This window comes from Quercus lobata, chromosome 6 (assembly GCF_001633185.2).
Source record: "Quercus lobata isolate SW786 chromosome 6, ValleyOak3.0 Primary Assembly, whole genome shotgun sequence".
Lineage (NCBI taxonomy): Eukaryota > Viridiplantae > Streptophyta > Magnoliopsida > Fagales > Fagaceae > Quercus > Quercus lobata.
In genome coordinates, this window is record NC_044909.1 from 11,165,834 (window position 1) to 11,237,922 (window position 72,089).

At 34.6% G+C, this 72,089-nt stretch overlaps 5 protein-coding genes, 1 long non-coding RNA gene and 1 other non-coding gene across 9 annotated transcripts; 5 read left to right on the forward strand and 2 right to left on the reverse strand.

Moving 5' to 3' along the window:
* Positions 1-2,538: 2,538 nt before the first annotated feature.
* LOC115949652 lies at positions 2,539-10,102 on the forward strand. Its single transcript, XM_031066940.1, has 6 exons — positions 2,539-3,108; positions 4,030-4,244; positions 8,585-8,867; positions 8,950-9,035; positions 9,142-9,233; positions 9,455-10,102. Exons 1-6 carry the CDS (start codon positions 2,770-2,772, stop codon positions 9,712-9,714), a joined length of 1,275 nt encoding a protein of 424 aa, XP_030922800.1. The 5' UTR covers positions 2,539-2,769; the 3' UTR covers positions 9,715-10,102.
* A 2,081-nt stretch (positions 10,103-12,183) lies between these two features.
* Positions 12,184-15,997, reverse strand: LOC115995490 (protein DEHYDRATION-INDUCED 19 homolog 4-like). Its single transcript, XM_031120075.1, has 5 exons — positions 15,636-15,997; positions 15,363-15,505; positions 14,498-14,575; positions 13,299-13,558; positions 12,184-12,483 (listed from the first exon to the last, which is right to left on the reverse strand). The coding sequence occupies exons 1-5, from the start codon at positions 15,682-15,684 to the stop codon at positions 12,375-12,377; spliced, it is 639 nt and encodes a 212-aa protein (XP_030975935.1). The 5' UTR covers positions 15,685-15,997; the 3' UTR covers positions 12,184-12,374.
* A 379-nt stretch (positions 15,998-16,376) lies between these two features.
* TRNAT-AGU lies at positions 16,377-16,450 on the forward strand. Its single transcript has one exon. It is a non-coding gene; the product is annotated as a tRNA-Thr (tRNA).
* A 17,340-nt stretch (positions 16,451-33,790) lies between these two features.
* Positions 33,791-38,104, forward strand: LOC115994534 (two-component response regulator ARR2-like). Of its 3 annotated transcripts, XR_004093231.1 has the most exons (7): positions 33,793-34,371; positions 34,874-35,026; positions 35,130-35,510; positions 35,891-35,967; positions 36,094-37,284; positions 37,367-37,570; positions 37,658-38,104. XR_004093231.1 is itself a non-coding variant. In XM_031118735.1 (6 exons), exons 1-6 carry the CDS (start codon positions 34,197-34,199, stop codon positions 37,439-37,441), a joined length of 2,049 nt encoding a protein of 682 aa, XP_030974595.1. In that variant the 5' UTR covers positions 33,791-34,196; the 3' UTR covers positions 37,442-38,104. The 3 variants fall into 3 exon arrangements, 2 of the variants coding, with proteins under 2 accessions (XP_030974595.1, XP_030974594.1); XM_031118735.1 differs by having other exon boundaries at positions 33,791-34,371; positions 37,370-38,104; XM_031118734.1 differs by having other exon boundaries at positions 37,367-38,104.
* A 1,685-nt stretch (positions 38,105-39,789) lies between these two features.
* Positions 39,790-42,598, reverse strand: LOC115995317 (COBRA-like protein 7). Its single transcript, XM_031119832.1, has 2 exons — positions 41,953-42,598; positions 39,790-41,355 (listed from the first exon to the last, which is right to left on the reverse strand). Exons 1-2 carry the CDS (start codon positions 42,488-42,490, stop codon positions 39,947-39,949), a joined length of 1,947 nt encoding a protein of 648 aa, XP_030975692.1. The 5' UTR covers positions 42,491-42,598; the 3' UTR covers positions 39,790-39,946.
* Positions 42,599-54,468: 11,870 nt separating this feature from the next.
* LOC115993692 lies at positions 54,469-55,886 on the forward strand. The gene is made up of 3 exons (XR_004093047.1): positions 54,469-54,612; positions 54,737-54,821; positions 55,824-55,886. It is a non-coding gene; the product is annotated as an uncharacterized LOC115993692 (long non-coding RNA).
* An 11,899-nt stretch (positions 55,887-67,785) lies between these two features.
* Positions 67,786-69,024, forward strand: LOC115994967 (leucine-rich repeat extensin-like protein 1). The gene has a single exon (XM_031119327.1). The coding sequence runs from the start codon at positions 67,955-67,957 to the stop codon at positions 68,516-68,518; it is 564 nt and encodes a 187-aa protein (XP_030975187.1). The 5' UTR covers positions 67,786-67,954; the 3' UTR covers positions 68,519-69,024.
* The last annotated feature ends 3,065 nt before the right edge of the window (positions 69,025-72,089 follow it).

Sequence of the window (72,089 nt, forward strand, 5' to 3'; positions counted from 1 at the left end):
GTGAGAGACCCTCCATGAGAAGGGGATCGAAAAGGGGAGAGAAAATATATTATAGCAATCTAAATTATTCTGATATCCAAGAATGATCATTATATACAGGTTTAACCTCCTCGGACTGAAAGTCTATTGATATCATCATCTTTTATTTGTGTTTGATCGTTATGCAATTCAATACTAGTCGTTATTCAACTTATTAGAACCTAATTTTTTAACCTATTCTCTACAAATTTATTTTATTGGGCTCTGTGGGTCCGAGAGGTCTGCAATCCGGCCCAAACTCTATCTGGGCCCAGGGCCCGTGCCAAGGAGGTATCTTGCCGAGGACGAATGATCAATGGCCGGGGTAGCAAGGGGAACGGCTGAGAACTTACCCTGTCCTCGGCATTCCAGAGCTTCAATGGGAAGACCAACATCATGGTGGAGGCAATCCCCAAACAGCCCCCTCAAGGGGATGTGAACGGAATGGGGCCCATAGGGAAGCAGGGTGTGAAATTGGACCAAGGAAAATGCGTCCCCTCTTCAGTAAATGCACCTGCCAATACCCAGAACTGATTAATGAGAAAAGACGTTTGGACGGTGTAAACTTCGATCCATGCAACTAATAGAAAGTTAGACGGGACGGTTGATGGGATGGATACAGAAATAAGCTCCTGCCTGACCTACAAGTGGAGGGTCAGGATCAGCCAAGACGGACTATATAATAAAAAGGAAGGCGCACCAACCAGGGGGGCTGGGAAAAATGGCCAAAAACCAGAGCCTCCCAGCCCACCTCCAGGAGAAAGACTCCATCGGTGAAGATAACCTAGACACGCACGAATACCACGAAAAACCCACCGCCTGGCGATCAAGGCCTAACCTTTTAAACCCACGCTCTACAAATCATATTGTCTGGGCCTTTTACGTGGCGCGAACCCGATACTGTTACGGTCCGTCGCGAATCGTGTCCTTACAAGCTCATTGGGCCAAGACTCCATACATTTTGGTTTTGGGCTGCAAATTGTGACCCTACAATGGGTATTAGAATTGATTGAGTGTGATTGTATTTATTCTTAAATATGTGGTAAGATGATGTGGCATGTTGGGATTGGAGGGTAAAACATTAGTTTTACACCATGTCCTTATAGAATTTAATCTCATTCAATTATTCATCAGTCATACAAAAAATAATGGATCCACGTCAAGCCACCCTAACATGGAAAAAATAATAATTATTATATATAAAATTAAAAAGTTTTATGATTTTTTTATCCTTAAAAAAATATTTGTGACCATCCTAAATTTTTTCAAACTAAACATAATTAAACTTTGGACAAAGTTAAGCAATAAACTTTTTTTTTTTTTTTGAGGCAGAAGTTAAGCAACAAACTTTGTTGTAGAGTAAGGTTATAAATCCACTTAATAATTTTTTTGTTGGATATGAATTTTGACAAATCAACCATTAGACTACATTTTCTTTTTATATCCTCCATACTTGCAAAATTGCAAAATTTTAAAAAGATAAAAAAATCAATAGCTACATCATCAATTAAATGTTTAAATTTCGAGTTTCTGTAATCTAAAATTATGCATAAAAAATAAGTTTATAGATTCAATAGTAAGTTAGATTTTCAAAATACGTTAATTTGTTTAGTAAGAGTTGTAATTTTAGGCTACAACTAAGCTTGTAACCAAATTTTGTTCTTAAACTTTGGTCCCCTTAACAATATATTAGGTCCTTACAAAAAAAATCCAAGAAAAATTTTATTCAACTAAAATTTTGAAAAAGATGTAACTTGCAATATTGATAATGAAACTATAATATAATAATTTCAAAATAAATAAAAAAATTCATAATAGACAATGGTAAGACTTTATATATTTACGTGTTTTTTGTTATTGTTGTCAATATATGAAATTCTTTTTTTATATTAAATTTTGTATAATTTAAATTTCTTAACGGAAAAATTTTAAGGTGCCACTCAAATTTTTTTAATTTTATTTTGGTAATATAACGTATCCTGTAATTCTTATTCCAAAACAAAAACAGACCTAGTAGAGCAGTAGTGAGTAGTAGCAGTAGTAGAAAACTAATCCAAATCTTTTGTCCTACTTTTCCTGCTTCACACTATATTTTACCAATAAAAACTTGCTACATGTTAACATAATTAATTAAATATTATTATTATTGGCTTATTAATATTATCATTATTAATTAATAATAGTTTTTAATTAATTATATTAATACGTAACAAATTTTTATTAATGAAGTATAAAGTGAAACAAGAAAAATGAGATGGAAGATCTGACTCCGAGCTCGAGAATCTGAAACCGACCGACGCATAAAAGTAGTTGAAAAGTTTAAACTCGTAAAGATTCCCAGAATAAAACGAACTACCCCTCACTCCCAAGTCCTGACCCTCCCAGTCCAACAGTCCTTTTCTCTCATAATTACCAAACTCCAAAACTGAAAAATACCCAGTAAAGGGGCAATTTCGTCATCCCGACATAGATCTCTCTCGAAATATTAAAATATAAAAAAAAAATACAAACAAAATATCAAAGCACACCAAAAAAAGAAAAGTCACAATTGAATTTTCACACAAAAACACACACTGCCTTTTGTGTCTCTGAACTCTCTCTATTCTCAAATCGCCGCTTCCCTTTTTTATTTTCCTTTAATAAAAAAAAAAAAACAATTTTAATTTTCGAAATAACCCTAACTTTCTAAAAATAATTTGAAAGTACTTTACGTAAAAACGACGCCGTTGTTCTCCTCGTCCGACAACAATAATGTCAGCCTCCGGTGTGTCGGTTTCTCGTAACCGCGGAGAGAACCGGTTTTACAATCCGCCGCACGTGCGACGACAACAACTGCAACAGCGACAAGAACAGCAACAGCAACAGCAGCAGCAGCAGCAGAGGGCTTCGTCGTCGACGATGACGATGGTTACGAGTGCTTGTTGTTCGTCTTCGTCTTCTTCTTCTTCTTCTTCAACGACCTCGTCTTTGTCGAAATCAGATTGTTCGGTTCCGGATTCAAGTTTGGGTTTGAGTTGTTCCGGTGAAACGAATTTGGATCGGTTCTTGGAACACACTACTCCGGTGGTCACAGCCCAGTATTTATCTAAGGTAATTTCTTAGCTATTTAGGGTTTTTGTGTGATTTTGGGTAATGGGAGATGTGATGGTTGTGAAATTAGGCTTATTGTTAGGTTCCTAAATAAATTTTGAAACTTTATGGTTTGTAATCAAAACCCAGTTCTTAAATTGCCTACATTAACCTTGTAATTTGGATTGATTAGGAAATGGACTTGTTATAAGGTTCTTGTTGATGCAATTTCGAAACTTAATGATTTGTGAGTAAAACTCAGATTTTTATATTGTTTGCATTCTGGCACTTTGGTCAAAATGTATAAACTTTAAACCCTTGTAATTGGGATTAATGAGGAAATAGGCTTGTTAGTAGGTTCTTAATTATGAAAGTTTGGAACTTTATGATTTGTAACTAAAACCCGGATTTTATATTGCCTGCATTTTGTCTCTTTGATTGAAATGTTCAAACCCTAATTGGGATTAATTAGCAAACAGAAGAGATGGTACAATCTAAATCAATTGAGCTAGACTGAGTTATAGAAATTGGGTTTATTTGATTTTAAGAAGTGAATTCCAGAAAACAAATTAATTGAAGTTTTTAAGCCTTGTCAATGAGCTCTAGCTCAACTGGCACCTAACCTCCTCCCCTTGCAAGTGTCTGGTGGAGGGTGAAGCCGTGGGTTCATGACGCATTGGTGTGTGTGTGTAACTTACGTTACTTACCTATCCAAAAAAAAGTTTTAAATCCTTGACCCATTTGGAATATTTAGTAAACAACAGTGATGTGGCCATCTGACTCAATTGAGCCAGATTAAATTTTATAGAAATTGGGTTATTTGATGTTAAGAATTGAAGTTCATAAAATGGAATTAGTTGAAGGTTTTTTTTTTTTTTTTAAAATAATTTTACTAGTTCATTGTTTTATATTTATTAATGGCATTGTTTGGGTTAAAATTAGACGAGCGTGAGGGGATGGAGAACTTGTGAGCCAGCTGTGTTGAATCCGTACTTCGTGCTTGGTGATCTATGGGAGTCCTTTAAGGAGTGGAGTGCATATGGAGCAGGTGTGCCCCTTTTGTTGAATGGGAGTGACTCAGTTGTTCAGTATTATGTGCCATATTTGTCTGGCATTCAGCTGTATATAGATCCATCAAAGCCCTCTTCACGACAAAGGTGAGGAATCCTAAGGTTTTATAAATGTTTTGTATTTCAGATGAATGTTGGGTAAATGGTTTCTAGTGATTTATACGGATTTCGGATTTGGGTGCCCCAAGTATAAGAATTTTCTTTTATAGGACTTTTTATAAAGAATTTACTTTTTCATGAAATGATCGATGGATTAGGGAATCTTCATCACAATTATGGAACCCCCATTGTTTGTCACAAAGCTAATTTTATAATATTGACACAAACATGTATCTTAGATGTCAATGTACAATAGCAACTACATGCAATGTGCTTGTTTGGATCTCTACTTGGTGCATTTTGTATTCTTCTTTTCTTTTTTTATATTTAGGTTGTGATAGATTTTATTTATATCTTATTGTGTGGAGAAACACTCAATTTTGATGAAGACTGCTATTTATTTTAATTAATAGGATTTTGGGTTTTCTTGTGCCTGGTTTTGGGTAATATGAATCTGATCTCTTGAGTCCACTTCAGAAGACAATTATTACTCACAACATTCTTATTGTTGATGAGTCATAAGCTCAGAGGGCAGTGCATGTCTGTTTTGTGCTTTATCTATAAGTTGTATAATTTACATGTTGTCCCTCCTAAGTCATTTTTTTTAGTCTGTGAGGCTCTCTCTTTTCTCTATCCAACAAGGCAATGACATTATACCTGGCTTAACCTATCAAAAAAAAAAAAGACATTATACCTGGCTTGTTTTATGTAACCTTTAAAAGTTTAGACTTGAGTAATATTTTCACATCCATGTTGCCCATCCTTTTGTTGCTTGTGATTATATACTCCTATTAGATTATGCATGTAAACATTGGAATGTGGTCCTTTTGCCTTACAGTACAGTAAAATTTGGTTGTGCCAACACCTGATTAATGTTAATTGATATTAGTCCATATTATGGGAGTTGAAATTATGGGATTTGAATTTTATTTTAAGGGTTTTAGGGCATTATATTGCTATCTTAATTATGATTTGATTTCCCTTCATTATCTAATGTAATCTAAGAGTAAAGACTATTGTTGTGCTGAATTAGATGAATAATATATATCAGAGATTTCCTATCTCTAGCTTGTTGGTGATTCCAAGCACTATTAAGTACTAAATCCTAGGGTTTCACACAGATATTTTAGGTGGTGAAGCCTAGAATTTGTCCTATTACTATTTTCTTTTCCCTCACTTCTATTTTCCACTTTTTGTGGTATTAGAGCAAACATCAATGCATCAACCATGCCTCCTCTAAATCAATAATCCCCAACATCTCCTAATTTGAACCTATTAGACCCAAGCCCATCAAGCCCGAAACGCACCCAACTAGCACCCACCATCACTAAACCAAGGTGAACTCAGGCATCAAGGGCCATAGAGAATACCCCTCAACCGTCAATCCCCAATCTCAAAACAACTACCCACACCAAAGCCAACAACCATCGCAATCCCAAATTGCAGATAAGGCATGATTCTGCAAATCAAGCCCACAACCCACTCTCAATGGGTTGCAAACCACAACCACAGCCCCCTCACCATTCAAGAGCCCCACTCACCAGGGATTCAACTTACCACAGTCCAATATACCACTGCCATCGCTTAAGGTCCACACACATTGCGTTGCTGCTGAAATGTCACCAGATTGCTTTGCTGGACACTGCCAAGCCCTCAATCCAGTTCCAGAGAATTGTTAAAACTTGAGACACCATCACTAGGTCCTTAAGTTTACCTGACCCATTCAGGAAAATTTCAGCCCGTTTCAATTAACCCAATAATTTACCCAACCGATTTAAAACAGCAAGGCAAAACCTTCCCCCCCCCCCCCCCCCCCAAAAAAAAAAAAATCAAGCTTCTCATCCAACCTGGCCCATTAAAAAGATAAATAAATAAAGTAAAACAATCAACCTGGTGTAATTATTTTATAATTATTTTTTTGTTTGAAAAAAAAGGCCTAACCCATCACTTATGCCTAAGCCTGAGTCCTCATTAAGCCCTTTTTATCCAAGGTTTGTGATCCATCTAGTGTTGCCTTAAGCTATATTAATGCTGATTGATTCCATTAGTCCAGATTATGGGATTTGAATTTTAATTTGACCATTTTAAGGGATTTGATTGCTATCTTAATTATGATTTTATTTCCTTCCTTATCTGATGTAATCCAGTACCTTATTTAAAGGCCCAAAGTAATCTGATAATAAGATGAATATATAGATTAGAGATTTTCTATCTCTAGATTTGTGTCGATTTTAAGTAGGGGTGTCAATGTTCGACCCAACCCGCGAACACGACACGAACCTAACATGGGTTTTTTCGGGTTAGGGTTGGGCCTTAATGGGTTTAGGTCATAAACGAGTCGACTCAAAAGCGACACGATAAGAAACGTGTCATAAGCGGGTCAACTCGTGTAACCCGCAATAGACACGTTTGACACGCCAATTTATTTGTGTCAACCCGAAATGACCCACTTAACACAACCCGTTTAACTCGTATAACAAATAAATATTTATTTTATTTTAGATTTGTCAAATACCTTTTATATCTAACATATATTTTAAATTTAGAAAGAAAAGTGAGTAATTATAAAAATTTACAAGGGATATAATTGGAAATTGAAACTTTCAAACCTTGGAATTACTAATACTTTTTTTTTTTGGCAGAAAACTTGCATAAATAAAATTGGATGAGCTTGTGGAAGATGTTATGAATTGGACATCAACAAAGAATCTATGGATTATAATCGTGGTCATAGTCAGGATTAGTCTACTATTTGCTCAAATTCTTTCAAAATTGATACTTAGCATTTGAAAAATATTCAAGGATATTATATTTTTATTAAACTATGTTATTTTATTTTTGTTAAACTTTGTTATTTTGAATTTGGATTGAAGTGTTTGCATTTCTTTTGGAGTGTAAAGAACTTATTTCTAGATGAATGTTATATTTTTGTTGAACTATATTATTTTGAATGTGGGTTGAAGACTTGAAGTGTATGCATTGCTTTTTAAGATGTAAAAAAATTATTCCTAGATAGATGTTATATTTAATATTATGCAGGTTGAAATGGGTTGTGTTACATTCGTGTCAACCCAACATGACTCGTTTATTAAGTGTGTCAAATAGGTTGGGTCAGGTCAACCCGCCTTATTAACAAGTCGGGTTAGGGTTGAAGGATCATGACACGATTATTAAATGGGTCGGGTTAGGGTTGAGTCATTTAGTCGAATACCCCTACCTCAACACGACACGAATCCGACACGCTAACCCGAATTGACACCCCTAATTTTAAGCACTCTTAGATGGTGAAGCCTAGGGATTTCAGGCGGAAGAATCTAGCCAGTGAAGCCTAGAATTTTTCTTTTTATTACTTTTCCCTTATTTCTACTTCCCGCCCTTTGACCTGTATCACTTGGCTAAGTACTTTCAATCTAGCAGGCTAGCTGCCTGTTTCACCCCTAAGTCTTGGACATTTGGTTTAGGTATTTCCAATTTTCAGCATCTTTTATTATTAATATTCTATCAAGCTGAACTATAGATCAAGTTGTTAAAGCCTATATGATATTTGCATAAATCAGTAGATTTTTCTCTATGGTTTTATATAAAGGAAGAGTTTGTTAGCCTTAAAAGTTTTCAGATTGAACATCAGAAACTGTGAAGCACACAAAGATGCATATTTATAGTCTCTTAGAACATCAAAGACTTCTTTAACCAAAGACAATAAAGACTCAACTTCACAGCTGGATATTTCTTGACTGAGACTCGTTTAACTTTCAGAATTAACATTATTCAGAAGTACCTTTAGATTTATTAAATTTTATTCCCATCTTGCATCTTCATTTTCTGTGTTATTATACTCAATAGGCCAATGAGCTCTAGCTCAATCAGCACCTTCTCCCCTTGTAAGTGCCAGGGGAGGGTGAGGTCGTAAGTTCAAGACCCATTGGTTGCATGCATAAGTTACCAATCCCAAAAAATAATAACAAAAACAAAAACAAATTATCAATAGATCTTTTTATACATATTGAAATCATTTGCAACAGCAGCAATGCTTTGCCAGCCTATGTTTCTGGTGCACTGAGTTTTTTTTTTTTTTTTGATAATTCGATAATTGAGGGAGGGGGGATTTGAACTCTATGTCTATTGGAAACACCAGGAGGTGCCAACTAGTTGATTTACAAGGCTCTTGGCCTGGTCTGCTGAGTTAAAATACTCCTAGTTTGTATTCTTCTAGTGACCACAACTCATGTCTTTGTTTGGGTATTCAGTGTTTCAGTTCACACCTACAGATCTATTCATTGGCTTACACTATTAAATTTCACCTTATGGTTGTTTTCATCTTGTGACAGGAGGCCTGGTGAGGAGAGTGATTCTATGTCATCCAGAGAGTCAAGTAGTGACAGCAGCAGTGACTACGGAGCAGAAAGACAAGCTAGTAATGTGGTTAATGGGTCTTGGAATCAGCCAAACATTGATGCAAATATCCAGGGTTTGAAAAGAATTTCACTGAGAAATAAAACCTTTGCAGGTTCATCAAGTGATGAAAGTGAGAATTGCAGTCCTCCGGGTCAGCTTGTGTTCGAATACTTTGAACATGATCCACCATTTAGTCGTGAACCTTTGGCTGATAAGGCAAGTTCATTACCATTTAACATTTTAGCTTGCAATGGCTTTTCTTTATTGTAACATACATTAATCATCTTGCATCCAACAGATTCAAGTTCTTGCATCTCGGTTTCCAAAATTGAGGACATACAGGAGCTGTGATCTATCACCTTCAAGTTGGATTTCTGTGGCATGGTGTGTTTTTCTCGTCTTTTCTGGCTTTATGATGTAACTTGTAATGCTAGTTTAATGCGACTGTCATTTTTATTAATTATTATTTTCTGATCTTTTTTTAATGTAGGTATCCAATATATAGGATACCCACAGGGCCGACACTGCAGAACCTGGATGCCTGCTTCTTAACCTTTCATTCTTTGTCGACACCGTTTCAAAGTATCTCTCTCTCTCGCTTTATGTGTGGATGCATGTTCACCTGCACACTTGATTGCTTGTGTGATTTCATTTTTGGCCTGCATTTGTATTCTCTTTTCCCCTATTAGATTGGAGTACATGTGTGTGCCTTCATGTATTTGTGTGCCACGGGAATTATGTGTGTCTATCCTTTTTTGCCTGCATTGTGTTTGTTTTAATGTAGTTCATGTTCTTTGGGGCAGTTACAAGCACTGATGGGCAGCATTTCCGTAGTTCAAGACTAAAAGAAGTTCGTAGTGCTGATTTGTCCATCAAGCTATCATTGCCCATCTTCGGGCTTGCTTCCTACAAGTTCAAAGTTTCTGTTTGGAATCCCAATGGAGTTTATGAATGTCAGAAAGTAAATTCACTGTTGCGAGCTGCTGACAACTGGCTCCGATTACTGCAAGTCAACCATCCAGATTATAGGTTTTTTCTGTCCCACAACTCACAACGGAGGTGATAAGAATCATGGAATAGCTCATCTCTAATCTGAACATGCATAACCTCCAATCATGGAAAGGAATGCAAGCCAGAGTTTCAAGTTGTTCTTTTGGATATGGATTGTATTGAGATCCTGGTATCACATTAAATTTGGCTCTGCTTCATCCGTCTTGTCAAAGAAGTGCCATACAATAATTTGACTATGGGATTTGTGGAGGGTTTGGTAGGCGGAGTGGACGAGGATGATTATCTGATTCTTAAGAAATGACTATTCTGCTGTTCTATGCAAGAAGTGTGTTTTATGATGGATCTTATGGTATTCTGCTGATAACCCATATTTGAGTAGTTTTGTGTTGTGGGGAGTTGGTTTTGGATGCTAATTGTACGAAAATGAGAGTTGCCAATTATAAAAGGTTTAGGGCATGTTTGGGTAAGGAATTTTCGTCACTCAATTTCCATCACTCAATTTGCATCACTTATCACTCATAATTCATCACTCATCACTCATCACTCAATTTTTCACATCCGTTTGCCTTCATCACTCAGTTTTTATCACTCACTATTTTTCACACTATTTGGAGGGCCCACACCTGTCACAGTACAGTGTTTTTTTTTTTTTTTTTCACTAGCAGCTTCTTTTTTTTTTTTTTTTTTCCCTCCTGGGTTGGCTGTTCGGTCTGGGTTTTTTTTTTTTTTTTTTACTAAGTTTGGTGAGAAAAAAAAAGCCAACGCCAACCCAGAAAAGAAAAAGAAAAAAAACAGCCAACGCCAACCCAGAGAAAAAAAAAAAAAAAAAAAAAGTTGCGGCTGTGGGTCCCTCATGTGTGTTTATTTACGAAAATGCCATTGAGTTATGAGTTATGGAAACTGAAAACAGCCTTTTGTTGTTTCCAGTTTCCATAACTCATAACTCAAAAATCAGAGAATTGAGTGATGGAAACAGAGTTATGGAAACAGAGTTATCGTTTGGCCAAACAACCTTTTTGTTATGGGTCCCACCATTTTTGAGTTATGAGTTATGGAAACTGAGAATTGAGTTATCAAAAAACTCAATCCAAACGGCCCCTTAGTTATCTCTGTATATAGGCCTCGCTACATTTTTATTTGTACAAAATTGAACTCCATAATTTGAGCTAACTTTATGAACATAAATGTTTTGGCATGTATAATTTTAAGCTTGAACATTATTTGGTTTTTTGGATCGTGAAGTTACTAAGAGCCTGTTTGGATGAGGGTGCTTTTGGATTATATCACTCAGTTTCCATAACTGAGTTTTCAAAACACGTGAGTCCAACAAAAAAAATTTTGTTTGGCTTGGTTTTCAACCCTTGTTTCCATCACTCAAAACTCAAAAATTTGAGTTAGAGTGATGGAAATAGGAAACAAGAAATAGGTGTTTTCAAAAACTAAGATAGGAAACTCAGTGGCACCAATGTAAATATTCAAACTCTGTGGGGTCCATAGCTTGTGTTGTCATGTTAATTCGGAGCCTGTTTGGTATTACCGTTGCAAGCACCACCACAACAAACCCAGTGCCGCCAACAACCACCGTGAAATTGAAACTTAACTACCGTCAAAACACCAAAATCAACCCACAAAACCAACCGTCGATCCACACCACCGAAACATAAAACCAACCCCAACCGATTCAAGCCATGCCTCCACCACCGTGACCCAAAAACCCGATCTCCATCGTGACCCATAACCCGATCTCCATCGTGACTTAAACTAGATCTCCATCGTGAAACCCAGCTAACACCCAAATGACCACCACCGAAACCCACCATCACCAATCTGAACCTAGCAACCACTGAAACAACCCACCACTTTAAATCTAATAACCACCGATTCAAACCAACCAAAAATAGCCGAGAAAGAAACAGAGAAGAGAGAAAAAAAAAAAATCAAATACAGATTGAAGAGGGGAGATACAAAGAAAATTGAGGGTACGAAACTGAAACTAAAATTGAAATTGAAAAAAGAAAGAAGATCAAACAGAAGAAGAGAACCTTTTGTGCGTATGCGTTGATGTGAGAGGCGAGGAAAGAATGGCATGCCCCTGACCATGATCGCAGTTCAGCAGGTGTGTTAAATGGGTATTGTGGGTAAGAAACTAAAGGAAGATCAAAAAGAAGGGGACCCGTTCTGCTGTGCTTGTGTGTTGGTGTGGGAGGCGAGGGAAGAAGAAGGTGGTTTTCTGATGGGATAAAATGAGGGAGAGGAAATAAAATAAATAAATAAGAGAAGTATGTTCACGCGGTAGAAAACAGTTTTACTACTCTGTAATGTTAGTGGGTGGGGCCCATAGCTTTGGCAGAAAGTAGAGTTCAAAGGATGAGATATGTAAATGAATTTTTAAACCAAGAGGATCATGCAGTTTGGTTTTTATACAAGCCTTCCATTCTTTTATGACTTATTTTGGACTTCAAAATATGTTTTCCCAACTCGAGAGGAACTTTCAATTTAGATGAAAATTGAGGAAAGCAGGTGGCAAAGTAGGAATAAGTTCTTCCATATTTCCATTTATGCACAAAACTGTAATTACAATAGATACATACATAATTTTCCCGACCTAACTATTACAACTAGTACCATAATATTCATTAGCCTCTTCGATCTTTATCTTTGGGGCTCCCAGTCTGACTACAATGCCATTTCATCTATGCATGCCCTTTGAACTCACAAGCCATCATCGAGAATAGTGGACAGCAAAAGTCCTTGGACAAACTCAGACTTCCGAGTCTTCTCCTCTTGGTCCTTGTCTGATAACACCAACTGTTGGAAATTCCTGTCATGGTAAACTACAGTTAGCTTTTTATTTATTTTTTTATTTTTAAAATCAAATTCGTTTATCTAATACAGCACCATTCAATTGCACCTCTCTCTCTCTCTCTCTCTCTCTCTCTCGCGGACACACACACACACACACACAAACTCACACACAGCACAGAAGGAAGAAAAAGGAGGCTCTCAATCACAGACAGAACATAAGAAGGGGAAAGAGATGTCTAAATTACAGCTTGGTATTCACTTGTGGGACAAGTGTATGTCATATAGTAAAAAAGATCTACTCAATTCCCTCAGTTAATTCACTTGGTCGTGGTCTTACTTTCACAAGAGAGAAAAGTTGACCTCTAACTACTGACCACTGAAGCATGCTTCATTAAGAAGAAAGAAGCATAGAAATCTGTAGTCTAAAAAAATTAAAAACCTATGCCCATCTTTATTTCTAATATAATCCCTTTTTGCCACCAAAAAAAATGATGCCCTTTCTATCTTTTATAGATATAATAGGAGTTGAAACACGTGGCATCCATTCTATAATGATTGTTCTTTACTATTAGGTCAAAATGCCAATGGATTTCTTTTTGGTGCAAGCAAGATTCGAACATAAATCTCTTGTTCGACAACAAGAGACTTTATTGGTTGAGCTAATTAGAACCCACAAAATGCCCTTATTTAAACAAATCCAATCAACACAGTCATAAACACCAGATGTTAAAACAATTTCTACAGATTCAGCTATGTGGATTCTCATTCATTTCTTAGAGACTATATAGAGAAACCTAAGCAAAATTAATGAAATAAACCCAGGGCACATACCTTTCCAAGAAATCCTCCTTTGAACTCTCCTTTACCACGCTTGTTTCCACCAAAGAATGAGGCTTAACACTCACAGGTTCATCAACTATAGGTGCATTATATATAAATGATGACAACAAAGGATCAGGTTCTGTATTTGAGGAAACAATGCAAGTGGATCCTCCAAAAAGGGATTGCAAATTTCCTTCTCTTAACTCTCTCCTCAATAAAGACAATGTAGAATTAGAACCACCTCTACGGAATCTCCGCTTGCGCTGAACGTGATCTAAAGTTAAGGAAGAGCACGAGCTCTTCATTTGTGGTAAAAAAAAAGATATGGCTAAGCAATCAGAAACATGATACAAAATTCCTAGAGCATTGGTGGAAGAGATTAACTTAATAAAAAGAAAGAAACAAGGGTGCACAAAATAGAGTAGCTTTTTAAGTAAACTACAGATTCAGGAAGTAATATATCACCCAAATGCAGATAAGGAGCAAATTTGTAGTGATAATGGTAAATAGGTGGTAAAGATGATTTGTACCCCATGAGCAAACATATAAATAGATTCTTGAGAAACTGGAACAAAAAGGCAAGTTTCAACAGTCAACTTCTCTTTTACACTGGTATCAAAGAGAATTGAATTTTAAAATTTTCTTACAAATGGGTCATTACTCATTAGAAGTGTTAGCTTTAAAAAAAAAAAAAAAAAAAAACAATGGATGAAGACTAAGGAGGATCCTAGAAGAAGGTGATATACGGTGGAGTTAAAAGAGAGGTTCTACTCTACTGGGAATCTCTCTCGTGATCTTAGAACCAGTAAAGTTATTGTGTAACTTTACTGGCTCAACACTAGTAAAGTTACACAGTAACTCATGATCTTACCTTCCGCCCATATGCATGGGACATGGAAGTTTCATTTGAGCTAAAGCTAAAATAAAAAAACCTAATTAAGAATTACATAAATAAATGTATCTTTATATAATGATAAACAAGCAATACCATCAAAATAATCCTACAAGACAAAAGAATCCAACTTTGTCAATTAAACCAGATCTGTTATTTACCACATCAACATTTAAACCACAAGATATAGAATCCAGCATTCTACAACCAGACATTGCACACACCATAAGCAGTTACTAGATCAAAACCAAAACAACAACACAATTCAAAACTGAAGCATGGCAACAATATAGACTCAACTTCCAATAAAGGATATCTTTAAAAAACTCCCATGTTGCATCGTAATATGGCTAACGATATCCATTCCAACCCTCTTCGCACAAATTGGACACACCTGAAAATACAAGCAATAACATTGTCAGCAGACCTGTAAAAAAGCCGAAACAAATAATAATCCCTCGCAAAATACCCACTTACACTAATTACGATTTTACGATAAAAAATTAACAAAAAAACCATACCCCCTTAAAATTAATACACCCAAAAAAAAAAAAAAAAAAAGAGCACTTTTTTATTGGTAAGTTACACTTGCCCCCAGTCAGTTTTGAACCCACAACCTCAAAAATCTCTTGAAATATGTCTAGCATCTTTCACGATAAAGCAACTGGAAAACCATCATATTTAAACTCCACTGCAGTGTTTTCAAAAATCCTAAACATTTATAGTTAATGAATAGCATAGATTTTGCCATGTCTACAAGATTCTTAAATGGAAACCTAAATAATGCTAGTAAATGCCTGTTTAAAAGTCAATCAACGACCTAATAAAATCTAAACTATTCATTTAAACATAAATGGTTAGGATTTTACATTACTCCCTGAATCTCAATCCCAAAATCAAAACCCATTTCACACTAATCCAAGACCAAAAAAAAAAACTCAAATTTAAGCACCCATTATGATTTTACAATATCAATCAGTTCTAAACTCTATAATAATTAAAAGTAGCCCATGACTGGTACTAGTACCAAAACAAACAAATACAGTCACACAAGCTACTAATCCCCCTTAAACTTAAAAAGACCTAACTTCTAACACAAGCCATACACAAACACATAAATAATTTTTTTTTTACTAATAAATTTAAAAATTTTGAAAAAATAAAAATTAAAAAAAGAATACCCCATTTTTGACTTCAACAGGGTGTTCCTCATCGATGTGACAACAAAGTCCAACGACGTCGTAATCCTCAGCGCAAAAGGGGCACAGAAACTCCGCCTTCGATTCCTCGTCTCCTTCCATCTCTTCGTGCGCAAGGAACAGATCTGCATAATAAAGTCACAAAATTTATATCATGTAAAAAAAATTTATTTTCTCGGGAAACAAACGGAAAGAGGGAGGGGCATTATGGGGAAAATGAGAGAGAAGAAGAAGAAGAAGAAGAAGAAGAAGAACCCGATCGAGACTGGAAACGGCGACGAGTGTTCCATGAATCGGAGTCCATTTTCTTTGGTTTTTGGCTGTGGTGGGCGGTGGGTGTGGTATTCTCGTAGTTTTGCTGAGTATTGATGGGGGGTGTTTATTAAATAGTCAGAGAAAAAGAAAAGAGAGAGTGTTTGTGAGAGTCTGTGAGTCTGGGTGGTGGTTGAATTAAGAGGGTAAATGGAGTGTGAAAGAAAGGAAAGAGCAAGGAAATGTATAGAGAGAGAGAGAGAGAGAGAGTGTGGGAGTTTGGGGTGGTAGGAAATTGACCGGGGATTTGGGGTGGAATTACGGGAATGCCATTGCAAACTACTACTACTACTTGTGGTAGAAGGCAAAATGGGAATTACGGGAATGCCATTGAATTGAATTGAATGGAAACTTACTACTTGTGCTAAAAGGCCGTAGTAGTGGTAGTAGCCGCCTTGGACGAATTGTGAGACAAAAGGGGGGAGGTGATTGCGTCAAATGCGTGGTTTATTTTAGGTGCGTCACCCTCGGGGTTTTCATTGGGCCACGTGTGTTTTTTATGTAATGTTTTCTTTTATATATTTTTTGGATTTTAGTGGGGGTGGTGTGTTTTTTGTTTGGTTTTTACACGCCTGTAAAGAAAAGTTCTGAAGTTGAGGTTTCAGGTTTGGTTGGTTGAGTGATGTGGAATGATAAGAAAATATTCAAGTATATATAATTAAAACATGTTTTAAGCACCAAGAAGCTCTCGTAGCTCAGTTGGTTAGAGCACCCGTTTAGTAAGCGGGAGGTCTTGAGTTCGACTCTCAACGAGAGCACTACGTATTTAATAAATTTTCTATTTTTTTACTGTTCTTTTCAAACCCTGCTTTAATTGACTTGTTAAACATGAGCTGGAAGACATTAAAAGACACTGAGTCTTGACTAATCCATTACACTCGTATCTGTATAAAAAATGACATATTTGGAATTCCTCGTTGTACTGCAAAACTTGCTGCTTCTTTCACAGCCTGCCTTAATAAAGGCCCATCTGATCTTGCCATTTAATCTATAATGTCTGACCACACGTTTTCTATCTTTGTACTAACTTTGTACTAATTTCATTCCAAAAATCAACAAGTGGGTACCCATCCTATTCCTATCCTATTTACTCAGTAACCCATCATTTCATCGTAAAGGGCTAAGTCTTCAGCAAGATTTTGTTGTGTTTGAAAGTCCGCCTGTGGACATTTCTATGTTTTTGTATTATGATCAAATTGGCATGTGCTATGAGAGAGATTCTGGCATTTTACCCTTAATTTTTAAAAAAATTGGTAATATGCTCCTGTTTGCAAACTATATAGGAGCGTGCTCCTATTTCGATACTCGATTATCCTAAAATCGAGTTCAATTATATACTCGATTTGTAGAAAATCGAGTTATGCCTGCTCAAACTTAACAAAAAAAAAAAAAAAAAATTGCATGGAACTCGAGTTTCAGGAAATCGAGTTCCATGCAAAACAAATGTTATAAGTGTGATCGTCCCATATTCAGGGAGCCTTATAGTGGCGTTTTTAAGCCCTATAGTGACGTTTTAAATCCATATAGCGGCGTTTTCCTACAAATTTTTTATAAGTGTTATTGGCCCATATTCAGGATGCCCTATAGTGGCATTTTTAAGCCCTATAGTGACGTTTTAAAACTCTATAGTGGCGTTTTCCTGCCAAAAAAAAAAATTTATAAGTGTGATCGCCTTGTTCTGGGAGCCCTATAGTGGCGTTTTTAAGCCCTATAGTGACGTTTTAGAGCCCTATAGCGGTGTTTCCCTGCAAAAAAATTTTATACATCACCATACCAAGTTAAGGGGCCCTAAAATGGCGTTTTTAAGCCCTATAGTGACGCTTTAAAGCCCAATACTCGATTATCCTAAAATCGAGTTCAATTAAATACTCGATTTGTAGAAAATCGAGTTATGCCTGATCAAACTTAATAAATAAAAAAAATTGCATGGAACTCGAGTTTCAGGAAATTGAGTTCCATGCAAAAAAAATGTTATAAGTGTGATCGCCCCATATTCAAGGATCCCTATAGTGGTGCTTTTAAGCCCTATAGTGACGTTTTAAATCCCTATAGCGGCGTTTTCCTGCAAATTTTTTATAAGTGTTATTGGCCCATATTCAGGATGCCCTATAGTGGCATTTTTAAGCCCTATAGTGACGTTTTAAAACCCTATAGTGGCGTTTTCCTGCAAAAAAAAAAAAAAAAAATTATAAGTGTGATCGCCCTGTTTGGGAGCCCTATAGTGGCGTTTTTAAGCCCTATAGTGACGTTTTAGAGCCCTATAGTGGTGTTTTCCTGCAAAAAATTTTTATACGTCACCATACCAGGTTAAGGGGCCCTAAAGTGGCGTTTTTAAACCCTATAGTGATGTTTTAAAGCCCTATAGCGGCATTTTGGAACTCGACTTCCCTAAAATCGAGTTCCATGCCTTTTTTTTTTTTTTTTTTTAGTTTATTTGGCATAACCCGATTTTCTACGAATCGAGTATTTCATTGAAACTCAATTTTAAGGTAATCGAGTATCGAAACAGGGGCATATTCCTATATAGTTTCGAAATAGGGGCATATTGCTAAATTTTTAAAAAATTAAGGGCAAAAGGCTAGAATCTCCGTGCTATGAGGGGATTCATCCTCAAACTGTTGGTTTTCTTGGTTAGTTTTTAATGTCATTCTCTTATTTACCAAAAAAAAACCCCATCATTTCATGAAGGCTTTAGTAACACAATAAAAACATTAGGTTAATATTTTATGCCCATGGACATGGTTGATTGCAACCATAATTGCCAATAGATAAAAAAAACCTATAACTTTCTCAAAAAAAAAAAAAAAAAAAATCCCTATAAATCTCAACACAATGGAGATATATCATATAGTTTTCGAATCAAAAGTTGGCACAAAATCACAATACCTATAATATATGTAATTCTACTAAAACAATCAAAACAGGATATGCTATATAGCTGGTCTTCTTTTTTATTCTTCAAGTTAATCTTGTGCACTCAGCACAGACATAATCATTCTGTCATTCTGTGTATGAAGGTTCATTGGAACCTAGACAGGTTCATGGATGAAAAGGGTAGAAAGCTTTAGCTGAACCTCAATGGCCACTAATGCAAAAGATCTTATTGCCCAGACTTTTTATCCTCTATTTGGAACGATATGCAGCCTTGAGCCCAAACACAAATTTTCCTCAAATCGATCTATAAGAAAGTTTCCTAGATGGAGAGAAACGGATCAAGGCCTAAAAATTGATGGGCCTTTTGGTGATTTGTTATAGATAGGCTTTAAACGGCTTTCACATGTGCTTATCGCGGCTTGGATTTAGCCCTGGCCCATTGAATCAACCACTTTAGTGGGAAAAAAGAAGAAGAGGAAGTAGCATCTTTGACTATGAACAAACTTCTCTTGGCATTGTAATCTTGTATTTCCTAGACGATAAGGTTAAAAGGGGAAAAAAAAAATCAATTTTCCACTTGTCTATTTGGTATCCAATAAGGCTTGTAGACTACAGAATAAACGGCATGGGTTTATTGTTTTTTAAACCTTCCTCTTAAATATTCATGTGTGGTGTTAGTTAAGTAGTATTTTTTTTTTTTTAATTAAATTTTGGCTCAAGAGGGTATTCAAATTTCTTCGACTATTCCCCCGAATGTGTGTAATAATAATCCCGTCTCACTCTCACATTTGATAATCATGAGAATAAACTGTTAATATAACATGTTGGGCCAAAACATATAAGTTTATGTTTTCGAATTAAATGGTATTCCCACATATTAAATATAAAATGAAGCTCTCACAATGAGTGTTATAATCCTTACAGAGTTTAGTGAATTTGATATCTTTCTCTCTCATTCTATTACAATGAATCCATTGATGATTGTAATATAATAGTTTAAATCCTGTACTAATAATAATACTTTGAACTATAATTAGGAATAAGATTATTTTGTTTATACTCATTGAATCCGAATTAAAAGTTAAATAATAGACTTGAGCCTAAATTAAGATTGGACCTTCATATTTTTAACAAATGACTATGCCACTAATCACTCAAGTGGGTCAAGTCCAGTCCAACCTCACCCCAACCAAAAAGTGCTTAATTTTGAAGGCCCTTTATTTGTTGAACGTGCCTAGCGGCTGAATGTAATGATTGAGCTCCTCCTCTTGATAGGGTGTTCTTGATTGGGCTTGGATTTGGTCCACGCCAACTAAATCATTCACATCACGAAATTTTTAGCGCACAAAACCAGAATTTCCCTTCACGATTAACTAGAGCTCAAGACTATCCAATGATGGATTTTGACCTAACAATCAAGCCAAAAATAATGCTTGAGTGTTGGCATGAGGTTGAGATACGAATAGACTATTTAGTCCAATAAAAAAGAAAATAAAGGTGAAAGAATGCATGATTTGATCTCATATCACATTCAAATCCCCCCCATTCCATCTTGGAAAGTAAGGGCTCAAAATCAGGCAGGTGTTTGCTCATGTTACCATGTGCAATTAATGTCTTATATGAAGCTATTGTCTGTAGTGTGTTGCTTTGCTTTATTTTATGATTCTTCAGAAAAAAGAAATGCTGCTTTCTTTCCAATGCTGACTCAATCTAGATTGCATATTGCACAAAAATAATGCTCAAAGGGCTTCGTTCCAAATGTATGCCTATCTTAGATCCAAGAAAATGCACAACTTGCACTGATTCTAGAATCTAGATACCCACATGGAATGTGAATCATGTGATGGCTGCCAAATTACGATAACTCATTAATGAGAATAATAATGTTATAGACACGATAAGATTCACAATTTTTTTACATTTTAAGCGACATATTGTAATTAATGCAATGTCATTTTTACATAAAATTAATAAATATGAATTGCCACCTCGGTAATCGTAAAAAAATGTTTTGGAAATTTGTTGTGCATATATATATAAACTTATGGAAACAAGAATGCACTTTGGAAAAAACTACATGCCTGTTGATGATGCCTAGTGGATTACACATTCCAATTCATAAATTGTAAACAAAATAAAATCATTTTAAAAGTCACTACTGCTGCTACAATTACAATAGGTCTTAAGAGCAGTTGTAAAAAATGTTTTGAAATTTGTTATGCATATATAAACTTATGGAAACAAGAAGAATGAACTTTTGAAAAAACAAGCATCTTGATAGATGCAAATGAATTACACATACCAATTCCTAAAATTGTAAACAAAATAAAATAAATTTGAAAGTCACTAGTACTGCTACAATTACAATAGGTCTTATGAGTCTTTAAAAGACTAATTGGATTAATGTTCACATGTATTTTTCTCCATCATATTATCCCATCTAAAATCATTCTCTCTACAACCTATTTAACTAACATGTTATTTGTTACTGCTTCGACTAGTGTTATTTAGGTATTCCTCAACCTTTGTTTCATTTTCTTAACTTAAATCAAGTCATTTTTACTTACTGGTGCATTAACCACTCTCTTTTACACATAACCAAATCATTTCAAGCAACTCTCACTAATCTTTTCATCAATAAGAGTCTAATGTCTTTAATTGAATTTCTTCATTTTTGAATCCTAAATTTTCTTTTATTTCCACTTATCCAATTTAATATTCTCATTTCACTCATTTTAGGAATATATTGTTAATTTATTTTCAACCTAACATTCAATGCCATATAGCATAGTTGGTCTTATAATATTCTTTTATTAACTAATTATGTATTATATGATTATACAATACTCCTAATGCACTTCTTCATTTCATCAACCCTACTATGATCCAATGACTATTATTATTATTTTTTATCTCATCATCCTTGTGAATTATTGGTATAAGATATCTAAAACATTCACCCTTTAGTATCTATTAACCATCAAGTTTTACTACTTCTTCATCTTTATTTATTATCTTATCCATAATTCACAATTCACAACTATACATATACACACAATTCATAACTATCAACACCACAAAAATGTCATTTGATTTTAAACAAAAAATTTTCTTGCAAAGCACTAGTCAAAAAAGGTTTGAAGTATGCCCTAGACCACATATTACTTCTTGATGTGCCTAAGCAACAAAATATTGAGAGGAAACATTCCCGCGTAATAATAAATTAATATCCCATGGTCAGTATTGTTATGGACAATGTCATGTGAAAATTTAAATTTTCTACCATCCATTTGTAATGGACCTGGCACTAGCACCTGAGATTAACATGGATTCTATAACTCACATGGTTCCAAGTTTCAAGCAACCAAAAAAAAAGGGTTTCCTAGTTGCCAACTTGAGAAAATTTTACTCTCTCATGTGTTAAAGAGAAGATATGTGGTTACTGACTACAATGAGTCATTTGGATAAGTTGTTTTCTCGTTAACTTGTTATTTACTTGCTTATTTGTATATGTGCAACTTTTTAAAATTTCACTTCTCACACTACAATTATATTTTTATCAATTTTCAATAAATAATATAAAATTTTCCAACTAAATTTCATATTGAATTAAAAGGGGTTTCCCATTATCCAAACTACTACATCACTAGCACAAAGTTTGTACTTGAAAAAAATTTAGTGTGCATTTTTAGCCTGGATTATTTTTGCCAACTTATTTTACTATTCAACTTATTTTTATTGTTATTCATGGGTCTCACTGCATTTTTTGATATTATTCATAGGTCTCACTGTACTATTTCAACTAACTTTTACCTTTATCTATAGTGTTTTCAGCAAAAAAATTTCAATTTTAGCAAAGTAAACGAATCCCAAACGGACAATTAGAATGCCAAAAATTAAGTAAACGAAATGCTATAAGTTGGATTTATGTTTTTGATAATTTGATAATTACGAAAGGGGAGTAAGGATTTAAATCTTAGACATCTTTAAACAATTACACAAACGTGCATATTTGGACGGAAAAGAAATCGCCAAGTGGCTTCAAAATAATAATAAAATATATATAAATTAGTCTCAACATCTCATATAAACCATAGCTATCTCAAATATCATATAATATATTCATCATCCTTAGAGTAGGTATCACAACCTGTGGAAAAAAATCTACCTATGTCTAATATAATACACCTTCTCTCTTTATCTTGATGTGAGACAGACTAGTATCTGTCGCGTTTGTTTTATGGAACAAATCTCTTTCACAAAGAGTGAGTTTTTACAAGTACATTAGAATATTGGAACCATATCCATATGTAATGTGATTATGTGAGTGAGAGAGCTCCCTCAATAGCTCTTGTACAAACAAAAGGCAAGAGATAATTTCTGTCTCTTGCAAGATACAAAAGAAAAAACTCAATGAAAACCTTGATGGACCACACACAGCACCGGTAGAAATAGTACCAGTAATCTTATAGACACACACCATGGTAAATCTGAAGCTGTAAAGTTATGAACTTTCTACCTTGCTCTGTACCTTCTGTGAAAAATCCATTTAGGACTGTCAAAATCAAATGGACCCACTTGCTTGCAAGCCTGGAAAAGTTGTACTAATTAGGAAGATTTGTGAATCTACACGTCCAACTAGCAGTACCATTGGGGGGTACCCCCATGGCCATGAACCCCATTTTCGCTTTTTCTCTTGACAGGTAGTTCCAACTTCCCAAGTTTTTCAATTCAATAATTCTTTCTCTGATTCACAAATTTTTGATCGTGTTGAATAGTCGGATGTGGGGAAGCACAATTTTCCTCTGCCACGTGCTCAATCATCCACACCCTCTGATTCACAGATATGTATCTTTTTTTATCTAAATTCTAATCCCCAAATGCTATTCCATAAATGGCTTCAACAGATGGGAAAGCAACCCATCTGTATATATGACCCATTCAGAATCATATTCATACCCCCTATCCAATTTTGTGACTTTCTTTGTGTCCAAATTCTAGTACTATATAGCTTAGTTCCTAATCAATCATTTTCTTATGCATTGGATGCGTGTCATTCTTCTTATAATGTGCGTCTCCTATACGATTATGGAATCCATGTAATATAAAAAATAATACATATATTTGATGTATGAAATGATAATTAATAAAATAAAATATACATGTACTTTCGAGACATAGGATACCTTATTGTCGTTAATCCTCCTTCCTACTCCTCTTGCAAAGCAACATTTGTCAACAATGGACTAATTCAGCATAGTTGTTGGTAGCAATCTGTAACCCAATGGATTTGATATGGCATTAAGAAATGCTAATAAGTTGCTGATTTGATTCTTTTCAATCAATCGAAAAGAGAGAAAACAACGTTGGACATTTGGATTACAGCACATTAATAATAATAGGGAGATTCCTTCTTCTTTTTTTTATATTTTCCCCCCTTTTCTTTTCCTCTCTTTTCTTTTAACTCTCTTTGTTTGACCCAAAAAAGTAATAGCATTCCTTAACCTTACTCCAAGCTCCAAATTCCAAACCTTTACGTCGCCTTGCACTAGTTATGCCAAAACCTACTCTTAGGACTTCCATAAATGGATGTGTATCCACCACGTATTATGAACAAAAGTCGTAAGTAATGATTATATCATTTATATGACGGTTCATTTTTCTTTCGATTTTCTCTTTTATTTTTTTTTTTAACTTTGATAGAAGAAATAAAAAATCCCAATTCCCACATTATTACCATGTATACATTGTATCTGCTAACATGTTATAGATCTCAAAAGGAACTAAAAGTTAAAAAAAAAAAAAAAAAAAAAAAAAAAAAAACCTATGAGCATATAGACTATAGAAGTGTAGGACTTCAATCACAGAAATGCTTCACCTACATAGATACATTCTTTCCAATCACACACAAGAAACCAAACTCTTAATAGGTATAGCCCTTATTTAGTCCCCTATAATAGAAGAGACAATGCATGAGAGAGAAGCAAGGCACACGTACCTTACAAATGTGGGCCCATTTTTTTTTAATAATTTTTAATTTCACATATGAAAGTGTTGATGGGGGCCCAAAGCCCAAAACACCGTTCCGCGTAGGTCCACTTTTATTTACTCCGTAACACACACACACACACACACACACTGGCCTTTTGTTACAGCCTTGGTGTCGGACCCACACTTTCGCACTAAGGACATCACCACGTGTCCTTTCCTATTCTTAAGTTCAATATCATCCAACACGTCACGTCTGCTGATGTGGACAGCTTGAAAAAATGGGGTCTCGTAGGTCCTACTTTTTTTCAAAGTCATCTCAGCTAGTTGGCTGTAATATAGCTGGATCCTCCTTCCTCCTTGTGTGTGTCTAATGTGTATTTTGGGGAATTAAAAAGATAATTAAGATTAAGATATGTTTAATGATGCAACTGAATCCCATTAACCTTTGTTTGCACTATGAAACACAAAAGTAAAGCAAGAATCATATGGATAGGACATTTGTTTGGCTGTATATTTTATGATAATGTTTACTGTGTTATAAACAGTAACTTATAATAAGGATGAATTCGTCTAATGCTTTAAAGGAATAAGAGAAACACCACAAAACTACCCTTATTGTCAAAAGATACCCCAAGTACTTAAAAAAATTTAGATTAGCATCATATCAACATTACTTGAGTCATTTGATCTTCCTTTGTATATGTAAGTAGATCATCTTAATCTCTAAGTATATCGTGTAATCGCTAATAAATTATGGAAAATTATTAGGTATTCCTAAAGTACCATAAATGCATAGTTCTCCTTCTTATATAAATAGTAGGTCCTACCATGAATTTAATTAGTAGAATCTATCATTCATATGAGAAGAGGAAGTACGTATTTATAGTACTTCAAGAGTACATAATAATTTCTCATAAATCATTAACTTGCAAAGTATAAATATTAAGAGATATGCAGTTCAATGTCACAATCACATCAGTTTGAATTACTCTAAACTTATAAGGTATAAAATGTAATTTCTCAATTTCTAAAACCTTAATTAGTTTATCACAATGATAGTGGAAGGTAGATGGAATTAGGTATTAGTGGTGATGTTAACACTGTCCATTTCCTTTATATAACAAGTTACAAGTCTGATGATCTCATCATGTGAGAGAAGAGGTTGCAAAAGTAATACTTTTCAGTAATTTTAAAGAATTATTTATTATTATTATTCAAAGATGACAAAAGTGTTAAAATATCATTAGCATTTGGGAATTGATCTCATAATAGTAACAAAGTTAAATGAACATAATAGATCAACTTGATCAATCATTGTCAATTAGCCAATTCGTTGAGCCTTGAATTTATATAAAACATAATTTAACACGAAACATAAATATTAAAACATATATAGCTTGGCTCTTGGAAAATAAACTATTGGACCAAAACTAAATTCTATGTTAAGACTTAAGAACTCAATTTTAAATCAGGCATTTGAATTTTATATGAAAGAGACATGCATGAACTTTTTGACATTATATATGTTCTTTCAGTTTGAGTAGTTCCCTCAAGCTGAGTTTATTGGCCAATTGGGTTATTGAGTTCAAAGATAGACTGATTGTTTTCCATTATATAATTTTTTTTATACTAACATGGAGTGGACCACCTAATCCAGATATAGTGTGTGTTTGGAAAGCAATAAAAATTATAAATTATTTCACTATTCAGTTTATTTTTTATGAAAAATTATTAAGTACTTTCGGAGTACCATAAATGGATAGTCCCTCATCTCTCATGAATGATGGGACCCATCATGAATTTAATTAGTAAGACACACCGTTCATGTGAGAGGGGAGAGTATGTATTTATGGTACTCCGAAAGTACACAATAATTTTTCATTTTTTATACTATTCATGGGTTCCACTACACTTTTTAGTACTATTCATGAATCTCACTGTACTATTTCAACTAACTTTTACCTTTATCTACCGTACTTTCAATAATAAATTTTCAATTTTAGCAAATTAAGTGGTATCCAAATTCATACCAATTCAACGTCCAAAACTGTACTGGGTTTGTGAATATTGCATAAATAGTAGTAGCTTGAGTTTTGTATGGTGTTGGATAGGATTGGTACGAGGTATATCATTTCTAGTGCCTTTTTTGCTAGTGGTTGTGACTTGTGACTTGTGACTTGGTGCCAAGCAAGTGTTTCTTTTTTTATAAAAGAAAAAATCACCATGTGATAAGAACATCATGGAATGGAAGAGATAATGGAGTCGCAAAGATGAAAGAACTAGCATCTGAATGTGACAATTAAATGGTAATTAACACCAAAACGTGACTCATGGTAAGAAGTTGGAGCAATGATTAGATAGGTTGTAAAAGTTTGACAAACTCAACGTGGAGAAAAATGAAACCTTATTGAATTCCAAAATTCTGTTGTGAATTGACATTGAATGAAGGAAATTTTAGACATGTATCTGTATTTTAATGTGTCCAGTGTACTAATACATAGGACACAAGTTATGTCCTTAACACAAAAGTACATCACAAACTCTACTCAAAATCTATGATAATTTTTAAGAAAGGGTAGGGCAAGTTATATTATACACAATACAATCTTTTATAAGATTTAATCTATAACCATTCATAATATAAAAATGTATTTATCAAATATCAATAAAAAGGTAAAATAATAAATTTTTTTAATTAAAAAATGTCAATATTTAATAACGAAAAAAAAAAGAAAAAAAAAAAAAGAAGAAAGGTGAGGTGTTGCTTGGGATGGCACTCATGACTCATGTTGCACAGGGAGAGGGGGGCGGGAATACAAGATAGGGAGAGTTGGGAAAAGTAGCTTTGGACTTTTCTCCAACTCCCATGAGGTGCCACGTGGCACATCTCCAATCACCTGGAACCCACCCCACCACAAATTGCTAATATAGTATACAGTTTTATATAATTTTATAGTATATAGTTTTAGCTTATTTTAATTCGCGCGTGAAATCATGCTCGCGGTTACACACATAATATTCGATTTCCCTTAAAAGCATCCCTAACCCCATAAAAAGCTAAATCCAAAAACCAATAAACAATTGCAATTCATCAAAAAGAAATATACAATTGCAATTAGGATCATCATCAACTTTAAAGATTTAAATCTATTTGAGAACCCAACCAATAAAGCTATACGCATTTGCAGCTTAGACGTTTACTGATTTTTATTGGGCTTTGTAGCTATGGCTATGTGTGTGTGACTCTGTGTCACAGTGTGTGTTTATGTGTGTTTGAATGTGCTAGAGAGTGAGAGTGAGAGTGAGTGAGAGAGAGAGAGAGCTTAGAATAGAACCTCAAAACACAGATTATGACAGTGAAAGAGAGAGACTTCTTTCAATGAATATATATTCATCGTAAGGGAGAAAAGGTTTTACAGGGAATATACGATTTCAGTAATGCCACTTTAAAGAAGTTTCACTGCTTTTGTTGCAGTGAAAAAGCAGCATGCTAGGTGGTATTTTACATTATTTTTTTCCCGAAAAAGGTAATGTGTGAATTGCTTATTGGATTACAGTTCAAAAAAAAAAAACAAAAGAATTGCTTATTGGATTAGACCTATCTATCCAAAAAAAAAAAAAAAAGGGATTAGACCTACCATTTGTTGTACGTTGTTTCTTTTTTCGGCTAATAATTGATGATGGTACTTGTGTTTCTTGAGGAAAAAAAAAGAAAAGGAAGTTTAAGGTAATATCAAGAAACAAGAATGATATGTTATTGCACCTCAAAAAAATTGAAATGATTTGTTGTTGTAATTCCAAATTACTTTTTTTCTTTGGGTAAACAATAATTCCAAATTACTGCCAGTTGTACCACACACCCATATCCCCATAATCGTTTATTCCATGAGCACAAAATATTCACAAGCAGTTTTTTCAAACTTTTTAGGTAGAAATATTATACTCACAATATTTTCACAATAAATTTTATGTAATAGGTTGTTAGAGCACTAAATAATAGTGGTGCCAAATAGCTATATAACTATTTTTGGTACTATTATATATCAAAATGTACTCTGCAATAGTAGAGGCAAAGCTATATTTTTTGGATCCATAGCTACAGTGCACAACCACTTTTGACTATGCACGGTAGCTGAAAGGTAAAAAACAAAGATTATTTTGCGTTCATACTGCTTTTGTCTCTCTCCTCACTAGTGTCTCTCCCAATGTCCACCTTGCATTCACACTACTTTTGGTTGTGGTTATGTTTTGGTGATTGAATGAAATATTATTTTATTGTATTATGTGAAAATGTAAAATATATAAAATGACTTTTTGTGGTACTAAAAAAACTAAAATTGTTGTGAAAATATTGTGGATGTAACACTTCTCAACATGGTAACACTACTTTTATTATACACCAATTACAATATGACTTGTAAACTATTATATATGTCCCTAGATTTTGTATTATTTACATGAATAATAATTGTGGGGGGTAAGAAACTCAAACACACCTTAACGAGTTAAAATGTCTATGTAACTAACTTTTCACAATTTATTTATCATAAACATAAGGTAGAAATTCAACAATTGGAGGCCGAACAATTGATTAAGAAAGCAAGAGTGAAGGTGAACTATTATAATATACATAAACTGCTTTCCTGAGGTATAGGGAGTAAGCAAGAGAGCAAAAGTACAATGTGGCTCTACTTAACTTCTCCAGTTTCCTCTCTATTGTTCTTCTCTAGGGTTTTCTCTTAATATTTCTCAACCCCTTCTCAATTATAGCCTTCTCCCCTTTTATAGGCATTTTCTCTTCCCTTATCTCGTCAGCTAGCCTGCTTCCAACTGGATTATTTGGGATATTAGTCACATCACCCCTTAGTTTTACCCCCTTTTCATTATGAAATAAGACTTTTGGGGGTGACATGGAAGAGATTAGGTAGAGAACCTCTCATTAATGCAGAGGTGACTGTCTCTATAATCCTTATCCTTTCAGGGTGTTTCCCGAGGCGAATTTGGTGGAAGTGACATCTCAGATTAAAAAGGGAACCAGTTGCCCGCGGTCCCACTCTTTTCTGCCAAAGGGCCAACCATACTCATTACCTCGGATAAGAGTTTTGGTATTGGTGGCCAACTCGGATCTCCACAAGAATTGCTCTAGTGAGTTACCCATCACTCTTTAGATGCCCTAGCTTATATCCACATTTATGGGCCTGGCCCATTGCTTCAAGTATGACCTTCTAGCTTTTAGGCCTCGGCTCGGAATCAAATTCACCCCCCCCCCCTTGCACAATAATTTTTAAAGAAGTTACATGAATAATGTTAGAGGTATTACTTAATTTTAACGGAATAATATTACTTAAAAATCCTAACTACCATTTTGGAGCCACCCTTAAGGAATTATTTTTGGTAATTATCATGTTGTGTGAGTGACAAGAGAACTATTATAGACAACCAATAAAATTGACGAGTGCTTGAAAAGATTTGGACACACATGTTAAAAAAAATTTATGGCTCTCATTCAGTTGATATTCTAAATGCTACAAGTAGTATTGAATGTGAGAGCAGTTTTACAAGAGGATCATACCTAAGAACATCATTTATCATCAAAATGCATTATGTAATTATATTAAAAATAATAAATTCAATAAATAAATAGCTTAATAACCTAAGGGAATGACAAGTGGCATTAATATGGTGATGCTCAAAGAGATCTCGATATGTGTATTAAAAAAAATGTATGGCTCTCATTAGGCTAGAATTATAAATGCCACCAATAATGTTGAATTTGGGAATAGTTTTACAAGAGCATCATCAAAATGCCTTATGTAATTATATTAGAAATAATAAATTCAATAAAAATATAGTTTAACAGCCTAAAGGAATGACAAGTGGCATTCATATGGTGACACTCGAAGAGATTTCAACACATGTAAAAAAATAGGATGGCTCTCATTAGGCTAGTATTATAAATGCCACAAGTAGTATTGAATTTAGTAATAGTTTTACAAGAGCATCATACCTAAGATCATTGTTTATCATTAAAATGCAGTATGTAATTATATTAGAAATCATCAATTCAATAAATAAATAGTTTAATATCGTAAATCAAGAGTTAGGAATCAACAATTGGCATTAATATGTTGATTATCATGGCAATTACCTCGTTGAATTAACGACTAGTTATCTTTAGCGATTACAAAGAACAATCAGACATAAAGAGACCTGCCAAGCAGCCATAAATAGCAAGGGGACAGTTGCCTCAGAGCGACAAAGAGAGATTACCAAGCCTTGTTAGTCACAAGACATTTGGAAGAGGAAATTAATTTATAAGCAACCCATGGAAGGAGAAGCCAAGCATAACCGTCAAAGCCTCAAGTACAAATAGAGGCTTATTTTATAATAATAAAAATAATACCCCGCACAATTAAGAGCACACCAGAACTTCTAAGATCATTTATATTTAGATTCATAAGAGATCCTCATAAATAGTTCTTAGGCAATCCATTAGTCCTAAGACTTTGTAGAAGACTTGTTTGTGATAAGTTGCTTCCTTTGTATTTGCAATCTTGTTTAATTAGGGTTTTTTGATGAGTTGGTATTGTAAACATACCCATATCATGGTTTATAAATTGCTAACCTTTTATGAACATCAAAGAAAAGCATTACACACCAAAGTGGGGGGACCTTGTCTCATTGTGCCATGGAAAATGACACGTGTCGGTTGGGGGAAGTGGGACAAGTGGTGGAATGACAAATTAAAAGCTGGGTCAGAGAGTAGAGAAGAACTTGACGGAGGTAAAAACTAAAAACTTGATGAACAGTTAGCATCAACCACTGCTTAAAAAGAAGAGCTTGAAAAAGATCTTAGAGTTTCAGACTATTACTATATCATATGCCCCTTTATTACTCTATCAGTCTCACCTTGTTTTGGGCTTCACGGGGAATGCGTAAAGCCTGTTGGGTTTTGTTTTGTTTATTAACTTTTTTTTACCTTTTCTGACCAATAAACAATGGCAAGTTGTTGAAGCTACACAAAGCTTTTTTCTCAAGGAAAATAATAATAGTACTTGGAATGAGGAAACCAAAACAACCACATTGATTATGGAACAAGTTTGTAATTCTATGCCAACCCTTCTACTCAAAACTCAAAAAAAAAATAAAGAGTTGGTACTATTAGTCCATGCTTTCTTAATTGGTTATTAAGGGTCAATTTTTTGGTCAATTTGTATAACTAGTTTCAAATGCTTTACATTTTGTTTATGTACTTTGTTTATATAGATAATAACACTATGTCAAGGCATTTTGGTCTTAAAATATGTGTTGCAAAAATAGTTATATGGGTTCCTTTGGACTAGAAGAGATTTCCACATTCAAAGGTCCCCCCCCCCCCCCCACCTTCTCTATTCTTATGGTGTTACTTTAATTAAATTGCAGAATAATCATAGAAACATGGGCATTGCTGTATTTAAGAATGTGATGCCCCATCAGTTTTTCTTTAATTGTGTAGGTCAATTGGTCAGTTTGAGTACAGTGGACAATGATAAACAAGTGAAAAAGACAAAGAAAATTAAAAAAAAAAAAAAAAAAAGGGTTCAAAGACCAAAGGGAATTTTAGTGAAGGACGCTAATGAAAAATTGCTAAATTAAGCAAAGTAATCGAATTGCACGTTTTTCCATTTTAAAATCATTTTAAGCCAATGATTGAATTTTTTTTTTTTTTTGACAATTTGAATCAGTTCAGATCCTTGCCCTTAATTAAAAGCCATTTAATTCACAAAATTAACAATCTATTTATTTGCTCGTACATTTTTCTCATATTTTGTTTATTGGCATTAATGTATTAATTAGCATTTTCGCGTGTCAAAGATTCTATTCCTTATAAAGTCATTTGGATAACGAGTGGACTAATTTAATACTAGTCTTAAATTTTTGAATGAGAGTATTCATTTCCCTGGGTATTCACCAATTTGAAGGGGAAAGGTAATTTATGAGGTTTAGTTAAACGCTGATTAATCCTTTTTCATTAGTTTGGTTGAAAAAAAGTTTAAAAGAAAAATAAAATAACCTTTTTTTTTATTTTTTATTATAAGATAGAATTCTATTTTAGTCTAATCTAAGTGTATATGTGTGTAAAGCTCCTTCTTGAAGACTTGAACCCCGGCCCTTGCTCTCACACTTCACAAATACTTATACTTGTAGAATGATCATCGCACCAAGAATGTGCGGTAATAAAATAAAATAACCTCAACATACGATAATTAGGTAAAACTTGAAACTACTTTTCATCTGACACTCCATTTTCGGAGCTGCAATTTGAATGCAGTTGCCAAGTTTAAAACTCAGTTAGTCAAGCTGAGAATTTCCTCAAAACAAAAAAAAAAAAAACTTGAAACTACTTTTCATCTGACACTCCATTTTCGGAGCTGCAATTTGAATGCAGTTGCCAACTTTAAAACTCAGTTAGTCAAGCTGAGAATTTCCTCAAAAAAAAAAAAACAAAAAAAAAACTTGAAACTACTTTTCATCTGACACTCCATTTTCGGAGCTAATTTGAATGCAGTTGCCAACTTCAAAACTCAGTTAGTCAGGCTGAGAATTTCCTCAAAAAAAAAAAAAATCCAAACTATATTTGACATTTAGAAAACAATCTCTTATTCAAAATATAAAAAATTTTACTAGAACAAACTGACAATATTACTTTCAATTTTCAAACAAACAGATTAATGTCATTATTTTTATTGTACAATACCACATGACAGCTCAACAAAAAAAGAAAAAGAATGTTAATTACATAATTTTTTTACAATTTATTAAGACGATTAATTATGAATTGTAATTAGTACAATATTAGTTTATTTTGATACGCTAGTTCTATTATACCGAAATTATAATATATTATTCCAATAATTGTAAAAAAAATTTAATTAAAGGAAATTGTGACAATAACAACATTCGAGTTGACTTTTTAGTAAGCGAGGACAGTGTTGTTTTACTTTGGTAAGCGAAAAAATAAAAAAAATTAAAAGAAGAAAATAAAATAAAAATATAAACGGAAAGAGGTACTTTAAGAAAACAGTAGAAGCAGTAAAATCTTGGATTTGTTAACGTTGGATTTCTGTTACTGTTTCTCTGCTAGAGTAGATTTAGGATGCTCTGTTGTTGGGTTAGTTAATCGTAGTATGTGTGAGCTGGATCCACTCTTCTATGTCTGTCCCACCTTTAATTATAATATATTAAATAATAAAAAAACACACACACACACACACATACACACAGAGACAGAATTAATTGAAGAAAATAAAACCAAAATAAACCCAGAAATTGTGAGCTTGAATTGAAGCAGAGGCAACTATCCAAAAAGCCCACAAGTCTTCAACTTCTATTATTAACAATCTCACACAAAAATATATATATATATATACACATAAAAATCTCATCTTTTTGTATTTTGAAACTCAAATTCTCTATCTTTTTCTTTCAGATTCTTGCGTAGCTGAACTGGGGTTCTTTGAATTCGAGCTGGGTATCGAGCTTTTTGATGGCCGAGTTCAACTACGTGAATTCAATTCCTTTCTTTTTGTGTATGTGTGTGTGAAATTTCTCTCTGTTTTTTGGTTCTGGGATTTGGGTCTTTTTTTGGTTTTGTGATAAATGAATCAGAGTAACTGTAAGGGATCGATGTCAACGGCTAGTTCAAGTACTAACTGGAAGGCCAACGACGTCGTTCCGGACCAGTTTCCGGCGGGACTACGTGTCCTGGTCGTCGATGATGACCCCACCTGCCTTGTGATCTTGGAGAAGATGCTTAGGACTTGTCTTTATGAAGGTATTTCTTCTTTAGTTTCTTTTTGCTTTTTATTCTTTAATTATAGTTCTCTCTCTCTCTACCTCTCTTTTTGCTTTTCTTCATAGGTTCTCTCAGTTTGTTTTGTTTAAGAATTTGATTTTCTTGTCCTTTTGGCTAATTTAATGTGTATATACATATATATAGATATATATATTCTTTAATGGTTTCAATTGTTGTGTTATCATTTTTTTCCCTTTTGGCATGGAATTGGGAATATTGGTAGAAAGGGGAATGAAATGGACTCTTGGATTATTGTTATTGTACATGTTAAAGATTGTGATTTGGTTCAACATGGCTTATATTGTACAAATTTCTTGTACTTTTTGGGTTGTTTGTCTTGTTTTAGAGATCAGTTTGAGTTTCAAATTTGTGCATCTAGAGCATCTTTTTTTTTTTTGGTGTGTGTGTGTGTGTCTTTGTTCCTTGGGTTTGATTGTTTAAATTGTTGAATGATTGATGTTGTTTGTTTATGTGATCTTAGTTACCAAATGCAATCGAGCAGAAGTTGCATTGTCAATGCTTCGAGAGAACAAAAATGGGTTTGATATTGTTATTAGCGATGTTCACATGCCAGACATGGATGGATTCAAACTCCTAGAGCACATTGGTCTGGAGATGGACCTGCCTGTAATCAGTAAGTTCCTTCTTGTTGTAGGTGTAAATTGGTTTTAGCTGGCCATGAATCCATAGTCTATATTAAGTTAGTGCCTGATATCTGGATTTATGTAATTGAACAGTGATGTCAGCGGATGATGGGAAACAAGTTGTCATGAAGGGTGTGACTCATGGTGCTTGTGACTATCTAATCAAACCAGTCAGGATTGAGGCATTGAAGAACATATGGCAGCATGTGGTTCGCAAGAAAAAGAATGAGTGGAAGGATTTGGAGCAATCCGGTAGTGTGGAAGAAGGAGATCGGCAGCAAAAACTATCTGAAGATGTGGATTATTCATCCTCAGCTAATGAAGGGAATTGGAAAAACTCAAAGAAGAGGAAGGATGAAGAAGAAGAAACTGAGGATAGGGACGATACATCTACATTGAAGAAGCCACGTGTAGTTTGGTCAGTTGAGCTCCATCAACAGTTTGTAGCAGCTGTTAATCAACTGGGCATTGACAGTACGTATTCTTCTCCTGTATCTCTCAATTTGTTAACAACCAATTTTTTGTGAGTTTCATGCTAAGACTAAAGAGAAAAAGTGTACATCTCAGACTTGGGGGCTTAGGGTATGTGACCCATAATCAACGTTTTTTCATTTTTCCTTTTTGCAAAAAGACCATGCTTTTGGTTGGATTGATGTTGTGGTGGCTTCTGTTGTGAGTTTGATTCATTTTGAAATGACACTTTTTAAGATTAATATGAACCACGCATCTGGTATCTTTTGGTACCCTTCATCATGTTACATGTTGAACGATTATTATTGAATGTTTATATTGATTTCCCATTTTTGAGAAGCTCTTTCACCCCTTACGTTATCACCTTTGATATGCAATTACAGAAGCAGTTCCCAAGAAAATCCTGGAGTTGATGAACGTCCCTGGGCTCACTAGAGAAAATGTTGCTAGTCACCTTCAGGTATAGTACAATTGCACTTAGATTGTAATTATATATGTATTTACTTCTACTTGACTTGACTATTTCATGTAATGGCCATATTTTTTCATTCATTGATAGAACTGACTATTCATCCTTATGGTACAGAAATATCGCCTGTATCTTAGAAGATTAAGTGGGGTTTCGCAGCACCAGGGTATGAATAATTCTTTCATGAGTCCTCAAGATGCAACTTTTGGGGCAATGTCATCACTCAATGGGCTTGACCTTCAAACTCTCAGTGTCACTGGTCAACTCCCAGCACAAAGTCTTGCCACACTTCAAGCAGCAGGACTCGGTAGGTCAACCACAAAATCCGGCATTCCCATGCCGCTAGTTGATCAAAGGAACCTTTTTAGCTTTGAAAATCCAAAATTACGGTTTGGAGAGGGGCAACAGCAACAAATGAGTAGTAACAAACCAATGAATTTACTTCATGGAATCCCAACAACTATGGAGCCAAAGCAACTTGCCAGTTTGCACCAATCTGCACAATCAATTGGGAGCATGAATATGCAAGTGAATACCCATGGAGGACAGGGTAGCTCTTTGTTGATGCAGATGGCTCAACCGCAATCAAGAGGGCAGATACTAAATGAATCTACTAGCAGTCATGTTCCTAGGCTTCCCTCATCCATAGGGCAGCCTATTATGACTAATGGCATTGCTGGTGGGGTTATAGGAAGAAATGGGATTGGTGATAATAGCAGAGGGACTGGGTACAATCAAGTTCCGCCAAGCTCTTCAATGTTGAGTTTTCCCATGAACCACACCACAGAATTGGCTGGCAACAGTTTCCCTCTTGGAAGTACTCCTGGGATATCCAATGTCACATCTAAAGGATCATTTCAAGAAGAGGGTAACTCTGAAATGAAAGGATCAGCAGGATTTGTGCAAAGTTATGATATATTCAATGACTTGCACCAGCACCAGCACCAGCACAAATCACATGATTGGGAATTACAGAATGTAGGCTTGCACTTTGATGCCTCTCAAAATGCAAACCCAATACAAGGCAATCTTGATGTCTCACCATCAGTTTTAGTTCATCAGGGGTATTCTTCTAGCCAAAGGAGTGGACAGAACAGGAATGCATCAGCTGTAGGCAGGGCTATGTTTTCAGGGGTCGAATGTGTTGAGCAAGGGAATATGCAAAATTTTAGTCCACACCTTAATAACCTTCTTGTTGACAATTCCGTAAGGGTGAAGGCTGAAACAATTCCTGACACAAATTGTCAGACAACTCTCTTTACTGAACACTTTGGACAGGACGATCTCATGAGTGCACTCCTAAAACAGGTTTGTGGTTTGGATGTTTGCATTGGGTTTTATCTAATCAATGTTTTCAATCACTAAAGTAGAAAATTCTTCTGTTTTCCAGCAGCAAGGAGGCATTGGGACGGCTGAAACAGACTTCGACTTAGATGGTTATTCCATGGATAATATTCCTGTGTAGAAAAATGCTCCATGCTTCAGCTCTTTCTATGATTGCAGTTTCTGTTGTACATACTTGCAACCATTGATGGAATTTTAACCTGCAATCACAAAAAAGATTCAATTTTCTACCTCAAGGTCCTGAACAAAGGTGGCTGCATTATTTCATTTATATGCATCTTCCTTTGTGAATAACCTGCTATGCTAGTTTAACTTGGATGCATGATGATTTGAACAGTGGAAGATTCAGATGGATCAAGCAGGTAAGATACACCACTGCATTATATGCAAAGATGCACATGGCTACATGCAAGTTTTGACTGCTGTTAGCAGCAAACTACAGCAAGAAGCTACTAATTTTAGGGTGCTTGTGAAGTTGTCCGTTGGTTTTTGTGCGCATGTCTTTGAATTGTGGAGACTAAGGTTTTGATACATCTGCAGATTTGTAGGAGCTTTTCTAACTCTAATAACACATCAAGTTTGCAATGTTTTTCTCTCTTTTTGTCCTTTTTCATTTTATTTTATTTTTTACTCTTATTCAGAAATTGACTATGATGTAAATATACCATTTCATTGCTCAAGACACAAGTCTGGGCTTTCTTTCCTGGTTCTTTTCTTGTACCAAAATTTGAGGATGCTCTCATCTATGCTTTATAAGAAGCTTTTGTTGACAACCTGTTCATTATGTAACTTCCATTCTGCTTTCAGCTCTTTGTGTAAGATCTTGTTTCTTGAATCTTGTTAAATTTTTTATTAGATTGGAAATTGTCACGTTGAACAACAAGCAACATAAATGTCAAGGTAGAGCTGGGGAAAAAAACCCTTAAAATTTTCCCCATGCTTGAGTTACAGAATGTTTTAGATGGACTAGTCAGCAAGGGGGTTTGTAGTAATTCTTCACTTTCTGTTTATCACCACACAGATCATATGCATCAATGTTATGTGCATCCAAAGCGTGGTCTTTGGACTTCACTCTTGGACAGTTCATTTCGTAGAAATGAAATCTATTCTGCGCGCTAGACGTGGCTGTAGTATTTGAAAAAAGAGATTTTGAGCTTGTCATGTTAGTGGTACAAGTTCCATTTCTTCTATGAGAAAACAGAGGTACCAAATGCTGATGATATGAGAATCAGTTTGGCACATCAAGGAGTATATACCTGGACTTGATTCTACCAAAAAAAAAAAATCCTGGACTATAGCGCTAGAACATAGTGAAGAGTGAAGAGTGAAGACTTGAAAGGACATAGGTTGAGACATTGTGGCAGTACAAAACAACATTTGATGTAACATGAAAAGTAAAGAATAGAAACAATTAGAATCACTTAAGAGGCGGCGAATAGGGGTTGCTTGTAGTCTACACCAAGGGAGGTTGAAAACTTTGGAATCAACACTTTATATTGGCTGGAGTCTTTTCAAGAGAGATTTTTATTAATCAAGCAAACTATAAACTCTCCGTAGAGGTAGAATACTATGTTTATGTGTAACCCCAATTCTAACTGATTAAAGAAATCCAAATTCTAATTGATTTAGGCCTTTAGGGAGTCTAAATTATTAAATTATACAAATAACCTTCACCCTAGGAAATTAAATAAGATACCAATAAATTGAATTATACTCTCACCCTAGGAAGTCTAAATTATTAAATTATTGGAATTATACAAATAAACTTCAATCTAAGAAATTAAATAAGATATCAATAAAAATATAATTTACTTTCAAAATAAAATAAATATTTCTTTGCACTTTCCACATCAATTACTTTTTAATACCTTACTAAGTTACTATGAACAAGTAAACCAGGCAAACAAGAATGTACAACCGACACTCGGTATGGACTTGTTCTGCATTTAAGAAGTACACGACACAACAATTGACTGGCTAACCTGAGAAGTGAAAATTTTGACTCTTTCCATAACTAGTTCAGGGCAATAATTTATTATCATTCACTGAAAAGTCTACTGAACAACGCAGATGGATTGTCGAGCAATATTTTATCCAGAAGCAAGAATTGCCATGACGATAATGAACTACTAAAAATTCAATAAGATATAATTTGCCTTTAAAAATGAAAAACAAAAAAGAAAAGAGACACTCAAAGATCAGGATAAAAATATCAGTGTCCAAATGAAGTCTAAATGTCTTGTGCCAAAGTCTCACAGGATAGAACATGATCTACTCAACACGAAATGATGATCACATCCAACAAGGGATGAGCAGCAGACATGATGCAGAATTATACTATCCAATTGGCTTCAATGATGTTTACGCAATACAAAATTCTACATCACTTTATATACTTGCTGTCATGTATCATTATATTCATCTTCTGTTAACTATATGCAGATCATCAGCAAGATTAAAAAGCCACAGTAGGAGCACAATAGCATCATGTATATATATATATGTAACAATCAGTGTACACGTCTTCCGGTAATGAAGAATGTGCCAAACACCTCCTAGTTAAAGTATATATCAATCACTAAACGAATAAAAAAATCAGCAGTAGCTACAAAACCCAATCCCCCAGCTATTGCCACATCAACATAAACACTACAACTGAGAGGACTGAAAATATAGCAGTCGGGCCCTTTCTACTACCACTGCTTGGAATTGTTGAAGGAAGTGAGCACTCCTCGCCATTGAAGTATACCTTAGTGGGAAAGCCATCTCCTTTAGCCACATTTATTCCAGGAGTCAATTTCTTAGTAAAAGAGATCACAGACTGTTGTTTCCCAGGCACCCAAGGATTCTGCTGTTGGTCTTCCGCCACGAGATAGTTCAATCCTTGATTACCCTGCATGAATATGGTATCATTGACACCATTCAAGGCCAAGGTACTTCCGTTGAACGAGTACATTTTTTGGAAACCAGCAGCTGCCTTGTCCAATTCTACTGCAGCAAACCAATCAGCAAATGAAGTATCCCCCCAATTGAAAAGTGTGATTCTTGCACTCCATCCATTACTGTAATCTGTATACAAGTGCCAGTTAATACTGACCCCACAGTTATCTCCACAGGGCAACGGATTTGGCACTGGTTCGTGTTTAAGTTGAGCCCACGCAGTAGACAAGGCAGTCCGATTATCAAATGGAACAAGAAGTGCATTTGATGGAAGAAGCATAGCTGGAGCTGTTGTGCTACAAGTACGAGGAGTGTTGCTAGGGCAGCCACATGCACAAGTTTTGCACGGAATGACAGAGTCATTATAGTAGGCAGAAAATGAGACACAGCATTTGGGACTTGCACTCTTGGGACGCGTGACATTGCACACCACCTGCCAGCTTGCAACTGCAGTTGAATTCACTGGTACACCGCTTGAAGCTGGAAATTGGCTAGGACTCACCTGCACTGGTTGGCTGCATTGATAATTAGGGTTAAGTGTACCATTGATCGCCCAGTTTAGTGGTGGTGAGAGCTGGGAACGGTTGAGATCTGGTGGCATTTTAAACACCTGCATCTGGAATGATGAAATTGACTTGCTTGGATCCATCTCTGTTGGCAAGATTGTACCATTTCGGCAACAATAAGGTTTAAACCCAAGTTTCGTGTCATTGTACATTGTTAGAGGCAGATCAATTATGGTTGGCCTTCTTTGACAATTCAATACAGTGGAGAAGTCCAAACTCTGGTAATAAGTACCTTGTGATCCAAAGATACATTCTGAAGAATCTACAACAGATGGATACGCCCCATTCATTGCAAATATGAATTCATCATTCATCCACTCCCAGCTCAATTTCCAATAATCAAGACGGCCAAGAGGGTTATGGTTTGAGATTGTGACCTGTGCCCAGTAATTCGACTCATATGTTTGGGTAACATCATACATAATTGTAAGGTCACCACTCCCACGAGCCAAGAACCCATCACTTGCAGTGATGTTTGTTTTAGCATTCGGGTCTTGCACGCAACAGATTTCCGTCACATTATTCTTCCCTGAAAAATCATCAAGCATCCATTCTCATTAACATGTTCTCTATTCAAGTTGAAACACCCAAATCAACAAAGAAGCTAAAAAATCATTTTCATTCTTTTATCATAATTATGACAAATTCTCCTATGGTTATCATGACTCACTCAACAAGATCAACAAGACTTTCCTTACTAGTGAGACAAGTCCAAAATAAAAAAGGTCTAGTTTATGAATTATACATGATCTCACACAAGTTGATATGGTCAACTACATTATAGGAGGCAATGTTGAAATAATCTTCATCCAATTCTCCTTGGAAAAAAAAATAATAATAATAAAAACAAATACCAAGAAGATTCAAGACATATTTTCATTGATCTAGTCTATCCCACCATCCTATAACAACAACCAAGCTTTACGGCCAAATTTTTTTACACCGGCTATGGATCCTCAACTACTCATAATTAGTCATATGTATTCTTTTCCGTCATTCTATCTTATCAAAAAAAAGCCACTTCAAGCCGAAAAAAATGCAACAAACATAAAATCCAACACAACCCAAATGCCGATATACCCATTTAAAAATTAAAATAAAAATTAAAAAAAGAAAAAAGTGGTACCTGTTGAAGTGGACTTAGGACAAGACCAACCATCGTTGACAAGCGAAATGTTAGAAGGCATAGGAATAGCAGGTGGAGCCACACCGAACTGAGTCCCGACCATGCTGACCTGGACACTCATCTGGGTCAAGTCCCCGGCTGTCTCGATCGCCGTCTTCAGATCCGTCATCGGGTACCCGACCAAAACGGTGCCGTTTCCCACACTCGCCGGCAAGCCAGTCCCCCCGTTGCCAATCACGGCGTTAGTGGCCGAAACCAAGATCTCGTCGTGTTGAAACCCAACGAACACTTTCCATGCCTGTAGCTCCACTTGGTCGTTGTTCTGAACTGTGAGTACGGATTCGAAGCGGTAGGGCTGGTGGGTCGGGTCGGATCCTGTAAGGTTGGGTTTTAGTTGGGACCCGGTGACGTACGCGTAGGAGACGTATATGCCGTTGCAGGAGTTGGGTCCGGTTGCTTGTTGAGAGAGTGCGGAGGGTAAGATCGTGAATAAGAGCAAAACGGCGACGTAGAAGTGGCGGCGGAGATTGGAGGCCATGGCTCTGGTCTGTGAGAGAGAGTTTTGAAAGTTTGAATTTTGTAATAAAAGAGAGAGAAAGTAATGAGTAGAGCTTAGTTTATAAAGTGTGGGCTTTAGAGAGAGAAACGCGTTGAGTTTTGTGTGTGTAGTGTGTGTACAGCTTAGAGGGAGCTGTGCTTTGCTTTGAAATATATATATTTTTGTTTTTTTTTATATTTTTATTATATTATTTCTTCGGTTTGCCATCTTGGAGTTGTTCAACTCCAAAGAAGGATTTGGTCTTTTAACTGCGGATTTGGATTTGGAAAAGGATGGCTTGTATTGTTTTGATTAGCTTAAGTTTATGTTTGATTATTAGACCAGTCGAGTTCAAACATAATATTAATATTCTTTATGAACAATTCGGTGGATATAAAACTTGATTTAATTATATATATAATATTATATTTTATTAAAACACAGCCCACATAAGTAAACTGAACCAAAACCATTTTTATTAGACATTTGTTATTCAGAAAGATAATTGCTTCTGTATTTATTGAACCCTAATTACTTCACATTGCATTTGATTCCATACAATTTATCTCCTTTGAGGGCAAACCAAAGAGCCATCCAATTGTACCCTACAAGCCTACAAGCTAGAATGACAAACATCAAGTCAATTGAGAAGTCAGGGTTTTGGGAATGCTTTCTAACATGAAAGAGGCCACCATGAGCAAATATAAATAAAGGCATAATATCAAAGAATGTAAGAAAAACCTAACCCAAAAATCAATATTGTTATTCTAAGAATAAGCCCCATGGGGAAGAGATGATCTTACAAAGAGCTTCATTAGTGCTTGTGCAAGATTCATCACCCAAATTCATTCCACATCTAGTGGTCTTCTCTTGTCAAAAGAATCTCATCCCTCACAACATTAATATATATACATACATATATATATATAAGTTTGTAAATTATTAAATTATAATATTTGAAATTTATTAATAGTTTAAATAGTCCATTTTGTAATAAAGAACTATATAGTTTAACAACATAATTTGAAATTTTATAAGTTCATAAATAAAATCATTTTATTTGATTAACTCAAAAAATATAGTTTCAACTATAATTTAGTTATTATTTAGTATTAGCATAAATATGTGAACACATAAAAAATTTTAGTTGTAATGTTTACTACGTATGAGAAAAGAATAAGTTAATCAAGTATGGAATAAGACAACCACATCCTCTAAATTGAAAATTATTTACCTTAACCTTCCTTGGATGACTAAAAAAATATTTCAGAAATTTTATATTGATGTCCACGCCCCCTCCAATAGGAAATTCAAGGTATTTTTAGCTATTGAAGGAAAGTTAGTGTAAATAGTTTGTATTTTAGGGAAGTTAAGTGTCTTATTCTAAATTAAATGAGAGGTAATTGCAATAACAGAAATCCAGAGAAGGTCAATGCAATTTTTCCAATAAATTATTGATAGTATCTTTTTTTTCTTATACCAAAAAAAAAATGTACCTTTATATAAACAATAAATAATCAAATCCACCCATGGAAAATAAATTATAAAAAAAAAAAAAAAGGGAGAGTTTAAATGTGAAAAGGTGTTGTCAATGTCATGAATGTTTCCGTTGTTTCTTAGAAAGAAAAGGTATTGTGAAGAATGATTCTTAGAAAGGTTCTGCGAATGTTCTTTAATTTGAATTTGTAGCAACAACTCCTATACTCTATGATATTGATATGAGCTTCCGGAGGTGCTTTTTTTAAATACAGTCAAAGACATGTTTCTTTGGTTCATATGGTTTACCAATAACGTAATCCCATGTGGACAATTCGGGCATTTTCACACACACACACACAACAAATAAAAAATCAGGCAATCATTTGAAGCTGAGATGGTAGGTGACAACATGGTGTGGTTTAATTGGAGAGCTAATCTTGTGCCATAATATACTTCCATATGAAACGCACAAAATCACGGCTTGTGTTGCGGCCTGCGGGCACGTCTTTGTCCTAACCAGTTATATGAAAAAATGCCTCTTACATTAGATAAATGTAATTAATAAGTAAAACCTATTTATTTCACCTTAAAAAAAAGAAAAATAAATAAATAAATAAGAGTAAAATCTAGGAATTTTGTACAAGTAGAATTTTTTTTTTTTTTTTAATATCTTACTTTAGGGTCTATTTGGATACCACTTATTTTGCTAAAACGGAAAACTTATTACTCAAAGTATTATAGATAAAAGTAAAATTTAGTAAAATTTACTTTGTGTTCACAACATCCAATCCTCACAACCTTGATAGCATTATGGAAGGAGTGCAGGAAGTGGTCACAGAGGAGATGAATGCAAAGCTTACAGCCATGTACACAGTAGAAGAGGTGGAGTTGGCAATTAAGGAGATGGCACCTCTTAAAGCACCGGGCCCAGACGGATTGCCACCACTTTTTTATCAGACTTATTGGACCGATGTGGGTATGGATATTTCTCAAGCTGTACTTTCTTGTCTAAATTCAGGTTCTCTTTTAAAGTCCATCAATCATACTTTTATTACTTTAATCCCAAAAGTAAAAAACCCGGAAAGAGTATCTGAATTTAGACCAATAAGTCTATGCAATGTAATCTATAAAATTGTCAGTAAGGTTATAGCTAATAGGCTTAAACCTTTTCTAAATAATATTATCTCAGAAACACAAAGTGCCTTCACGGCGGGTAGATTGATCGCTGACAATATTCTGATTGCATTTGAATCCTTGCATCACATGAAGACTAGCTATGCAGGAAACTCTGGGTATATGGCTTTAAAATTAGATATGAGTAAGGCGTATGACAGGGTGGAGTGGCTTTTTCTGGAGAAAATTCTCTTGAAGTTGGGTTTCCAAAATTCTTGGGTTTCTTTGATTATGGAGTGCATCACTACGGTGACATATTCTATAATGGTTAATGGGGAGCCACAAGGTATGATTACCCCAACTAGGGGACTTAGACAGGGGGATCCACTGTCTCCTTATCTTTTTCTTTTTTGTGCGGAGGGCCTGGATGCTATCCTTCGAAGGGCAGCTAATGATGGGGAAATCAATGGTTTCTCACTTTGTAGAAGGGGGCCGAAGATTACTCACCTCTTTTTGCAGATGATTGCCTTTTGTTTTGCAGGGCAACCTTGGCAGAATGCGAGAAAATAAAAAATATATTGAACATTTATGAGGCTGCTTCCGGTCAAATGGTGAATAAGGACAAGACTACTCTATTCTTTAGCAGAAACACAAATAAGGCTACCCAAGAAGCAATCAAAGTCTCCCTTGGTCTCCCGGCTATCCAACATTATGAGAAGTACTTGGGATTACCCTCCTTTGTTGGTAGGAGCAAGAAGGCTTGCTTTACTCACATCAAGGAAAGGATTTGGTCCAAGATGCAAGGATGGAAAGAGAAGTTGCTATCTCAAGCGGGCAAAGAAGTCATGATAAAAGCAGTGATCCAATCAATACCGGCCTACTCTATGAATGTTTTTAAGTTGCCGGTAAGTCTATGTAAGGATATTGAGGCAATGATCAGGAAATTTTGGTGGGGAAGTGGTGAAGGAAAAAAGATTCATTGGGTAAAATGGAGTACACTTTGCTCCTCAAAATCGATCGGAGGTATGGGGTTCCGAGATATAAAAAATTTCAATGAGGCTATGCTTGCAAAGCAGATTTGGAGACTCTTCCATCAAAAACACACCCTGCTGTACAAGGTATTTAGTGCTAAGTATTTTCCGGGAGGTAATATCCTAGATGCACCAATGCCCACTAATTGCTCTTATGCTTGGAAGAGCATCTTACAATCCAGGAGGGTGATACAGAAAGGAGCTGTTTGGAGAGTAGGGGATGGGCGGAATATAGACATCTGGGGTCATAATTGGCTGCCTGAACCTGGTATGAGCAGAGTAGTGTCGCCAAAAATTGATGAAGGGCTGAACCGGGTGTGTGATCTATTTTATCCTAATACAAAAATATGGAATTGGGAGGTGCTACAGAACTCATTCTACCCGTGGGAAGCTGAAGCAATAAGGACCATTTATGTCAGCGAAAGGTGCAACACTGACTGCCTTGTGTGGCCCAAAACAGCAGATGGATGTTACTCAGTTAAGTCCGCATATCAAATGCTTGCAACAGAGGTGATCAACGAAGCGCCATCATCGTCGAATGGGGAGAAGTCGAAGGTGTGGAGGAGTATTTGGAAGATCAAAGCACCTCCAAGAGTCAGACACTTCATGTGGAGAGCAGCAAGGGACTCTCTACCTTCAAAACAAAATCTAGCTCGACGAAAAATCGTTTTGGACGAAACGTGTTCACTGTGCGAGGAGCAGCAAGAATCGGTCATGCACGTGTTGTGGCTGTGCGACCAAGCCAAGGCTGTATGGATGTCCGTCCCTAGCTTCTCCAGGTTGTACCAGACTGGGTATCGGACTTTTTTTGATCTACTTGAGGCGGTGCTTGTTTACGAATCAGCTTTCACAGTTGCTCTGTTTTCAACCATAGCCTGGAGTTTATGGCAGTGGCGGAATAAGATTCGGGTACGACAACAATCATGGCCTTTACATGAAATTAGCAAAAAAGCGAAGGAATTAGTGATAGAGTTCTTCGACATTCACAAACAACCCCCTAGGCCAGTGGTGCAACGTCCCCAGGTGCGATGGATAAAGCCTCCACAGGATGTTTACAAAGCCAATTTCGATGCAGCTCTCTTTGATAGCAGTAACATGGCAGGTATTGGAGTGGTGATTAGAGACTATAATGGAAGCGTTATTGGTGCTCTGAGTCAAAAAATAGCTTTGCCTCAATCAATAGAACTTGCAGAGGCACTGGCGGCATCTCGGGCTGTGGCTTTTGCGAAGGAACAATGTTTATTCGAAGTAATATTTGAAGGTGACTGTTTACGGATAATAAAAGCTATTAACACAAAGAAGCCTTGTCATACTCTGTTTGGTCATATCATTGAGGAAATATGGAGTTTGAGTTCCTCTTTAAGGATGTGTAGCTTCCAACATGTAAGAAGAGAGGGCAACAATTTGGCACACGCCTTAGCTAGACGAGCAGTTGTATCTGCAGATACTGATGTATGGGTGGAAGAACTACCCTTGGATTTGGATGATGTATTCAATCTTGATTTAGTTTAATAAAATTCACTTATTGGATTCTCAAAAAAAAAAAAAAAGTACAGTGAGGCTTATAAATAGTGTCAAAAAGTACAGTGAAACTCATAAATAAACTGAATAGTAAAATAATTTCTAATTTTAATCCACATTCAAATGCACACTTACTCTTAACTATTGTAAAAGGGGGTATTCACCAAACCCACAAAAATCGCACCAAAACCGCCCGCAAAATGGCATAACCGCACTGCACCCTCTCTATATATTAATATATTTATTTATTTTTAATATTAGATATATTATTAATAGTTTAATAACCCTAGTTTTCAAAAAAATAAAAAAATAGTTTGATAATCCTATCAAGTGTTGACTAGAAAAGCCAGCCCAAAATAAAGAAAAACTAGCTCAATAGTTTAAAATTTGGCCAAAAACAAAGGGAAAAAATTAGTTTTGAGCTAGGTAGGAAAAACCCAAAATTTGAAAAATATATTGACAGCCGCATCTTATACATCACACTGCACATGTGACCACAAAAATGAGATACAATGCGGTTATGGTTTTCGCTAAACTCTAAACTGCACCGTATCGCACATGTAACCGCAAAAATAATGTGCAATTATAATTTTAACTAAACCGCATCATAAAGTACCATACTAAAAATAGCTCAAAACAGCACCGCATCACGAACACCCTATGTAAAACAATTGGACTAGGGTAGATTCAGTAATGGGCCCAAAATTCAAATACGAAGTTTGTGATGCTGATCAGCATTGGCTAATAGATGTTTTAATGATATGATTTTAGATGGCCCACACATGAAAAATGTTGGGATGATGTGTGTCCTACTAACCAATGTCAGAGCTGGGTTTTAAGAAGTTATCAACAATGAAACTTCCTTCTCAAGCAGTTATGGATGTGTCAACGATTTTGTATTTCAATGATACTTCATGATTTTTCAATAAAAATATTCAGAATTCAAATTTTTCATCTCCTATTGTATCCATTGTAAAAAAAAAAAAAAAAAAAAAATAGTAAATATTTGGACAAAGTTTATCATTAAACTAGTTTGGAAAGAAATCCTTCAAACTCCATTTGTTTTTTTTCACGATATGTTCATTCCAAGTATCAATTTCACTCATCCAAGGACAGATCTCTCATTAGTGCTCGATCTTCTTTTCTTTTTTCTTCATTCAATCAATTTGTTGTCTACGTTTCAGTTTAATAAAATTGTTAAGAATAGTTTAATACTTTGGATTCTTTTTAACTTTTTTTTTTTTTTTTTTGGTTTAATTGAATTTGTTTCAGATCTAGTGGTTCTTGAATATGTTCATGGTGGTGAGCTCAGAAAACGCAACAATCTGTATGCAATGCAAGCGGGGTTGGGATGATACTTGCAAATATAGTAGAGCGGTGAGGAATTTGCTTTCAGACATAGTAATGGATCTAGGTTTGTTTGTATGTTCAATGGGGTTGGGTCTGAGTGATGGTGTTGGACCGTTGGGTTGTTGGTAATTCAGGTTTGGTGGAGATGGTGAATTGAACTACGGCATCACCAAACCCTAAGAAAAATTCTTCATTGCTTGATCTGTCACCTCTCATGACACTAGTTCTTTGTGTGGTAGGCCTTTTTGTGGTTAAAGTGGGCTGGGCTGCCTCCTGCAGTATTGGGCCCAAGTATTTTGAGTAAGGGAGTTGAGACCGGTCCAATTGCAACTCAATTTGGTCCGGCTTGTGCGCAAACTATATCTCGTCTGCCAGGAGCACGCTTATGGCAGGCAGAACGTGGTGCTTATCCTCAATTTCTGCCGCAGAAGTAACTTTTCCCCAGTTTCTGCCGCAAAAGGAACTTTTTTCCAGTTTCTGCTTCAAAAGAAACTTTTCTCCAGTTTCTGTCGCAAGACTGACTTTTTTGCTATGTAACAAAACTTCCGACTATGCGATAAAGCTTCCTGCTGTGCGATAAAGCTTCCTGCTGTACAGTAAAGCTTTCTGCTGTGCATTAAAGTTTTCTGCCGTAAAGCCTTCTGCTATGCAATAAAAATGTCTGCTGTGCTTTAAAGCCTTCTACCGTGCAGTAAAACCTTTTGCAATGTGAATGACTACTCTTTGTTTTTACTGTAGAAATACTTTTCTACTTCCTGCACATAAACAAATCTAAAACCCAAAGAAAATACCCATCAAACAAATATTAGTTTAAATAGGTTAGCATATTCTCAAATATATATATACATGTATGAGTGTATATACTTATATGTATTCACATATACATATATAAAATATATTTTGCAGAACATGAGAAACAAGATATATGTATATATATACTTATAGCAGGATAATGGTTAGTTTGTGTCAACAGTGAAACACGTAATAACAAATAAAGAAGAAAGTTTCCGCAGAAAAGGTTTAGCTAGTATCATAACTAACACGGTACATATAATGAAAATGTGCTACAGCAGAATAACTAGTACAAAAAGTAAAGATACCACAACAGAACAATTGATGCAGCAGACGTGATAAAAACGTGCTACAGCAGGATGACTAAATACAACAGATATAATTTATAATGAGAGAAATAAAATATATTTGCAATCAAAATCAAGTATTGAATCTTCCCATAGGATAAGTAAACCAAGAAAGAACCCAAACCCCAACTTAAACAACCTTGTTATAGGCTTTTGCCATCAAAGTTGTGCATTTTGGAGAATAAGCCTAAATGACTACTAGCTATTACTTTTGGGGACATCAAAGAGTGGGTTTGCTAAGAGAGAGGGAAAAGATGGTCTATTGATGCATGCCCCTATTCCTGCCGTATTTTCTCTCTTTGTTTTACCACTTTCTTTCTTTCTCTCCGTTCTTTCTTTACTCTTAGTTTTTTATTACTCTCATGCCGTGCGTTGTTCCCCATTTGTGATCTTTCATTTTCTTGGGTCTCTCTCTCTGGGTGCTTACTACTCTCTTACCATGGGTTTTCCTCCCTTAAGTGCCTCCCTCCATTGGATCTCTCTCTCTTTTGGTGTTTTTCTCTCTTCCCCTGTTTTTCCTTTTCTTCCTCTGTTTTTCCTCCTCCATTCCCTTCCTTTTTTCTACCTGGTTACCTTCCTTTTATAGCAAATTGATTCAATGGGATTTTTCCCTTTTACCCCTAGGGCTTCACCAACTGTTTTTGGTTTGTTGTGGGCATCATTTCAAGATTACCCACTGGCCCATTGGTTGCCTAGACCACTGCCATTGTTCAGTTCATGTCTGTTGTACCACTACCCATTTCACGACAAAATTCCCTTTTGTTTGTTCCTGCTGTATACCTCTGCCTCACTACCTAGCTCTATGGTATGCATCAGATGGTCCCAACCATTTATTACTTCTTTTGGGTAAGATACCATCCCAACAAGATATATTCCCCAAAAGAAGTCACGACAGGAAACCAAATATAGACCCCCTTTTCCCCCCACCACCAAACCACGCCTTCTAAATCCCTTTGACCGTGGGCCCACCTCTATTGTATTGGTTGGGTACAGGTTGGTGGTGCCCTAGCCCTTCTGTGCTTACTCTGCTATCCTCTGTGTTTGCCTCCCACGCCGTTTCTGCCGTAGCAAATTAGCTTTGTTTTGGTCTGCTGCGTGTTTTGTCTTATTTCTTCACGCATTTCCTGCTACGTTTGTCATTTTCCTTTGGTTTGGCTTTTCTTTCCTTCATGTGATTCCTGCTACTGACACTTCCTGCCATTCCTTGTTTCTTTTCATCGTGCTTCTTCATATCAGTTTTCACGCTTATCATTTTATACAAAAGAATTTGGGTCTTTGTGGGCCAGATAATGTTAACTGGATCAAAAGGGTCTTGGGCCCAATTTGTCTTTGTCTGCCGAAGCCATTCTGCAAGGGAACTGTATTATGCGGCAAATCTGTATTCTGCAGCACATCTGTATTCTACGACAGATTTACGTTTTGCTATAGATTGCTTTCCCTTGCATTTCTTTCTTTGGACCTCTCTTGCTCTTTGGTCTTCTTGGTGGGCCTTTGGGCCTTACTTTTTCATTGGGCTTTCTTCCTCATGGGCTTTTGGATATAGATTTGCAAAAATGGGCATCAACACTTTGAAAATTGGAGTTTTCAAACTTTAAATCTAGTGTTTTTTTACGAGTATGTTTAGTACACTAAATGTGGATTATAAAAAGAATGGTAATCCTTATTCCTGTGAATAAAATGTGTTGTAATGGAATAATTAAACCTATTCATTTGTGAGTCTAAATCTTCTGTCACATTCTTCCTACTCTACTATATACTCCACAAGTAAAAACTTATGATCTATTTTAGGAAATACCTTATTCATACAATTATATTTTCTAGAAAATAATATATTTAAATTTTAGAGAGATGAGTTATTTTTTAATGATTTTTTATGTCTATAATTGTTAGGTAGATATAGAAAGTTTACTTATTTGGAAATATATTAATGTTAAAAATTATTACATCTACTAAGAAAAACTATTATAACCCTTTTAGAGCATTCACATTAGTGAATGTAAAGACGTGCAAAATAGAAAAATATGCAAAATTTACACAATATCTCTTAAATTTACTCTGTATCAGTCCTTCTATTATTGTGTAAATATGTACATTTGCTACAGTAACCGTGCAAATATGCACGATTAATATAGCTATGTATATTCTTATTTTATTAATTTTTTCTCTCATCTCTGCTCTTATCAATCTCTCTCTCCCTTTCCCCAGTCTCTCACCTCTGCTCTCACCGGACCCAGAGCTTTCGCCAGAGTTGGGCCAATCACCAACAACCACCAGTACCACCGCAATCCAGCACTACCAACCTCCACCACCACAACCCACTTCAACGGTTGAAAATCCAAACACAACCATCGGAAATCAATCTCAAACTCAACTCAAAATCAATCCAAACCAAAATCAAATCAAAACCAAACCATTGGAAAACCCATTAGAAAAACACAAAACAAATCAAAACCAAACCGCCGAAAAACCCATTAGAAAAACCCAAAACAAATCAAAACCAAACCATCGGAGTTGCCGTCGATCTGCCTCAAAGTTTTTGTCATTATTGTCAGATCCACAGCCGTAATCTTTGCCGTCGTTTTCGTCAGATCTCCTCACCTCCATGTGTGAGTGTGTGGGTTTGGGATATGAGAGGGAGAGAGTTGAGGAAGGAGATGGAGAGAATGTAAGAAAGAGAGATGGGGTAATGTTAAGAAAATAATAGTAAACAAAAGAATAAAAAATATTATTTAAATAAAATAGAGTGTATAATAGATGGTCTAAATCGTCTGATATGAGTGTTTTGTAAAATGATAGTGCAAAATATAACAAGTAAGCTCTTACGTGTAAAATAGACAGAAAATTTTAGATGAGCTGGTGTTGATGCTGATATTCTAAAAGGAGAATAGTTATTCCTCATTTTAAAGAATAGCTATTCATTAAGAATAATTATTCCTTGTAATAAAAATATAATCAAACTATTGAATAGTTAAATCATAGGAATAACAATTACATTATAGTGTCTATTACAGTTTACAAAACATGCCCTAAGTTTTAAAAAAATAAAGGTAATAAAAAAGATTTTATTTTATTTTATTTTTCTTGTGTATTTTTTTAATTCTTTAAAAATGCTAATATGACATTTTTTAAATGTCAAATAAATTTCTTATTATTATTTTATAGTCATGTCAGAATAACTGATAAAACACGTCAATAGTACATACCATTTGCCACGTTCGCATTTTTTATTAATAAGTTAACAGTAGAGTAACTTTAAGTTTAAAATAACAATTATTAAATTGATTTCTATCAAAATATATGAATCAAAGTTGTATTTTCGCCTAAAAAATTATTGTGAGATTGATTGATTGATGGGATCGGATGATCTAATGAAGTCTGGACTGTGGCAAGAGACCACAGATCCAAGGAACCAAATTCTACTTCTGTGCTAGGCTGCTAGCTAGCCACTTACTTGGGCTCCTGAGTTTATTCACGTGCTCACAGCTGCTCATTGGATTTCAAATGGGCTTAACTTTAAACTTGTGTAATATTGAACTCACTGTGGGCTGTGGAAAGGCGTTTGTGGTTTCTGATTTGATAAATCCAAATTCTAAGTACGGCCCATGACGTGGTTCTTCAGCCGATTTTCAGTTCAATTGTAGGTTGGAGCTTGGACCTTCTTATCTGCGGAACCCCAATATGATATTGCTTGATTTATTTATTTACAATATCTTTTTTTTTAGAATTCGATAGTTTAGGATAGTGCTTGATTAAATAAACTGTAGATGTGGTTTTTCGTTGTAATTATTATTTACCTTTTGGCATCTAAACATTAGAGCATTAGCATTGGGAAATGCTAATGCCAAATCTAAAGGGAATTTAACATTTTCAACTTCAAAACAACCTGCATCAGGGAATGGCAAACAGCACTATTGCAAATTTTTTTGCAATAGTGCTACAGTGCAATTCTATGTTTAGAATTGTACTGTAGCAAGTATTGTATCAAAAATAATATATTTTATGTGTTTCCCCCTAAAACTTCTCTCTTATGAATTCATTCTGCGCGGGCTCTCCTCTCTCTCTATTCATTCTCTGTTTCTCACATCTGCTCTCTCCTCATCTCTGAAGCTTCATCTCCGAAGTGTCTCTGTGACCATCTCCGAAATTTCTGGACCCATCTCCATCTCTATCTCCGAAATTTCTCACCCGATTCACCCTCACCCATCTCCATCGCTGACCCTCACCCATTCACCGATTCACCCTCACCGATTCACCCTCACCCTCACCTCACCCGGTCACCGATTCACCCTCACCCTAACCTCACCCATTCACCGATTCGCCCTCACCCATTCACCCTCACCTCACCGATTCACCCTCACCCTCACCCATCTTAACCGATTCACCCTCACCCATTCTCAAGGGTTTTTAGGTTTGGGTTCAGATTTTGTAAAAATGAAGCTCCGTCGGTGTTGGGGGATTCAGCTTCGTCGGTGTTGGTGCTGACTGTAAGGTGGGTTTTGATTAATGTAGAGTTTTTGTGTTTGTGTTTCTTTTCTCTCTCTGCAAGAAAAAGAGGGATTTAGCTTGTGTTTGTGTTTGGGTTTTGATAAAAGAATTGTTGTTGATGTTTGCAGAGTTTTTGTTGTTGATTTAGCATCTTTGAGACCGTAAGCTCGAGTTCATCTTCAGAAAGTTTGCTCGGTTCATCTTCAATTACTAGTAAGTATCTCTCTCTATCTATTTCTCTCACTTCTCTCTTTTCTCTTTGTTTCTGTAGCCCTCTGTAAAACCGTTCTTTGATAAGCCCTTTTTTTTTCCTCCTGTGTAATACATGACTAGTTTAGTAATATTAAACCAAAATTTTGCTGGGAGCATCAAAACCAAATTTATTATTATAAACATACATAATCACAATGATGCTGGGAGCATCAAAACCAAATTCATTTGAGATTATTTGGTTTTAATGCTCCCTACATCACACAACACTTAGTGTCGAAATTAACATGTGGACCAAATTGTATCGTCTAAACTTTTTATATGATTGCTATATTTGAAAATCCAATAACTAAATTAGAAAATGGAGCAAATTTGAAGGACCCAAAGTGATGTTTTGCCCAAAGATAAACTTTCAATACAGAGCATGGCTAAATATGCTTACAATTTTGTCAAACAGTTCCCCTTCTGTCACATATTCTAAAACCATGTAAATCTTGGTTTTGCTTGCCAACACCTGCATAGTTGTTGTGATAATGCATTAGCAGGAGAACATAACCAATGCTTACTAGGTACTTAATTAATATAATCATGGGAATAGTCAACAGGAAAACTACTAAACATTGTGGTCCAAATATTCTTCTAAACTAATCAATTTTATGTTCCTCAAATAGCATATACAAGGCAAAGCATGTGGCTGTATTTCTATTAGGTCCGATTTTATTCATGACATGCCAAGCAAGTCCAGCAAAAAGTTAAGCATTAATATTTGGCTGTGTACAGGGCTAGTATTTCTGTCACAGGATATCACTGTAGTATACTTGAAATATGTTGATTAGGAGCTGTCAATATATATTGTTTTGATTAGGAGTTGTCAACATATATTGTAGGATATTGCTATATGTGAGAAGTTGTCACCAAAATATTATGATTAGCTTATACTAATTGTAAAGACACAAATAAGAATTGACTTCATATACTAACTATTTTAAGTTCCCTATTTAAAAGGGATGGTTAGGCAAGAAGACTATGACCAATATGGTGATTTCTTACAAGCTGATTCTGATTTTGTGGAACTATTTTTAAGTGGGTCTCAAAATCCTTCAATGCCCATCCAGTCTTTACCGGAAGTTGAAATTGTCACCTCTAAACATGGTGCCAACTTCAGTGTAGATGAGGACCTCCTCCTCATCGCTGCATGGCTTAACGTTGGCATGGATGCTGTGCATGGTACTGACCAAAAGAGTGACAAATTTTGGACAAAAATTTGGGAATTTTTTTGCGTGAACAATACTTACGGAACCACACTATAGTGTGTAATTCTTCATAACATGATCGTTGAGGATGAACGAGATGTAAATGAAGCGGTGGAATTAGATTATGAGCAAGTTAATGACAATCCTACTATACAACTGTCACGAGAGAACACAAATACATTTACGGAGTTCATTGAAACCCATCAATGTATTCAAGACCATAAAAATCATTTTCAACTCCAATCAGACCTCATTGAGCATTTATGGCAATTACAAGGGGAGTTGTAGGAATTTAGTAAGTGTGTGAGTTATGCGTGTGGTGTTTTATTGTAATTTGATATATGTATGAATCTTCTAAAGACAACATTGGTAGTTATGTATGTGGATTGTATCTATATATATGTATGTGGATTTTTGGCAAGTTGCATGTATATATATGTATGTGAATTTAGGTTGAGTATATTGATATTTGGCAAATTCTTTCTATAAGAAAAATTGGTAGGTTCTATATGTGTGTGTGTGGATCAGAAAAATTGGCAGGTTCTATATGTGTGTGTATGTATTTGGTAGGTTGAATTTGACAGGTTCTATATGTGTGTGTGGATCAGAAAAATTGGCAGGTTCTATATGTGTGTGTATGTATTTGATAGGTTCTATATGTGTGTGTGGATCAGAAAAATTGGCAGGTTCTATGTGTGTGCATGTATTTGGCAGCTTGTTTGAATAGTTGTTGAATTTGACAAAAAAAAAAAAAAAAAAACGTTTGCTGGAAAGAAATGATGAAGGCCAGGGAAAGATATTTGATATGTTCTTTGGAATAGACGTTGAATTTGACCCAAAAAAAAAAAAATGGTTTGCTGGAAAGAAATTATATAAATGGTTGTGGTGCTTTAAAATCCCTACCAATGTCCAATTGTACATGCCTGGAATATGCAACTATTGAGAGTTGTAGTTCTTTGATGTTCATTTCAAAACGCCAGCTACCTCCAACTTTGAAAAGTCTAGTGATAAATGATTGCAAGAATTTGCAATTTTTGATAGACGAGGGAGAGGCTTCTTCTTTATTATTGAAAGAGGAGAGTATTAACAGTAATGCATCTCTTCTTGAGCACTTGGTTATTTAAAGGCCAAGAAAGAAATGTGATTGTTGGAAATCTCAGAATTGTACTGTTGAAAAAAATTGGCTGTTGGAACTTGGAAAGCCCTGGAAAGAAATTGGCAGTTGGAAAGAAAGTGACCGTTGGAATCACCAAAATCTGAAAAAAAAAAAATTTGACAGTTGAAAGAAATAATAAAGTAAGTTTAAAAAAATAATATTTTAATACAAATAGAAGTTTGGGATGTGGAGGTATTGTAAAATAAGATGGTATAAATGATAAAGTGGGTTTTAGAATTGTAAAATAGAATAGCATTAGCATTTTCCAATGCTAATGCTCTTAGCATTGGGGTGTAAACCCACTCAAATTGCTATTTAACATTCAAAAATTCCAAACATGCCCAAATTTAGACATGGTAAAATGGGTCAGAATTTTTCTGACCCGACCCGAAAAATACCTGATCCGAACACGATTTTTTTTTTACCCGAAACAAAAATAGGTTGACCCGTGACCCGACCTGTGTTTGTTTGTTTTTCTTTTTCTTTTTTTGGTTTTCTTGGGTCAACTCGACCTGACCTGCGACCTGACCCGAATCCGAACCATTTTTTAAAACTTTTTTGTTGGTAAAAAAAATAAAATTAAAACAATATTGGTTTAATTGTTTGTTGTGAGTTTTAAGGAAACAATTGAGACATTTACATAACTATATGCAAATTAATTGAAAGATGAATGATAGAGTATTCTGTAATGAGTAAAGATTTTTAGATATCAAATAGCAAAGTACATGCTAAGATAATCTGGTTATGGTATAGTTAAAAACATAGATTTAAAATTGTAAACATGTGTGAGAAACATTAACAAGTGTGAAAATCGTAAAGTCAAAGTATCAAATTAACATAAATTATGAATGTTTAGACCTATTTTTTAACAATTTATGTCCAAAATAAACAGCTTTTCAAAATAAATTATGATATTTCCTAGAGTGTGTTTTGCTTAATAATGATATGATATTCATAAAAAAAAGACCATATATAAGTATGTAAACAATCAAACTTTAATATATATCTCAAATTAAAATAGAGTGCCAACCACAATTGACAATAGATTATAAAATTAATTTTCAAGATTGTCAATTTCTTATATGTTTTTATTCTTTGTTAATTGAATTATCCAATAAGTCATTTGTAATTTTGTTTTATATTTTGGGATGTTGATATTGTATAGAAATAAAATTTGTGTATTTGTTTTACTTATCTTTGTATTATTTTGTTTTAGATAGCAATGTTAGAATTTGTATAATTTTAAAATTATTCAATAAGTATTAATAAATGTAATTCATTCTTGATATAAGTGGTGAATTCAAAGTAATGCATTTTATATCAAGTAATTTGTTACATGACTTTCTAAATGGCAAATACATGTTGTTTTCTTTAAAAAAAAAATTCATGAGAAAAATACGGGTCAACTCGAGCCAACCCAACCCAACTCAAAACTCGATTGACTCGAACTCGTTTTTAACCCGCTTAAAATGACCCGTTTTGACCTGCAACCCAATTAACTTGACTCAAACTCGACCCGCCCGTTTTGCCATGTCTACCCAAATTACACTTTGCTTAGGTTGTTATTGCTAAAACTTTTTAGCAATTGTGAACAATATATATTATCTTATTGTCTCTCTCCACCCTCTCTCTCTTTCTTTATTTAATGACTTTTCTTCTCTCTCCTCTTTCTTTCTACTATTTTATTGTATAGTTATATTATTTTAAGAGAAATGATACGTCTACAATATTTTTACAACAAATCCTAAGTGGCAAGTTGTTACTAGTTGTTATTGTTGAGACAAAAAAGTAATCTTAACGTTAGTTTGAAATTTGAACCAATAATAATCAACCACCTGTGATTTGTTATAAAAATGTTGTAGACGTAGCATCTCTCTTATTTTAATGTGTTAAATGTTAAAATAAAAATTGGGATGTTGAGTGTGTTGTAAAGTAAAATGATATAACAATAAAATAACTTTTTAGATAGTAAAATATCAGTTTTTATGCAAACTTGAATGTGAGTGCTCCAAGCAAGTTGGTGTTGAGCTATGATAAATGATATTCATTTTTTTTTTATGACTAATTGAGTAATTAATAGAGATGATAACCATAGCTGCCGGAGGAGATAATCCCCTAAGAGCCCAATAAACAATAAGGGAATCACCTACAAAAAGTTTGACAATTTTTTCAATTCCTAATAAAACTTCCCTAAAATGGTTTATGTTAGTAAAACCTTAATTGATATAGCTATTAGAGTAAGTAAAACTTTTTTTGGAGGGGGGTCATGGCCCCCACGTACTGAGGGAAATACTTATGTACCTAGGTTTCCTAATTGAATTTAAACACTTGGCTACATTGAGCAATAAGATAATAATTTAATTTTTCAAGAATAACTAAATTCAAAACAATCAAATATTTAAATTCAATATTGTATTTTTTTTTTTTTTTATATAAGATAAAAATTCTACCCTAATCTAATTTAAATGTATATGTGTGTATGTAAAACTCTTTTCCAAAGACTTGAACCCTGACCCTTACCCCCCACACGCCACAAGTACTTATACTTGTAGAGTAATCATCGCGCTAAGGGTGCGCAATGGTAATTCAATTCAATATTGAATCTAAGTTTTATCGTTAGTAAAATATCAAATTTTCATGAGTACATCAATGAAACAAAATTTTCACACATCAATCGTTTAATCAATACTTTAACACCTTAACAAGTTAGTGAAATAGTATATGAATGTATGTGAAAAACTAAAGCACCAAACATTTTAGGATTCCAATTCCACACGACATTGTTTAGTTTTTCTTCAAATAAAGGTAGATACAGCACTTGTTTGTATATGCATAATTGGTATATGAATAACGATAATGCCAAAGCAAAGAGACACAACGTACTGATGACGACTCAAGAATGCATTTCCAATGTAACTGATCCAATGAATTACACCTGATTTAAGGAGCCACCTATCTGCCTACAATGACCAGCAACATTGTATCCTGGCATTGCCACCTAACCTTTAAGGGGCAATGATATTGTACACATATCAAAGGTGGAGCAGCTTACAATTATAAAGATACAAAACCTTCACCATAGGGCATAAACAATTCAGGATTTAGAGCCTAGCACTTGGTGATTTGTGAAGTTAAAGAGAATCAATATACCATTTCCGCCAGTTATATGATGCTTTGCTTCTGATAATTGGGTCATTTGGGTGCTAGTCGGCAATAGCATTGACTTGTTCTCACTTCTCACATTTTTCATGAAACAATCGCATATGGCCAATAGTGACGTTAGTGCTATTAAATATTTTGATTGGTTATGTCAATAAATGCCCTAAAAACACATGTTAAATATTAATAAAATGCTCAATTATGAATTGTAATAGATATTTTAAAAAAAATGAAACACACATGTTAATAACTCATGCATTGATATATCATCAATGATCAATCATACGTAGGTTCCAGTTAACTCAACTAGTAAAGTTTTTTGTAATCGAATAAACGATTTAGCGTTTGATCTCTGTTTACACAAAAAATTTGATCTCTTAGTATGATAATAAAGAATAATTACCAGGAACAAACGTCATAAATTGAAACTATTTCTAAATAAAATTATTAATCATAAAAAAGTAATTTTAACATTCATTAATTATATAATTGAAATTATTATAATCATATTCATTATCATATTCATATCTATTTATAATATTTTTTTTAATTGTAAAATTGACATAGATCTAAGTGTTTAACTTCTCTATTAAAAAAAAAAAAAAGGGTTCAAAGTGTTTAAGATTTTCTTATGATCAAGTTCAAGTGTGCGAGCATGTTTAAAAAAAAAAATTCCATTGCTTATGTACGCTGATCTTAGTGTCTTAGTGGCTGTGACTAACTAAATAGACCATTATAGTTTTCATATTAGTGGCCTTGTCTAACTAAAAACTAAAATAGGTCATACTGCGTGGACTTAAGACAACAAAAATTATTGTGATAGTCATCGATCAGTAGCAGCCATCAAGGTCTCTCGGTGGTCAAAGAAATAGGACTGAGACATTGCCATAAATTGTCTGATTAAGAAACCCAAGTGCAGCTATACTCTACTCTTAAATATAAGTCCACCTTACGATTACCATTTTGGTTATAGGTTAATAGTTCTAAATTGAAATCTTCTCTCTCATTTATTTTTTTATGGCACTGGTTTATAAACAATTCAACCTCTCTTCTATATCCCACCATTGATGGCAATTTTTCTTTTTCTTTTTTATTTTATTGCATTCAGTCCGATGATCCCATGTCCCCCTATGACATAAAAAAAATCAAATGCAAAGCATATAATACCACATGATAATAAGCTTATATAATCATTCAACAAATTTAAATTTGGGGTTAATAGTTAACAAATGGCATGTGGAATGGGAATAAAGTGAACTAGAAAATTCTATTCACAGAATCATGAGGGGGCCGCTAATATAGGCAAAGTGTGCATTGCCAACCAAACAAGGACCTTGTCTGGTTCATAGATCAGGGTCCCCAAAATTTTGTTTGGTAGTAGTGCCAAGTGAGTCACCTATATGAATATTATCATACATAAGCAATGTCACAGTCTATAAGCTACTTAGTAGAGGGGTCCAAATTAAAGCCATTTTCAATTGCGTGTCAATTTCATTGGAACAAAATTAAAGTCTGTGACTAGTTAAGACCCAGTCACCCTCAATCACAATCTTCCAATTCATCAACCACAATGACAAACTCATAAAGAAATTCAAACTTAACAATTTAGTTTGGTAGTTAAAGTTGTTGGCTGAATTCAGATTTAAACAAGCCTAATTAAACCGATCCCACCCATAAAAGAGTTTCACTAAGCATGCAAAGATAAAAAAATTAAGTTCCAATAATTTGGATACATTTATTGATGACATTAATGAACCTTTTCGCCCATTGTAAACATGTATTTTAAAACTAATTAATTAGTAAGAAGCTAGATTTATCATTCTACAAGGTTGTAAGGCTTGAGTTGATAGATTCCATCATTGAGTATATCATAGTTTTTTCTAATGATTATTAAGTGTACATTTTTGGCTATAGGCTTTAAGCAAATAAACTAACAACAAAATAAGAGTGGGCGTTTCCAAATTTTAGAAAAGTTTATTTATTTCTTTGTTGAAAGTTAGAGGAAAAAAGCTAATCAAAATGTACTAAAAGGATTTTGTTTGCTTTTGATTATTGTTACAAATTTTCTTCTTTATCTTTTTGCCTCTTTCTTGCCACAATCTTGTTTACACTTTGGGCACCTCCAACTAAGTAATCATGTTGGAGAAGAACTTTGAAAAGGCATTCTAGAGGTGTAGAAGCCCCTTAAACAATCAAAAAGAGAAAGCAAGGAAAAGAGTGAATAAAGTTTAAGATTCTTTAAATTATTTTAATTTGAATCTTTAGAATATATATCACCGTTTTGAAGTTAAATTATGCAAATTAGTTAAGCTTTGGCGATATTGGATCCATTAAATTTTATTGTATTGTTATATTGTAATGTTGTAAGTGGACACTGGACAGCTTTAAACTTTTCAATATTACTTTCTAGAGATCCGGAAAGAGTAGAAAAATGTGAAAAAGAAACTCAAACTGCAATTCTTTTCTACCCTGAAAAATTAAGAAGAAATAAAAGACCAAAATTTCAAAATTTTGATATCAATTAACAAATGTAAAAAAGAAATGACACTTCACCCAATTTTTAATTTTTTTAATGTAGTGTCAATATTGTATTAAGCATTATAAGTTAAAAATTGTATCCATAACAAGTTAAGTTTTGTGATTTTCATTTGATATTGATGAGAAAATTGAGAGGTAAAGGGCTAACAACTTTTAAAGCTCTTTTTACTTTTTAGACATGACTTAGAAAGAGCAATATATTGACAATGGAGAATGAATTATTGTCATTTGAGAATGGAACCCACATTTGAGGCCTAAATTGGTACTTTATGCTACCATGTATAATGGTATAACCTAAACAGCCTGGAAAGTCCCTATGGACGGTGCTTTGCTGTGGTATATGGCTTTGTCACCATTGCCAATGAAAATAATAAGCCACCGAAATGCATACCTTCCTTACATACATGCCCTAGCCCTCACACAATTACAAGTCAAACATGTAAAAGCTCTTGGATCTTGCTCCCGATTTCGTAAGCCTATAGCCACTCAGTTCACACACAAATAAGGCCTACTAGAGATGGCAAAAATATTACATTCTATCCTATGTGGGATTTCTTTTTTCTCATAAGATAGAGGAGATGAGATGGAGATGAATTTTGCCCATCCTATGTATCATCTCATCTCGATTCTATCCCAAATATGATATCTTGTTCTAGTATCATGTTAAATTACTGATACTCTCATAAGTTTAAGTTATTAGAATATGATAAATTTAATCATTTAACCATATATTTCTAAAGTTCTAACACTATTGTCCCAACGGGTTTTTCCCATAAAAAAAATGAATGGAACGGAACAAGACAAGACCCCATGGTTCTAACCTGCTTCACCTCGTTTTTATCCCTACCTAACATGTGGATCTAGCCATGCCAATTTCATCACAATTCAAACAAGATTTTCGTTTAACATTTGCTTATAACACATGCTAGTTCACACATGCATACAGACAAGATATACGGTCAACTTTTGTTGTGTAACGACGAAAATTGGGCAGCCTTAGTTTCTTAGGAAGTGTTTGGTTCCTTCCTTGACAAATGGATGGCAGCGGCACCATCTTGTTTCAGGTAATGACACATGCAAACGATTTTGAAGAAGCTTTAAAAAAAGGTCATTGTGGAAAAATAGAAATTATTAGTTCAATAATTTGTCATTTGGGGTAAAGTGAAATAGATGGTATAACCATTATGTCTATAAGTGATTATATGGAAAGTAGAAAGTTCTATCAGCTATGGGATCTCATGAAATGAAGTCAGAAAATTCATTCTGACTCAGAATGTTCTATGTACTACTGCCTAATACTCTGAATCTTTCATGAATGAATTTTCTCTTCCTTCTCCTTGGTCCATTTGAAAAATGTGTGTTGCTTAATTAGAAATTGAACATATCATAATACAGATCACTGATATCATAAAGATATTAATTGAAAGAAAAATGGATTTTTTAAATTTATTTTTGGCTATGTTAAGGAAAATGGGAATTAGTTTTTGTTGTTTTTCTCACTCAGAAGAAATTAGCTTGCTCAACACTGTCAACAGTATTCTTAAAATTAACATTGATGTTAAAGTTGCCCAAAATAGGAAGAAACTCACTCACTCACTCCAGAAGATATCCTTATGTCAGCTTTACTATTCACGTAAATCCAACACCCCCACACACCTCTTCTTCTTTTTTTTGGATTAATACACCTATTGATAGTAATTAAAGAGAAACGTAAGAGAATCATCTCCATCTCGCTCGAGAGGAAAAAAACAAAAGTAAGGAATAGAGGAGAAAGAGACCATTAACTTTAAGTTACGTAAAAGAGTCCATTTAGCTACGTCATGGGAACAAAATCATTCTCTAAAAAAGAATGGGAAGCAGATCAACCAACAAAAGAGCCAAGGATAGCTCTAGTTTTAGCAAAGATATGTTCAATCAAGGAAGTCGGTATCATTCCATCGAAAAAAAGAAGTCGATATCATATTGGTACCGACGCTGCATATTAGCATATATACCAGCCATAAAACTAGTACCGGTATTTCTCTAAAATGTACAGGATAAAATACTAAGTTGTACTAACTATACTAAAGATATTTAGGGTGTTTCAACCTGTACAGTATGAAAAATATTTTAAAATTAATTTTATTATTAAATATGTTATTTAAGCTAATATTTTGAGACAATGTATTTAGGTTAACAGTTGGGCTTATAAAAATACCACCAATGAAATATTTCATTCAAAGCATTTCTTTCACACATATAAGAGCATTCACATTGGTGGAGCCATAAATTTAGCAATTTGATTCTATAAAAAAGTTACTTTATCTATCTTATTTTCTCACTTTACAAAATACTCAACATTAGTGGTTTTATTTTAGCTTTTAATACAACAAAATAATATAAACAATACAATAAAATAATATATTCACTACAAAGCATTGTGAACACATGAATAAAATAACATATTTAATATAAAGCAAGGTGAATACGCAATTTTTTTTTTTTTTTTTTTTTAACCTATGAGCTATAGTGCACAGCCACTTTTGACTGTATACTGTTGCTGTGGAACCAAATTATTTAACTTTGGCCCTACCGATATAGCAATAAATTTGTATTTATTAGTGCTAAAAATAGCAATATAGCTTTTTAACACCACCAATACTAATGCTCTAAGCATTAACATTGATGGTGTCAAATTGTCATATTGCCAAATTTAACAACCAATATAAGAAAAATAGGGCTACATCGGTGGAGCTAAATGTATTATTTTTGGCTTTTGAGCTACAGTGGTTGTGCACTGTAGCTAAGATATTACACTTAAAAAAAAATTTATTTGTCCTTTTATTATTATAATGATTATTTCTTTTTGATTGTGGTTGTTGTTTATTGTAATGGATATATTATTTTATTGTATTGTTTATATTATTTTAATGTATTAAATGCTAAAATAAAGCCTTTGATATTGGGTGCTTTATAAAGTAATGCGATAAAATAACTTTTTATGGTGTCAAAAGCTAAAATATTTTGTACCACCAATGCTAATGCTCTTAGACATTTATAGCACAATTTAATTCTTGTTCATGCTATTAGTATTAGTAGAGCTACATTGATTTCAGTTTTTCAGGGATTTTGTTCTCCAATTAGTACAGTCCTAAGAGCAACCACATCAGTCTATGCAAAATTCCTATCTATTTTGCAAAAAAAAAAAAAAAAAAAAAAACTTACTTTTTCTATTTTACACACCCATTTTTACAACACACACACACATCAGTTTGTCCATTCTACTATCTATTTTATTTAAATAATAATTTTCCTCACTTTTTTTATTATTATTTATCTCAAACTCTCTCTCTCTCTCTCTCTCCATTCACAATTATCTCAAACTCTCTCCATTCTCCATGTGAAAATCTTAATTATCTCCATTCACGATCAATTGTCGATCCAAGCATCGATCCACCATGGTTGAAACTTGCTGATTCACAAGCATCGATATGCCGCAAGCATTGATCCACCATGGTTGAAACTCGCCGATCTACAAGCACCAATCCGCCACAAGCACCGATCTACAAGCGCCAATTCACTCTCTCTGTCTCTGTTGGTGCGTACGTGTTTGGGTGTGTTTGATTTTGTGGTTGATTTTTTATTTTGTGTCTGTGGGAGTGTGTGTGTGTATCAGAGGAAGAAGAAGATGATGAGGGAGAGAAGATGCGTTGGTTTTGCAGATGGAGAAGAGAGATAAAAAAAAGGAACGAAATGTGAAATTAATAAAATATTAATATGCAAAGCTACAGTAATCATGCATATATGCATGATTACTGTAGCACTTTTGTATATATGCATAATTTTGTAAGCACTGATGTAGGCGTTTTTTGGTTAAAATGTGTAAAATTAACTACTTTTTGTATTTTGTACAATTTTACACTGACTGATGCGGTTGCTTCAAGAAAGATAATTTGAGAAAGAGAAAGTCTATTCGTTTGGAAAAAAAAAAGTTTTTTATATTTTGATCATTGTCTCATTTTTTTAATAATAAAATTAACTAATTTTTTGAAAGAAAGATAATTTCTTTTTTTGGGTCATACTTTTAGCATAAAAACTACTGAAAACTATAATTTGTATCTCATATTTAACAAATTAACTACCAAAACCTACATAATATCAAACATACCAATATATCATAACTTTGAAAGTAATTATTCGTCACTCAAAATCAACGACCTCAATAAATCATTGACAAAAGTTGTGGGAACAGAGCTATGACCGGAAAAAAAAAAAAAAAAAAAAAATCTTATAACTGCTAATGGTATTTAGTATTTACTGCCTTGCTTGCTGAAACAGCACTCGAGAAGTCACCCACATGTTGCCTGAGTCTTCTTAACGTCTGCGTTCCACGTCACTACAAGATCCATCCAGTTCGAACCTTCCACGTGTGAACATCTATGTAGAAAGTCAAGCCCAACTACTATGACTGTTTGTAATATCCCTTAAATCATTCACATTAAAATGTTTTACTTTACTCTTGTAGAGTAAAAAAAATGTAGTTGTAATTATTGTCCTCCATCTTTTTGACATATAGATCACTAATAATAAAGGAGTTTATCACATAACCAAGGAGTTAATCACAAAACTTCAAGTAACTAGATTCCTATACCATACGGTCCATACCCTTCCATTTTTACTAGATGGGTCAGAACTAGGCTTCAATTCCGTGTCCTTGCTCTTCTGTATTCAAATGTGGCTGCTTTCTGTGAAAGTAAAACGCGTCGGTGTCATCTTTTTGTATTTTAGAGACTGTTTGGTATAGACCATAGAGTTTCAAACCACAGTTTTCAGCGTATCTTTAACTTTTTTTTTTTTAGTCCAATATAAAAGGTACATGTATTGGTAGTTGCTTCGAAGATAAGAAGAGCTACACACTGCTACTCTTTGACACTCTCACTTATAGCCACCACTCTCTCTCACTCTTTTGGCCCAAAAACTTGATCTTCATCTTGTACACTTATAAGCGATTCTTGAAGATCTCTCTCATCTCTGTTGCCAATCTTTTCAAAATGAGCACCCTCCACATACTAAAAATCTCTCTTATGTTCCTTTTCATGTCTCTCAAGATGTCAAGCCCAGCCACAGCCGCAACAGCAACAACAATAACAGCCACTTCCAAGTACCAGATCGCATGCACAATGTGCTCAGCATGTAACAACCCTTGTAATAACCCAGTTCCTTCACCCCCACCACCATCACCACCACCACCATCACCCTCACCACCACCACCATCACCATCACAACCTCCACCAACACAATCATCATCCTCTTCCAATTGTCCACCACCACCAACTCCAAGCTCAGGAGGCTCAGTCTATTACGCACCACCCCCACCATCTCAGCCCTCATACACTTATTCCTCACCACCACCACCTAATGGTGTAGTTGGAGGCAATTATTATCCTCCACCAAATTATAAAAACCACCCAATTCCCCCACCACCAAACCCAATTGTACCATACTTTCCATTCTACTATTATAACCCTCCTCCAGCATCTATTGCAAACTCGATTGGGTTCTCTTTATTTTATACTATTTCTATTGCCTTTTCCGTGTTTCTTTGCTTTCTTTGATGGTAAACAAGTAAGAGTAAACAAAAAAAGGTGGAATAATGTGGCAGGTTGGCAGATCTCTAGGAACTTGAAGGTGAGAGGAAAGAAAGAAAGGAACTTTGATCTTCATTCTTCAAAGAAGAAGCAAGAAAAATGAGAGTTGGGAATTGAAACTAATTGGGAGCTTGGTTTTGTATTTAATATTAAAGATCCCATCTTTCACTTTTGCATCCCAAGAAGATGAACCAAGGTTTCTGTGCAGTGGGACCTAACAAGGAATTCTGACTCATTGTCAAGTAATCCCAATCCCTCTCTCTCTCTCTTTCTTGTGCTGTATTGATCTGTAATTTGTTTACAATTTGTACCTATTTTGTTTCTGTTAATTACAAATTAGTTATAATTATGGAAAATAAAGTAACAAAGCAGTCATTTATGTCTACAATTTTGGTTCCTCAGTGGGTACCATGAAAGCATACATGTTACTAATTGTTTCTTCTTAATCATTTGGTTGAGTTTTATTTTAGACAGTTTGTAGTTTAGGCTTGTTATTGTCAATGTTCAATCGCTCGGTGATGTTAATGGGACTATGGGAGTCACTGTCCGGGCCAATTTTGCTGTCTGCTGGTTTTTCCTCTGTTGTCTTATTAAGGAGCGGATTAAGATTGTTTAAAATTCTTATCTCTTGTTGATCACATAATCAAAATTAACATGTTGATCACATTTTCAATTTTAATTAATTCTATTCAAAATTTTAAGGATCTTATGATAAAATTAGTTGAATTCTATAATATTTTGACCCAAACAAGGCAACCCTCCTTAAAGGGGTAAATAATAGTCTTATTCAATGTATAAGCTTCCATTTTTTTGCGGTACAAGAGGTGATCGGTAATACTAATTGTATGCTAAAATTAGTATGGGTTGGTGTTTTCATTTAATATTTGACCAATAATGGTAGGACCACTCTTGCATATAATTGCATTGCAGATTTTCTTTCCAGTATTTTATTGGAATGTTGGTGGAGTCATTGTGTATCATTTAATGAGCTTAATGGTAGTGTGGGTGATGTAGTTTCAAAGATTTTGGATGAATCTTATTTCACCGACCCAGTTCAGCTAGAGTTCTTTATTAAGGTTTTGCATTTTAAAAAGGTTTTCAATCGTAGACCCCATGAGAGCCATGTAATAAAAATGTCACCATCAAAAGACGCTCTCCCTTTTGAATCAAACACCGTATATCAATATTTATTTTACTTTTTAAATTTGTACTTGATGTAATACTAGGTAGGCATAACAAACTAGCATTTTGTCAAAGCAGAAGCAATCCGATGCTGATCTTTGATCTAACCTCAAAATAGGTGATTAAGCTAACTTTTAACTAACTAAAAAGCAAAAGCAATGCATTTTCTTTTTACTTTCTTGGTGTATGATGAGATTAGATAGGCACATTCTACCATATATATAGTTGATTTAGTTGATAAGGCTTGAAAGCTTCGTTCAAAATTGCTAGGTTTGAGCTTCGCTGCCGGCAATTCTCTTTAGTGGGGTGATCCATACTGATTTGCCCTGACCTTAGTATAGATAGCCTCTTTTCACCTAAATTTTTGTTTACCAAAAAAAAAAAAAATTCCAAAAGCAGTCAGGTTTACACGGAGGATCTGGAAGGTCCTAGTTCCTGACACGGGATTTTGGAGGATTATACTAGTATATATAACTAACCAAAAATTATGAGCAATCGACCACTTGAAATACTGTATAAAACATAAATCTCGAAATTTGTGAGATGTGGCCCATCAATTTAACTGTGATGCACTTGAGTTTTCTGAGTAGCACTTTGTGCTCTCTCTTTGCACTGTGCTTTCACGAAAGTGGTGTACCAAAAAGTTTGACCTTTTCCATAAGTCCATCATCCATGTGCATAAAAGTGGAATATACTTTACTTTTAGGTAAAAAGAGGGAGAAAAAAAGAAAAACACAAAGACCTTTTTAAAAAAAAATTTAGTGGTATAAATTTTAAAATCAAATTGATTGTGTGTACACCGTTTGATATCTGGACTATGCGCTGAAATTGGGAAATCAGAAATGGCACATTGATTTTTGTAGCAGATTGTCTTTGATTTTTAATGTATGCTGCAGTATTTTCCCATTAAAAAAAAAGAAAAGAATGTGAGTTTTGGAATGTGAGCCACATTTTTATTTTTCTCTTTTTTTCAATTTCTTTTGAGAAAATAAATTGAAAAAAAAAAAAAGAGAGAAATAAAAATGTGGATGAGAGCAAAGGAGTTGGACAAGTTGTGGGGGCAATTAGCTGGATGTCACATACCTTGATGATTGATGAGTGCGTGGTGGCGGGGTCCAGTCACGTTGGCATGGTATCCGACATAGGCAGTACACACTCCAAAAAAAACAGAAATGCCACGTGTAAAACAACCCCTTGTTTTTTTTTCCACGTCGGTTGAAATTTAGTGAGGGCAATGAGGTGAGACGTAAGGAAGGATGGGAAAACTTTCTAACCCTATTTCCATCCTTTGGGGCTCGCGAAACTTTGTCTCACCTCATAAAATTGTACTTTTTATTAATTTGTCTTATAAATAGTACAATTTTTTTAATGAAATCTATTTTATTAATAAAAATATACTTGAAATTACAACTAAATTTATCTCATTAAATCAAATCAATTTTTAGAAAAAAAAAATTTGAATAATATATCCAAGCGTTTAACAAGATAATCACCAAAAAAAAAAATTCATAGTATAACACATAACAAAATAAAAGCAGAGAACCACACTGGATAGAATAAAATAAGCTAATATTGATATGTTTGTTTAAATAGTAAGTTTTTATGGTATGAAAAATTTATAATTATAATCTTTAGCAACACGAGGCAGGCCAGGGGCGGGGTGGGGTGGGTCTAAAATGTCTAAATTCATTCCCACCCCACCCCATGGTGCGGGGCTTAAATCTTACCCCATTCCCGCCTCACCACCTTTGCAGGGCAAGTTAAGCGGGATAGTGCAAAATTATCATCCTTAAGTTGAATTGCCAAGTTTTTTTCACATCGGTTGAATTGCTAAGTTTTTACCCGTTTTATATGTTGTTGTTCACCACTATCTACTAACATCATTTTTTTTTTTTTTACTCATAACTAATAATTTGTCACATCAGCAAATGCTAATTATTTTGATCAAAACTTCTATTTTTAAACTTTCTTAAAACAAATTTCATAATTTTACTTTTTTTTTCACTATTTGTAATCACTTATTTGTAATAGTATTACTTTCACATGGGATTATTGCTAATATCACTATTGCACACCACTCATAAACTATTGATGATGCCCTTTTTGCTCGAAAAAACTAGTCATTTGTCAATAATAACACTACAAAGTACAAATAATTTTTTTAACTGAAACCTTTTACAGTTTTCAACTGAAAAGTCTAGAATTTAAATCTCATCTCCCAATTATCAAACTATCCAAAAAAAAAATTTACAATTGTTGAATTAATTGACCATGAGTGGTAAACAAAACTAATACTCATGAACTCACAACTTTTTTCCAACCACTCATAATTGACTACTTCAATAATTGTGAAAAA

Coding starts and splice junctions, on each gene's coding strand:
- LOC115949652 (XM_031066940.1), top strand. CDS start 2,770: ATGTCAGCCTCCGGTGTGTCGGTTTCTCGTAACCGCGGAGAGAACCGG. Junction 3,109..4,029: donor CAGCCCAGTATTTATCTAAG/GTAATTTCTTAG, acceptor GGTTAAAATTAG/ACGAGCGTGAGGGGATGGAG. Junction 4,245..8,584: donor AAGCCCTCTTCACGACAAAG/GTGAGGAATCCT, acceptor ATCTTGTGACAG/GAGGCCTGGTGAGGAGAGTG.
- LOC115995490 (XM_031120075.1), bottom strand. CDS start 15,684: ATGGACTCCGATTCATGGAACACTCGTCGCCGTTTCCAGTCTCGATCG. Junction 14,576..15,362: donor CTGTTGAAGTCAAAAATGGG/GTATTCTTTTTT, acceptor TTGTATTTTCAG/GTGTGTCCAATTTGTGCGAA. Junction 13,559..14,497: donor AACATGGGAGTTTTTTAAAG/ATATCCTTTATT, acceptor ACTTTAGATCAC/GTTCAGCGCAAGCGGAGATT.
- LOC115994967 (XM_031119327.1), top strand. CDS start 67,955: ATGAGCACCCTCCACATACTAAAAATCTCTCTTATGTTCCTTTTCATG.
- LOC115994534 (XM_031118734.1), top strand. CDS start 34,197: ATGAATCAGAGTAACTGTAAGGGATCGATGTCAACGGCTAGTTCAAGT. Junction 35,027..35,129: donor GATGGACCTGCCTGTAATCA/GTAAGTTCCTTC, acceptor GTAATTGAACAG/TGATGTCAGCGGATGATGGG. Junction 37,285..37,366: donor TGAGTGCACTCCTAAAACAG/GTTTGTGGTTTG, acceptor TCTGTTTTCCAG/CAGCAAGGAGGCATTGGGAC.
- LOC115995317 (XM_031119832.1), bottom strand. CDS start 42,490: ATGGCCTCCAATCTCCGCCGCCACTTCTACGTCGCCGTTTTGCTCTTA. Junction 41,356..41,952: donor TCCTAAGTCCACTTCAACAG/GTACCACTTTTT, acceptor ATGATTTTTCAG/GGAAGAATAATGTGACGGAA.